Source organism: Oncorhynchus nerka, linkage group LG20, assembly GCF_034236695.1.
Source record: "Oncorhynchus nerka isolate Pitt River linkage group LG20, Oner_Uvic_2.0, whole genome shotgun sequence".
Classification (NCBI taxonomy): domain Eukaryota; kingdom Metazoa; phylum Chordata; class Actinopteri; order Salmoniformes; family Salmonidae; genus Oncorhynchus; species Oncorhynchus nerka.
Window position 1 is genome coordinate 20,466,115 of NC_088415.1, and position 72,089 is coordinate 20,538,203.

The 72,089-nt window shown below is 41.8% G+C and overlaps 1 pseudogene; it reads right to left on the reverse strand.

Annotated features, from left to right (window-relative positions):
- Positions 1-28,000: 28,000 nt before the first annotated feature.
- LOC115102023 (dystroglycan 1-like) lies at positions 28,001-48,549 on the reverse strand (annotated as a pseudogene).
- Between the last annotated feature and the right edge of the window lie 23,540 nt (positions 48,550-72,089).

Below are 72,089 nucleotides of genomic sequence, written 5' to 3' on the forward strand. Positions count from 1 at the left end.
TGTGCCACCATCAGGACAAATTGGACACATTGCCCAGGGGTGAGCTACTTCTGTACTGTTTATCACGCTTGCCAGATATCAGAACTCAACATCAATCAGGTCATTCAATATTATCCTTTTGAGGTATTTTGGACCATTTTCAATGATGTTTACTATTTCAAACGCCTTGTTCTTCAGGACCGCTGGACAAATTTGGCACCAAATGTGGTATATATATAATCTATGTACCCATGTCTTTAAACTTAACATTTTCCAGGACTCTAACTCAAACAATATGGCTGCTATGAGCCAATAAGCTTCCATTAATTGTTTTTCAATTCCAACAGTGCAACCATGTGGCATAACATAACCATACTTCACAGGTTAGCTAGACTCATATCCCTGAGCGTGTGTGCCAAATGTCATCACTCTGAATCAAACAGATTAAGAGATATAAACATGTACCCGTTATAGCGCCAACGTGTGGTTGATCTGACTGTGCTTGAATATGTTGAGTCTTCACAGTATTTGGAACATGTGTACCAAGTTTTGTTACAATAGAAATATCCGTGACTGATTTATATGCATTTATGTGCCCGACCATGCCCACATGAATGCTTATTGGTCAATAGCGGCCATGTTGTTTTAGGAACTAGTCTGGATGTTGCGTTGGGAGAACTTTGTCCATAGATGCCACATATGAGGTTTCGTACAGATCTGTCATTCCGTGCCAGAGGAGTAGCATTTTAAGTGTTTTTCACAAAATTCTAAATGGTGGAAAATCCATAATGGCGGCCCTTGATGGTCCTTGAGGCAAATTTGTTCGTTGTACCAAATTTGTTCGTTGTACTGAATGACATGACGCTAGGTCAAAGTTTGCATGTTAAATTGATTGGTATAGCGCCACCATGTGGCCTGTTGGCATGGTATTGCATGAGAGGGTGTGACCCTTTACCATCATGCCAGGTTGCACCTTCCTAGGCCTTATCATCTCAAGATCATTTGTATTTTAATTTGGCCTAACGGAAGAAGAGGAATAATAATAATTAACAAAATAAATACAAAAGGCTTTCAACAGCTTAGCTGCTGAACCCCTAATAAGCTAAACACAATTCACCTCTTGTATGTGCCTGTAAATGTACATTATTCTTTATTAACTGCAATGCATCACAATAGCTACATTCCCCCGGAGAAACACGAGGTAAACCTGTTTGCTTACCATGTAAAGTCCCCTGGAGTCTACTACATAGACACATGACATGACATATGACTGGGCATGCTGCTGCTGCTACTGCTGCAGTAATCTGCCTGTGTGTGTGTGTGTCAGAGGGAGAGGAGAAGAGAGAGAGAGAGAGAGAGGAGAGCCATTCTCAGCACAGAGTTTCTGTTGTTTCCCATTAGCTGCGTCTGGCAACTCCCAGGTTCCTTTGAGACCAGATGGTCTTTACTTCTCAAATGTATAGTCTGTCATTCCTCTCGCGTGCAGCCAAGAAAAATCCCACTTATGCCCAATTAATACTAGCCTCTCCTCCTCCAGCTTGTCAGTGTCTATGCGGAGGCAATCGGTAGGGGCTGGCCCACATTTGGATTTGTGGCCCTCTGGGGAAAAAACTACAACAAATCAAACAAACTCCAAGAGCATTAATGAAAGAACAAACAAAACAAAAAACTGCCATTTTATTGGATGTTTTGAACAATTGCCTGTACCTCAAACAATACTCTTCAGTATCTCAATAACAAACAACAGACTTGAAGAAGTGGCAGTAATATTCTTAAGAGGAATTGATCTTTGAAATTCAAGACAAGGTGCATTCTGGAAATTCCTACCACTTCAGAAGAATGGAAATCAGGTTCCCTTTTCGTTCTACACTAAAGACTCATAGAATAGTATTTGCTGTGTATGTGCTAAAGAGCCCGTTATGTAGATAGCCCACTTGAGTCTAGTGGGAGATTCAAGTAGGCTGAGATCAGAGAAAGTAAAGTAATCATGTTAGTCTGATAGCTAGAAGCCGACACAAGAGAAAGTAAAGTAATCATGGTAGTCTGATAGCTAGAAGCCGACACAAGAGAAAGTAAAGTAATCATGGTAGTCTGATAGCTAGAAGCCGACACAAGAGAAAGTAAAGTAATCATGGTAGTCTGATAGCTAGAAGCCGACACAAGAGAAAGTAAAGTAATCATGGTAGTCTGATAGCTAGAAGCCGACACAAGAGAAAGTAAAGTAATCATGGTAGTCTGATAGCTAGAAGCCGACACAAGAGAAAGTAAAGTAATCATGGTAGTCTGATAGCTAGAAGCCGACACAAGGGAAAGTAAAGTAATCATGGTAGTCTGATAGCTAGAAGCCGACACAAGGGAAAGTAAAGTAATCATGGTAGTCTGATAGCTAGAAGCCGACACAAGAGAAAGTAAAGTAATCATGGTAGTCTGATAGCTAGAAGCCGACACAAGAGAAAGTAAAGTAATCATGGTAGTCTGATAGCTAGAAGCCGACACAAGGGAAAGTAAAGTAATCATGGTAGTCTGATAGCTAGAAGCCGACACAAGGGAAAGTAAAGTAATCATGGTAGTCTGATAGCTAGAAGCCGACACAAGGGAAAGTAAAGTAATCATGGTAGTCTGATAGCTAGAAGCCGAGACAAGGGAAAGTAAAGTAATCATGGTAGTCTGATAGCTAGAAGCCGAGACAAGGGAAAGTAAAGTAATCATGGTAGTCTGATAGCTAGAAGCCGAGACAAGGGAAAGTAAAGTAATCATGGTAGTCTGATAGCTAGAAGCCGAGACAAGGGAAAGTAAAGTAATCATGGTAGTCTGATAGCTAGAAGCCGACACAAGAGAAAGTAAAGTAATCATGGTAGTCTGATAGCTAGAAGCCGACACAAGAGAAAGTAAAGTAATCATGGTAGTCTGATAGCTAGAAGCCGACACAAGGGAAAGTAAAGTAATCATGGTAGTCTGATAGCTAGAAGCCGTCACAAGGGAAAGTAAAGTAATCATGGTAGTCTGATAGCTAGAAGCCGACACAAGAGAAAGTAAAGTAATCATGGTAGTCTGATAGCTAGAAGCCGACACAAGGGAAAGTAAAGTAATCATGGTAGTCTGATAGCTAGAAGCCGACACAAGAGAAAGTAAAGTAATCATGGTAGTCTGATAGCTAGAAGCCGACACAAGGGAAAGTAAAGTAATCATGGTAGTCTGATAGCTAGAAGCCGAGACAAGGGAAAGTAAAGTAATCATGGTAGTCTGATAGCTAGAAGCCGAGACAAGGGAAAGTAAAGTAATCATGGTAGTCTGATAGCTAGAAGCCGAGACAAGGGAAAGTAAAGTAATCATGGTAGTCTGATAGCTAGAAGCCGAGACAAGGGAAAGTAAAGTAATCATGGTAGTCTGATAGCTAGAAGCCGACACAAAGGAAAACTTTTAGCCAATAGTTTTGATTTTGTAGCCAATTTAACTTACATTTTTGTGGACAGTTTTACTGGTTATACGTTTTACTGGTTATAACTTTAAAATACTTTAAAAAGGCTATTTAAGGCTGTAGGTCGCAAGGTGTTTTCACCTTCTTGTTGGACACCAAAGAAGTGTTTTAAAGAATTATGGACACCCACAATTTCTGGAGTGGGTGTGACCTGGCTTAAAGCTTTCTGCTATCTTGACTTTTACATTAGAATCCAATCTTCACTTGTGTCTGTTGTTTCTTTATACCACATCTAAGTTGCAGAACTCAGAAACACAACTCAAGCTTTCCCCTCAGACCCTCCACATATCTCCGTTTATTCAAGCACGGCCTTTGAGGAAAGCCTTCCTCATGTTGTCAGAACTCTGATGTGCTCTTTCACAGACAATTTACCAATGATGAGTCCAAATTAGCTCTGTTCCGTGGCTCCGACTCTCCCCACTCTCCTATCTCTCCATAAATGTCCAATTATCTAACTCTAGCCAGAGTGAAACCTTATCTGCTTCCCTCACTGGACGACTGGGACAGATAGAGCAACTTCCTGTGGATTAAGCCACTCTTCCGTTCTCTCTTTATTTCTCGCTCTCTTTATCCCTTTGTCTTGGTCTTTCCCTCCATCTATCTTTATCTATCTAGCTATCAGCTAGGTGTAAAATGTTATCTTTTTAATGGAAGTCAGTCTGTAGGTACTTACCATGCAGTAGCTACAGTAGCTGAACTGAATCACCCAGTTTCCCTGTTTCCCATTAATGCAATGCCACATATCAGTTACAGTAAATTGATGATAATGACAATGCTCAGGGAATAGGGATCTCTAATTGAGCAATACCAGAGAAAGTTCCCTCTTTTTCTCTCCAACTCTCTCTATTAATGGCTGTGGGGTCTTCTGGTGTCAGCCCACTTTCATCCCCTGGTCCACCCATCTCTCCCTTTCTGCTGACACTATACAGAGAGTGTGTCATAACGTTATTGCATTTTTAACCAGGGGAACGGAGCAGGCATTATTCTCATTACATTACTGTCTCCTGGTATATATTTAGTTGTCTCTGTTTTACTCCCTTTGCTTCCGAGAGGAGTTTAGTGGGTGGAGAGAATACGTTTGAAATCTGTTGGTTTGACATTCATTAGAGATATGGGTTGTGGCAGTCTGCAATTAACTCAGTCATCTCCTTTATCTTCACCCGGGCTTGGCTGCTTGGCTGTGGAGTCTATTCTGCTCTGTATGGACGAAAGGATGGGTTTCTTCATATCTCTCTCTCTCTTTACTTCTCTCTCTACTTCTCTCCACTTCCCTCTCCTTCCCTCACTCCATGACTGCTAATTTCATTCTCTCTAGCGTCTAGCTGCTAATGATAATTTGGAAATCACATATCTGACGTTATGGCTATAATTGACTGATTGTGTTATTAAGATTGGCTGTGTGAGAAAGAAAACTCATTCTATTTGTAGCAGTAGCGCAGATGCAAACCGCTTTTCCCTCCACATAAAAAATAAATCCATTAATTGAGAAAATGACTGCCGCGTGTTGACATTATGATTTCTGTGAATATGCTGCATATTTGTTTTGCTGTCGGCTGAATAAAATCTGTTGTTCACATGGCCAGAGCCTGCACATGTACTGCAAAAAGTCATGCATTTTTAAAAGCAAATCATAACACAGGTCCATGGCAAAGCAACAGCCAACAGCGTTTATGTGAAGGCAGATACATCTGTGGCCTAAACAAGAGGTGACAGAGATAAGTACTCGCTGGCTGTGAAATATGATTAGAGCTAAGCCCTTGATTTCAAGGAGCATGGCAAAAACAATGCATTTCCACAACCCACACAAGTCACTGCTTTTCAAGGGGAAAGGAATAAAAGGTTAGATAGAACTAGAAAACAACTTGAGAAATAAGAGGAATATACACTCTTGGAAAAAAAGGTTCCAAAATTGTTATTCGGCTGTCCCCAGAGGAGAACCCTTTTTGGTTTCAGTTAGAACCCTTTTGGGTTCCATATAGAACCCTCTGTGGAAGGGGTTCTTTATGCAACCCAAAAGGTCTCTACCCGGAACCCCCCAAAAATATTCAAAGGGTTCTCCTATAGGGAAAGGTGAAGAACAATTTTAGGTTCTAGATGGCACCTTTTATTCTAAAAGTGCAAAGCAGAGGAAGAAAGGAAGTAGTCTATGTTTACAATTAGACAATAAAGCATCTTTTGAATTTAAAAAAAAAGTATGTCCAGTCCAGTGAAAATCACCGGTCTAGTGTTTTGTTTGCAGGAAAAGGTTTTATATACTGTAATACATCTCGCTCTTGGACACTGCGGCCAAATCTTGACTTGAATTATCTGCACATAACACAAACATATTGATAATTTTGCATGGTTCATGTGAAAGTTTGAATTAAGTGCTCCTATAATACCAGTCTGAATTTGGCCATGAAATGTACTGTAATGTCAAATTGAAATTCAGTGTGACACATTTTTCAGTTGTCTCTGAAGTATAGATCACTCTAGATTTGATTAAACTCTTCACAAAGGCTACATTAATTATGTATCATCACAATGGAGATAATGGACCAGAGTACCAATTGAAGATGACTTCACAAAAATTCCTCATGACATGATCTCAAATATTAAATTATTGGAATGGAGCAGTCTTCCACATCGTCTGTGAAGAACGATAGAGAGTAGAATTTTCATTTATCTTCTCTATACTGCATATGATACAATCTACGTACATTATTTCTAATCAAGCAACTTTTTACCTCCTCATGTAGTGTGTGTGCGTGTGTGTGTCTGTGTGTCTGTCCTTCCCTTTGATCCATCCATCCTATGATCCAGCTTCTAGAGTCCTGTTCCCCAGGGTTGCGGTCCCCTGAGTGGCCCCACACAGAGAACAGAAGGGGCCTGGCGATGTCCAATTTCCACACTCACTGACCCAAACATACCCATCTGGCCCTCAGGGCCCCGGGAAACAGAGGACTCACACTAAAGCACTCGGCAAACATGGAACAGGAGGGTGGACCATCACACAGTACTGTGTTGAGTACTGTGTTATATAAATATATATATATATTCATGTTTTGGGGTCACATACACCGGATAGGTGCGGTGATATGTCTTGTTTTACAGGGCCATGGTAGTACAGCACCCCTGGAGCAAGTTAAGGTTCAGTGCCTTGCTCAAGCGCACATCCACACATTTTTCACCTTTTCAGCTCAGGTATTCAAACCAGCGACCATTCAATTTCTGGCCCAAAGCTAAGGCTACCTGCCGCCACTAGATAAACTAATAAACTAATGTTAATCACTTTTCATGTTCATAACTGTGCACTCTCCTCAAACAATAGCATGGTATTCCTTCACTGTAATAGCTACTGTAAATTGGATAGTGCAGTTAGATTAACAAGAATGTAAGCTTTCTGCCAATATCAGATATGTCTATGTCCTGGGAAATTGTCTTGTTACTTACAACCTCATGCTAATCACACCAGCCTACATTAGCTCAACCGTCCTGTGGAATTGACACCGATCCCAAAGATGTTTTAAACTAGTTAACTTGTTCTCTAAAAAAAGAAAAAAATGGGTCAAACACCACTCTATCAATTTACTAAGAATATGCAACAAACTGATTTTGTGGCTGTTAGAGTCAGCAAAGGGTGCTTTATTAATTTTAGGCAGTGGAATTACTTTAGCTTCCTTCCACGCTTGTGACACACTCCTTTATGGTTTAGTTAAAGATATAGCAAATATGGGTGGCAATACAGTCTGTTATGATTCTCAATAGTTTCCCATCATGGTTGTCTATACCTGGCGGATTATCATTATTGATGGATAACAATATTTTTTTCCATCTCTCCCACATGAACTTGACCAAATTCAAATCAGCAATCCTTCTCTTTCATTGTTCTTTTTTTTTTTTTACTTAAAAAGGATGGTTCGTTCCTCAATGTTGTCATTTCACTTCTCAGTTTTCCACTTAATTTGTGAAATAGTCATTGAAATAATGGGCAATATAATGGGCAATATCTATAGGTTTTGTTCTGCCAATGATATCATTTAAGGTACTCCAAAGTCTTTTCCCATTGTTTTTATTTAATTTATCTTGGTTTAGTAATGTCATTTCTTCTTATTTTTATTAAGTCACAACTTTTCTCAATGTACAGTAAGTCAACCAATCAGCTGAGCAGCCTGACTTGTTTGCCACCTCTTTTGCATCATTTCTTTTAACCATAATATTTTTCAATTCATCATCAATCCAGAGGTTCCCAACTTAATTTCTTAACAGGTGCATGATTGTCAACAATTTTCATTAGTCATTTTACAAATACTTCTAGTGCTGCTTCTGGATACCCTTTCTCACATACATCAGACCAACATACAGTAAATGTTTTACATCTTTAACAAATTAGTCCTGTGAAAATATATTGAATGATCTCTTATAAATTACTTTAGGCCCAACCATTGGCACTTTGGCTTTCCTTGTTATTGCCACAATGCCATGGTCACTACAGCCAATGGGAACTGCTATGTTTTTGGAGAAATGCAGCATTAGTGAAGATATGATCAATATAAGTGGATGTCACAGATCCAACACTATTGGTTTACACCCTAGTTGGTTGAGTAATTGGTCATAGTACAGGCATTAGTCACAGTTAGAAGCTTCTTCTTGATAGGACAGCTAGTGGCTTACGAGTCAATGTTCAGGTCACCCAGAAAATAGACCTAACATTTTGGTAAGAAAATTTGTAGGATTTTGTTTTGAGATGCACAGGACAACCCTACTACAATATGTGGATGTTGGGGAGATAAATGTGGTTTAATATCTAAAAAGAACAAAGAGTGTTAACACGTTGCAATAGTGATGATCTGTTGAACATCATTTCTAAAGGTTGAAGATGGTTTAACAGCTGGTGCTGACATGACCTTAGTGCCAACTCATTATTATTGCAGTGTTCTCCTCCCCCTGTTCTAATCCCAGGCAAATTCCCCAATAACCTTTCACATGACAGTTTGTACTGTTGCTTCAAACTCGTGCCGTGGCCTCCAATAAGGTATTGTCTAGTTCGGAATGTGGCTCATGCCTTATAAACCAGGGGGAGGAGTCAGTATAACCAAGAATATGTCATGTTTTCTTCCCATCCAAGCCCCCTTCCAAGACAATTCACAACGTTCATATGGGTCTTCTATGAGTGACAAAACAGTATTCTCTCCAGTCTCTGGAATGGATCCAATTTACGAGATAAGAATGGAAAATGCAATTAGCCTAAACTTTTGAAATATGTAAGGGAATTACAGAGGAAGTCTCACAGTTGTTCCAATTTATCACATTTTTCTCATTATAATTGTCACTCCGGAGATGACTTTACACGTGTTATTGTGTGGTGAATTAAAGGGGAATCCTTTCATTACTTATAGGCTATTAACAAATGGCTCATTTCAGGAACAAGTGTGAGTTTGAGTTGAATGTGATAACAACAGTGATATACTGCTGAGAAGATGTGGTTGTGCAGCATGGCCCTCTGGGTAACACTTTCTGTTGCTTTTGGATGAAATTAAGAGCAGAAATGTTTCATGTGGCAACCATATCATTTTGAGTGACATAGCCATCCTCAGAATAATTATCATCTGCATTATTACCTTATTAACACCTATAATAAATTGTGTAAATCAATCCCAGTTCCTACTGTTGCTATCCATTGTCAATGTGACTTCATGTCATGATATTTCTGAAGTACTGTATTTTATGTCTGACTCATACAAATGATTATTTTGTGTTTTGATTGCAGGTTAGAATTTTTCATCATGAATCTTGTTCTGGAGGCAGCTCTGCAGAGTGGTCACTAGCTGGCAAAGCCACTAAGTCATAAAATCTGATTTAAAACGCAATCCTAACCTTAACCCTAACCCTAACCCTAACCCTCATGCCTAACCCTTACCTTAAATTAAGACTAAAAAGCACATTTTTGTTATCATAAAATTTTACAATGTAGCCAATTTTGAAATGGCCATGTTCTGCCTCTAGGACAAGACTCATAACGTCAACCTGCGTTTTGTTCAGTGTTGCTCTGGTTTGGAACCCATTCTCTTTCAAAGGTGTGTTACTGCCCTCTTCTGGTTTGTGTTTATCTCAGTGATAATACATGGGGTGTGGAAAAGGTTTATGCAATATTTACCTTTTTCACTAGATGGCACTATGTTCACTATCAATAGATAATAATGTAATCCATATTGGTGGCAACGAATTGTCTCTGGTTATTTCAAAAATATATATATATCACCTTTATCTAACCAGGTAGGCTAGTTGAGAACAAGTTCTCATTTACAACTGCGACCTGACCAAGATAAAGCTAAGCAGTGCGACACAAACAACAACACAGAGTTCCACATGGAATAAACAAGCGTACAGTCAATAACACAATATAAAAAAATAAAGTATATATAGAGTGTGTGCAAATGGCGTGAGGAGGTAAGGCAATAAATAGGCCATAGTAGCAGGTAATTACAATTTAGCAAATGAACACTGGAGTGATATATGTGCAGATGATGATGTGCAAGTAGAAATACTGGTGTGCAAAAGAGCAGAAAAGTAAATAAAAACCTTATGTCCTGATTCTCCACCCTTTTCCAGAACTGTGTACATAGATTTAAATCATAGGATTGGTGCAAACTTTGGCTGGAGGTACAAACCCATGTGACAAAGTGTGGAGAGGAGTGGAGAATCGGTATGCAGCTAATGGTCCCGTGAAAAGAGTGTCTGGTGAATTTCAAACAGGGGTCTTCAACCTTTTCTTACCCAGGGCAAAGCAGCAACCCAGGGACCCCCATCACACGTTACCAATGTTTTAAATTATGTCTGATCTTATCATCAGATGAATGATAATGGCAAGAATAATCAACATTCTAAAATGAATAGATTTGGTTAATATTTCTTCATTATTTTGACCTCCCCACATTATACATGGAAGAGGGTGTGTTAACTCTAACATAGCCTATTAGCTACAAAGGTAATGCCAAACACATTTTTGCCAAGGGGCCGATTCCGACCCAAGGTAAGCGTGTGTAAATGGAACATAATTCTCTTTTATGCCTTTTCTCTCTACGGTAGTCTGACCTTGAATTTAAGCATCAGAATAGCATGCTCTTCACCCGCTATTCGTTGGGGATGGAGATCAAAGAAATTAAGGTCTGGTGGAGGTGTGTCTACAGATAAGACATATACTGACTTTGACTTAATTCCCTCATAATTCCACCATCTTTACATGAAACGATGAGCAAGGTTATTGATTTGTGATATATAAAATGTTTTAATTATATGCCCAGATTTTTTACTGTATTATATACATTTTGTATTGTGATAAATATTAGCCCTCTGTGGAAGGGAGTGTGTCATAAAACTGTAACTGGCTTTAGTGTTAGTTTGCCTGCACTTGCATAAAGTAAGTCTGAATACCAACTACTTAGAAGTGGGTAGTCTGAATCGGGCCCAGTGTCATCCGGATTAGGTGAGGATTTGGCCGGCTGGGATTTCCTTGTCCCATCGTGCTCTAGCAACTCCTTGTGACGGGCTGGGCGCCTTCAAGCTGACTCTGTTTGCCAGCTGGATGGTGTTTCCTCTAACACATTGGTGCTGCTGGCTTCCGGGTTAAGCGAGTAGTGTGTCAAGAAGCAGTGTGGCTTGGCAGGGTCGTGTTGGAGGACGCATGGCTCTTAACTTCATAGGGGAGTTGCAGCGATGGGACAAGACTGTAACTACCAATTGGATATCACAAAAAAAAGGGGTAAAAGTACAACAAAAAAGAAAGCTTACCAGCAGCCAGCTGCACTGGTGGCCTATTCGCAGGTGCTTTTTCATAACCATATACTCCAATGAGTGTAATTAGCTACAATGAATGTAATTAGCTCAATATTAGGAGTTGAGAAATTAAATTGAGATCATTAAAGTTCCTGATTCCACAAAAGGTCTGACTGCACAGAGATGCTTGGAAAAATGGTCACAACTGAGGACCAGCGTATGTTTCAGGGTAGGGGGGGTGTATCTGAGCTTCATCAGCTAGGACTTGACATTGGTTAATAATCAAATATCCCCTTTCTTGCTCAATTGTGAATGCCTTCTCAAACAGCTACAACTGTATACTTTATGCATTCACACATCAAGTCTTCTCTTGAGTTGGGCTCGAGGATGGAACAACGGATGAATATCTGAGCTTGTGGTTGTTTGTGAGGGAAGGGTGGGGTTTGGGTGTCCCACGTCTGTTGCAATGGTGTAATGATGTTAGGGACAATACAGGATGAATCACAATAATTATTTGCCCCAAAAAATTGTAATGCCAATCCTGGTTAAAGGTAACAATCCTGGTTACAGGTAACAATCCTGGTTAAAGGTAACAATCCTGGTTACAGGTAACAATCCTGGTTAAAGGTAACAATCCTGGTTAAAGATAACAATCCTGGTTACAGGTAACAATCCTGGTTAAAAGGTAACAATCCTGGTTACAGGTAACAATCCTGGTTAAAGGTAACAATCCTGGTTACAGGTAACAATCCTGGTTACAGGTAACACTCCTGGTTACAGGTAACAATCCTGGTTAAAGGTAACACTCCTGGTTACAGGTAACAATCCTGGTTACAGGTAACAATCCTGGTTAAAGGTAACACTCCTGGTTACAGGTAACAATCCTGGTTAAAGGTAACACTCCTGGTTACAGGTAACAATCCTGGTTAAAGGTAACAATCCTGGTTACAGGTAACAATCCTTTGTATGAACTGCCTACATTATTATGCATATTATTTGTTAATTGTGGAAATAAATAACATATGCAAGATTTTTTTATATATATATACAGTACCAGTCAAAAGTTTCGACACAAATGTGTGCAAAGCTGTCATCAAGGCAAAGGGTGGCTATGTTGAAGAATCTCAAATATATAATATATTTTGATTTGTTTAACACTTTTTTATTTACTACATGATTCCACGTGTTGTTTCATAGTTTTGATGTCTTCACTATTATTCCACATTGTAGAAAATAGTACAAATATAGAAAACCCCTTGAATGAGTAGGTGTATCCACACATTGACTCATACTGTATTTTTAAATGGCGGTATACAAAACAATCAAGGTGAGTGAGTTTGGAAATTCTGGTTAATCTGTCACAGCGTGGCACAGCGTGATTGGAATACATTATTCTATTAAATGAGGACCACTTAAACAAAATGACACTACAACCAACTAGTGCTGACATGCAACTACACATAGACAATAACCCACAAAACCAAAATGGAAAATGGCAACCTAAATAGGATCCCCAATCAGAGACAACGATAAACAGCTGTCTCTGATTGGGAACCAATTCAGGCCACCATAGACCTACATATACCTAGACATACTAAAACCCCATAAATATACAAAAACCCTAGACTGGACAAAACACCTAGACAATACAAAAACTAAACCAACCACCCTTGTCACACTCTGACCTAACCAAAATAATAAAGAAAACAAAGATAACTAAGGTCAGGGTGTGACAATCTACTTATGTTCCGTGGGTGGCACTGGGTGCTCTTTTTAAAGCATGGGTCCAAATCTCTCAAAGGATCTAGGATACAGGTGGACAAGGGTGCTCTGCCGGTCACTTTGAAGACAATCCAACTTGGGATAGGGGGAGGTTTTAGCCGGTGGGAGGGTGGAGAACAATTGGTGGTTTACTCAGTAGCAGTGCAAATACCATGGTACAGCTATATGGACACTCAATTATTATGGTACTTTTTAATGGTAAGCTTTCAAAAATATTGTGAGCGGACCAAGTAATTGGGCGTCACTCTAAAGCGGGAAGGTGGAATAAACGAGTCAGGAGTAGGTTTTCTTGATTGAACACAGTTCTCTATTGAGGGCATTTGGTCAACACAAACAGTCCAACATAATCAATGAAAATCTTCCAAGGAAAAACATACATCTTCTTCTCCGGATGAAACCGGAACACAATAGGCTTATCTTTAAACTACAACAAAAAGTCACGGGATTGTCACCGTCTTAGTGGTTCTTCCTGGATAGCTCCTCTCTCTTGGTGGCCATCTTCCAGAGATAGTTTTCCTCTCTCTCTCTGCTGGTTCCATTCTCTCTCTTATAGGGGAAGGAGAGTATGTCATTAGTCCCGTCAGCTGTGCTTAATTGCCTCTGGTTACCTTGTCTCCCATGCCTTGTTGGGCTACTATCCATGAGCCCAGCCTGCCCTCTGGTGGTCCTTCCACAATATATTATGATAAATACAATTGAAACTTATATCTCATTATGGTAAAAGGTGAAATAAGCATAGCCAGTTATAATTGTAATGGCTTAGCAGATAATAAGAAAAGACGATCGGTATTTAGAAGGCTAAAGGGAACAAATATAATATATATAGTTTATAGGAAACTCATTCAACCATTTCTGACGAAGTTGTGTGGAAAAGGTAATGGGGGGGGGGCGAAATATATTTCTTCCATGGGCAAAGAAACTGAAAAGGAGTGATGATATTATTTAACAATTTTGATCCGAATGTGCCAATTATTCAAACAGATGGATTTGTTTAAAGATGTCATTGGACCATAAACAGATTTGTCTCATTAACATATACATTCCAAATAATGATGATCCACGCTTCTTTGAAAATATATATAATAATGTATCTGTCACGTGCTGACCATTGAGAGCTGTTTATTCTCAATGTTGGTTGGGTCGGGGTGTGATTTAGGGTGGGTTATCTAGGGGAATTGTATATCTATGTTGGCCTGATATGGTTCCTAATCAGAGGCAGCTGTTTATTGTTGTCCCTGATTGGGGATCATATTTAGGTAGCCATTTTCCAGTTGTGCTTTGTGGCATCCTGCCTATGTATTGTTGCCTGTGAGCGGTAGTCTAGCGGCAGGCTTTTGTTTGTTCTTTGAAGTTTTCATTTCCAAAATAAAGGATGGAAACATACCACGCTGCATCTTGGTCTACTCCTTATAATGAACGTGACAGTATCAATTCTACAAGCAACACAAGACTATTATAATGGTGGGAGATTATATCTTTTTTAAAGACCTCAATGGACTGTAAAGGAAATCACACTACAAACTATCATCCTTATGCACTTTTACATGGCTCAATCAAGCTAGTCGTACTGACTACTTTCTTATGTCATTCTCGCTGGCACCAATAGTTAAAAAATGTTGATAGGGGACAGAATGCGGTCAGACTATCAAATAATTGGCATATAGATAACTCTTACAGAATTTCCACGTGGATGAGTATATAGGAAATGTAATCAAAGCTTGTTTTTAACCAGGACAGAAAAACTTAGAACTTACTTTTTTGATAAAATATACAGTACAGCAGATCCCCTTATTGTATGGGACACTTTTAAATTTTGTCTTTAGAGGCCATGCAATACAATAATCATCTTTAAAACAGAAGCAATTTAGGTCAAATTAATTCATATCATCAAAGGAAACAGAGGGACTAACTGTACAGATAGATAGCAATAAAAACGGTACCATAGAGGCACATAATAAGTTAGAGGAAAATCAAAAGGAAATTGAGGAAAGATCAAGTGTAATATATTATACAAATAAAGCGAAGTGGATGGAATATGTGGATTTTTTAAATCCTCAACATAGAAATGCTACAAAAAAAATGATTTACTGAAACTTGTTACAAATGACAGTCACCCATGATTCACCAAACTATATTTTGAAAGAGGAAGCAAAGGACTTAAAGCATACAGTATGTTTTTGTTTCAGTCTCCGTCTCCACTACATTGTATATTGAAGAAATCAAAACTATAAAATAACACATATGGAATCATGTAGTAACCAAATAAGTGTTAAACAAATTAAAATATATTTTATATTTGAGAATGCCAAGAGAGTACAAAGCTGTCAACAAGGCAAAGAGTGGCTACTTTGAAGAATCTAAAATCTAAAATATATTTTGATTTGTTTACCACTTTTTGGGTTACTACATGATTCCATATATGTTTCATAATTTTGATGTCTTCACTACTATTCTACAATGTAGAAAATATCAAAAATAAATAAAAAAGTGTTGAATGAGTAGGTGTGACCAAACTGTTGACTGGTACTGTAAGTATTGTAAGTAATGACAAAATGTGGAAAAGGGCAAGGGTCTGAATACCTTCCGAATGCACTGTAAATGCCTGGGATATTTCCATTTTGGAGAATCTCTTATACAGTGGGTTAAAGTTATGTATAGTAACTCTATAGGTGTAAAATAGTAAATATTGGCTACTTCTCAGAAAGTTTTAAACTATCAAGAGGAGTAAAACAATGTTGTCCACTATCGGCATATCTATTTATTATGGCCATTGAAATGTTAGCTATGAAAATCAGATCCAACAATAAGGGACTAGAAATACAGGGCTTAAAAACGAAAGTGTCATTGTACGCTGATTCATGTTTTCTTTTAAATCAACAATTTGGATCTCTCCACAGCCTCATAGAGGATCTAGATAATTGTTAACCTCTCTGGATTGTACTATATATTACATATTGGATCACAAAAAAATTTAACTTTACATTATCGTGTAGTTTTCCAATAAAATGGTCTGACGGTGAAGTGGACATACTCTGTATTAATATCCCGAAAGACAGACATGATCTCACTTACAATAGAAAGTTAAAAATAGGTCAGATCTTCCTACCATTGAAAGGAAAATACCTGTCTCTTTGTGGAAAAATCACCCTGATTAACTCTTTAGTCATATCCCAGTTTACATATTTACCTATGGCCTTGCCTACACCTAGTGAGTTTTTAAAATTATATGACCAAAAAATATATATATTTTATTTGGAACGGCAAGCCAGACAAAATTAAACAGGCCTATTTACATAATTTATATGAATTCGGAAGGGAGAAATTATTAAATATGAAAGCATTAGACCTCTCACTAAAGGCTTCAGTCATACAAAAGTTATACTTAAATCTGAACTGATTCTCGAGCAGATTAGTAAGAATGTCTCACCCCATGTTCAAACACATTTTTGCACAACATTTGAGATAAATATGTTTTTTGTCGTTATGGAACATTAATGGGATTTTTTATTTCCTGCTATCCAAATTCAGTGAACTGTGTAGGAATTACAGCACTTTTTATATGTGGTCCCCCCTTTTTATGGGACCAAAAGTAATTGGACTGTTCAGCTGTTCCAAGGTCGCAAATGGGTCTTCCAAATGGACAGTGTGTTATTCCGTCATTAGTTAACTTACAAGTAAACAGATAAAAGGTCTAGAGTTGATTTTTAAATCTGTTGCTGTTAACCCTCAATATGAAGTCCAAAGAGCTGCCAGTGAAACAAGCCATCATTAGGCTGAAAAATCTTAACAAACCCATCAGAGCGATAGCAAAAACATTAGGTGTGGCCAAATCAACTACTCGGTACATGCATAAACAGAAAGAACGCACTGGTGAGCCCAGGAACACCAAAAGGCCCGGAAAACCATGGAAAACAACTGGTGGATGACAGAATAATTATTTCCCTGATGAAGAAAAACCCCTTCACAACAGTTGGCCAGATCAAGAACACCCTCCAAGAGGTAGGCGTATACAGTTGAAATTAGAAGTTTACATACACCTTAGCCAAATACATTTAAACTCAGTTTTTCACAATTCCTGACATTTAATCCTAGTAACCATTCCCTGTCTTAGGTCAGTTAGGATCACCACTTCATTTTAAGAATGTGCAATGTCAGAATAATAGTAGAGAGAATGATTTATTTCAGGTTTTATTTCTTTCATCACATTCCCAGTGGGTCAGAAGTTTACATACACTCAATTAGTATTTGGACGCATTGCCTTTAAATGTTCAACTTGGGTCAAACGTTTTGCCTTCCACAAGCTTCCCACAATAAGTTGGGTGAATGTTGGCCCATTCCTCCTGAAAGAGCTGGTGTAACTGAATCAGGTTTGTAGGCCTCCTTGCTCGCACACGCTTTTTCAGTTCTGCCCACAAATTTTCTATGAGATTGAGATCAGGACTTTGTGATTGCCACTCCAATACCTTGACTTTGTTGTCCTTAAGCCATTTTGCCACAACTTTGGAAGTATGATTGGGGTCATTGTCCATTTGGAAGACCCATTTGCGACCAAGCTTTAACTTCCTGACTGATGTCTTGAGATATTGCTTCAACATATGAACATAATTGTCCATCCTCATGAAGCCATCTATTTTGTGAAGTGCACCAGTCCCTCCTGCAGCAAAGCACCCCTACAACATGATGCTGCCACCGCCATGGGATGGTGTTCTTCGGCTTGCAAGCCTCTCCCTTTTTCCTCCAAACATAATGATGGTCATTATGGCCAAACAGTTCTATTTTTGTTTCATCAGACCAAAGGACATTTCTCCAAAAAGTACAATTTTTGTCCCCATGTGCAGTTGCAAACCGTAGTCTGACTTTTTATGGCGGTTTTGGAGTAGTGGCTTCTTCCTTGCTGAGTGGCCTTTCAGGTTATGTGGATATTGGACTCGTTTTACTGTGGATATAGATACTTTTGTACCTGTTTCCTCTAGCATCTTCACAAGGTCCTTTGCTGTTGTTCTGGGATTGATTTGCACTTTTTACACCAAAGTACGTTAATCTCTAGGAGACAGAACGCGTCTCCTTCCTGAGCGGTATGACGGCTGCGTGGTCCCATGGTATTAATACTTGCGTACTATTGTTTGTACAGATGAACGTGATACCTTCAGGCGTTTGGAAATTGCTCCCAAGGATGAACCAGACTCGTGGAGGTCTACAATTATTTTTCTGAGGTCTTGGCTGATTTCTTTTGATTTTCCCATGATGTCAAGCAAAGAGGCACTGAGTTTGAAGGTAGCCCTTGAAATACATCCACAGGTACACCTCCAATTGACTCAAATTATGTCAATTAGCCTATCAGAATGTTCTAAAGCCATGACACCATTTTGGGGAATTGTCCAAGCTGTTTAAAGGCACAGTCAACTTAGTGTATGTAAACTTCTGACCCACTGGAATTGTGTGTGATACACTGAATTATCAGTGAAATAATTTGTCTGTAAACAATTGTTGGAGAAATGACTTGTGTCATGCACAAAGTAGATGTCCTAACTGACTTGCCAAAACTATAGTTTGTTAACAATACATTTGTGGAGTGGTTGAAAAATGAGTTTTAATAATGACTCCAACTTAAGTGTATGTTAACTTCCCACTTCAACTGTATGTGTCAAAATCAAGAGACGACTTCACCAGAGTAAATTCAGAGGGTTTACCACAAGATGTAAACCCTTGGTAAGCCTCAAAAACAGGAAGACCAGATAAAAAAAAAGCCTGTACTGTTCTGGAACAACATCCTATGGACAGATGTGACAAATATCAACTTGTACCAGAATGATGGGAAGAGAAGAGTATGGAGAAGGGAAGGAACTGCTCATGATCCGAAGCATACCACCTCATCTGTGAAGCATGGTGGAGGTAGTGGTATGGCGTGGGCATGTATGGCTGCCAGTGGAACTGGTTCCCTTGTATTTATTGATGATGTGACTGCTGACAAAAGCAGCAGGATGATTTCTGAAGTGTTTAGGGCGATATTATCTGCTCAGATTCAGCCAAATACTTAGAAACTCATTGGACGGTGCTTCACAGTGCAGATGGACATTGACCAGAAGCAGACTGCGAAAGCAACCCAATACTATTTTAAGGCAAAGAAGTGGAATATTCTGCAATTGCCAATTGAATCACCTGACCTGAATCCAATTGACCTTGCATTTCACTTGCTGAAGGCAAAACGGAAAGCAAAACACCCCAAGAACAAGCAGGAACTGAAGACAGCTGCAGAGAAAGGCCTGGCAGAGCATCACCAGGGGAGAAACCCAGCATCTGGTGATGGTTATGGGTTCCAGACTTCAGGCAGTTGCCACGAAATGCTTTGAAAGGCTGGTCATGGCTCACATCAACACCATTATCCCAGAAATCCTAGACCCACCCCAATTTCCATACCTCACCAACAGATCCACAGATGATGTAATCTCTATTGCACTCCACATTGCCCTTTCACACCTGGACAAAATAATGAGAATGCTATTCATTGACTACAGCTCAGTGTTCAACATCATAGTGCCCTCAAAGCTCATCAATAAGCTAAGGACCCTGGGACTAAACACTTCCTCGCTGATCCTCAACACAGGGGCCCCTCAAGGATGCTTGCTCAGTCCCCTCCTGTACTTCCTGTTCACTCATGACTGTGCAGCCAGGCACGACTTCAACACCATCATTAAGTTTGCTGATGACACAACAGTGGTAGGCCTGATCACCTACAACAATGAGATTTGATTTCCTCCCTATGAGCCTATAGGGAGGAGGTCAGAGACCTGACCGTGTGGTGCAAGGACAACAACCTCACCCTCAACGTTATCAAGACAAAGGAGATGTTTGTGGACTACAAGAAAAGGAGGACCGAGCACGCCCCCATTCTCATCGAAGGGGCTGTAGTGGAGCAGGTTGAGAGCTTCAAGTTCCTTGGCGTCCACATCACCAACAAACTAACATGGTCCAAGCACATCCAGACAGTTGTGACGAGGGCACCACAAAATCTTTTCCCCCTCAGGAGACTGAAAATATTTGGCATGGGTCCTCAGATCCTCAAAAGGTTTTACAGCTGCACCATTGAGAGCATCCTGACGGATTGATCACTGCCTGGTATGGCAACTGCTCAGCCTCCGACCGCAAGGGACTATAGAGGGTAGTGCGTGCGGCCCAGTACATCACCGGGGCCAAACTTCATGCCATCCGGGACTGCTATACCAGGCTGTGTCAGAGGAAGGCCCTAAAATTGTCAAAGACTTCAGCCACCCAAGTAATAGACTGTTCTCTCTGCTACCACACGGCAAGCAGTACCGGAAGGCCAAGTCTAGGTCCAAGAGGCTTCTAAACAGCTTCTACCCCCAAGCCATAAGACTCTGAACAGCTAATCAAATGGCTACCCAAACTATTTGCATTGCTTGTAAGTAAGCATTTCACTGTAAGGTCTAGCTAGACCTGTTGTATTCGGTGCATGTGAGAAATAACATTTGATTTGATTTGTCCAAATACTTATGGACCTGACTGTATATACACTGCTCAAAAAAATAAAGGGAACACTAAAATAACACATCCTAGATCTGAATGAATGAAATATTCTTATTAAATAATTTTTTCTTTACATAGTTGAATGTGCTGATAAAATCACACAAAAATTATCAATGGAAATCAAATGTATCAACCCATGGAGGTCTGGATTTGGAGTCACACTCAAAATTAAAGTGGAAAACCACACTACAGGCTGTTCCAACTTTGATGTAATGTCCTTAAAACAAGTCAAAATGAGGCTCAGTAGTGTGTGTGGCCTCCACGTGCCTGTATGACCTCCCTACAACGCCTGGGCATGCTCCTGATGAGATGGCGGATGATCTCCTGAGGGATCTTCTCCCAGACCTTTACTAAAGCATCCGCCAACTCCTGGACAGTCTGTTGTGCAACGTGGCGTTCGTGGATGGAGCGAGACATGATGTCCCAGATGTACTCAATTGGATTCAGGTCTGGGGAACGGGCAGGCCAGTCCATAGCATCAATGCCTTCCTCTTGCAGGAACTGCTGACACACTCCAGCCACATGAGGTCTAGCATTGTCTTGCATTGGGAGGAACCCAGGGCCAACCGCACCAGCATATGGTCTCACAAGGGGTCTGAGGATCTCATCTCGGTACCTAATGGCAGTCAGGCTACCTCTGGCGAGCACATGGAGGGCTGTGCGGCCCCCCAAAGAAATGCCACCCCACACCATGACTGACCCACCGCCAAACCGGTCATGCTGGAGGATGTTGCAGGCAGCAGAACGTTCTCCACGGCGTCTCCAGACTCTGTCACGTCTGTCACATGTGCTCAGTGTGAACCTGCTTTCATCTGTGAAGAGCACAGGGCGCCAGTGGCGAATTTGCCAATCTTGGTGTTCTCTGGCAAATGCCAAATGTCCTGCACGGTGTTGGGCTGTAAGCACAACCCCCACCTGTGGACGTCGGGCCCTCATACCACCCTCATGGAGCCTGTTTCTGACCGTTTGAGCAGACACATGCACATTTGTGGCCTGCTGGAGGTCATTTTGCAGGGCTCTGGCAGTGCTCCTCCTGCTCCTCCTTGCACAAAGGCGGAGGTAGCGGTCCTGCTGCTGGGTTGTTTCCCTCCTACGGCCTCCTCCACGTCTCCATGCTCTGGACACTACGCTGACAGACACAGCAAACCTTCTTGCCACAGCTCGCATTGATGTGCCATCTTTTGATGAGCTGCACTACCTGAGCCACTTGTGTGGGTTGTAGACTCCGTCTCATGCTACCACTAGAGTGAAAGCACCACCAGCATTCAAAAGTGACCAAAACATCAGCCAGGAAGCATAGGAACTGAGAAGTGGTCTGTGGTCACCACCTGCAGAACCACTCCTTCATTGGGGGTGTCTTGCTAATTGCCTATAATTTCCACCTGTTGTCTATTCCATTTGCACAACAGCATGTGAAATTTATTGTCAATCAGTGTTGCTTCCTAAGTGAACAGTTTGATTTCACAGAAGTGTGATTAACTTGGAGTTACATTGTGTTGTTTAAGTGTTCCCTTTTTTGAGCAGTGTATATGGGGTGTTCAACCATCCCAGCTCTGCAGATTTTGCTGAGAAGAGACAGAATCAATAGATCATTTGTTTTGGCGCTGTCCATATGTAGCTTGTATTTGGTCGCAGGATCAGGAATTGCTGAAGATTTGCAACATTTAACTGGAGCTAAGTCTGCAAATAGCACTGCTGGATGACTTAAAATGTCATAGTCAATCAATCAATAGTCTTAGCAAAAATCACTTTTTAAATTTATTTTTGAATCCCCTGCAGTACTCCCGGTTGAATATCCCTGATTAAAACAAATGAATTCATTTCGAAGACAGTGGAGTATGGGGAGTACAGTTGGTCAATTGTCAAATGTAATCTCTTCTTCATCTTCTCTTTCCTCTTTTTCTCCAACTCTGTCTTTTTGTTTTCCCTTGACCTGAATGTTATCAGTTCTCTAGATGAATGGGCTTATAAATCTGTGCCATAAAAATGAATCATAAGCAGAAATCCGCAGGGGGATATTCAGTACTGTGCGATGTTCAGAACTCAACAGCAGACGTCTAATGACCATAACTGACAAGATTCTCCATTATGTGGAAGAGAGAGGTGTATGTGCCTGTATGCATCACTCAATGCATCACACTTTTATATGCAATATCCTAAACATTATGAAGTATTGCATATCAAAGACATTGAAGAACATACTGTATGAAATAATTGGTTAGCAAAAAACAAACAAATCCAATGCACCCAAATGATGCTAAAAATCCTGTATTGCTCATGCTATGTATTGGCCAGTGAGAGGCTTTGAAGCCACAGGTCAACCATATTAGCACTCCCCATAAGGAGCAGTCCTCCATAGTAATGAATGGAAATCTACAGTATTTCATGTTTCATGGACAAAATTAAATGTATTTAACCATTTTTGTTGTTGTAGGATTTCAAAAAAGTATACTTAAATCTTGTATTTTTAAGTTTAGATCACACAATATAATTGAACTGTATGCATTAAGGTGTCTGTAATGGAATAAATGTGTCATAAACAAATGTAGATATGATATGGCTTCCCCCAAAAACTGTACAATGGTGGAGGAGTACCAAGATGGAGACACGGTGGCTTTAACACAGCACCCCCTGTCAGACATCTAATAAAGATATACTGTGTATATATATACTGTACTATACCCCAATCCAGCCATCTTTTTTTACCCAGTAAGTAAGAATCCCTGCATCAGAAAGGCAGACTACCTGACATGATGACTCCTTGCTGTCCCCAGTCCACCTGGCCATGCTGCTGCTCCAGTTTCAACTGTTCTGCCTTATTATTATTCGACCATGCTGGTCATTTATGAACATTTGAACATCTTGGCTATGTTCTGTTATAATCTCCACCCGGCACAGCCAGAAGAGGACTGGCCACCCCACATAGCCTGGTTCCTCTCTAGGTTTCTTCCTAGGTTTTGGCCTTTCTAGGGAGTTTTTCCTAGCCACCGTGCTTCTACACCTGCATTGCTTGCTGTTTGGGGTTTTAGGCTGGGTTTCTGTACAGCACTTTGAGATATCAGCTGATGTACGAAGGGCTATATAAATCAATTTGATTTGATTTGATTTGAGAATGAAAAATGTATATACACTGGGTCACAGAGGAGTCAGTGCACCACATCACCAAGTAAAGTGCTAATTTTAGTGGGAATGCACTGATACAGCCATCTCTGACATCAGAAGGGCAAAGGTCAACAACAATCCATGGAGCTAGCCCAAATTATATAGAATCTGTCCCAAATGACACCCCATTCAAAAGTACTGAACTTAACTGAGACAAAGACACATAGCACCACGCAGATACTGCGTTACCAGCAATGTTATTAGGAGATCAGCTATAATAGCTTCAACAACCACTGGGTTGCTTGCATATGAAGCTGGGTCATTAGTGTCTTTTTAGAATAATTTGACAGTTTGTGTCAATTGGAGAGAGAGAGAGAGAGAGCGTTATTACAGTGGAATAATTGCAGCCTCTCTCAGGGAGAGGTTGCCCTGGAAGCATCATGTGGCTAATGAGCATTTGTTATGATTCCAGAGAAACAGCCGAACACTTGAAAGGAGAGATTTAATTTGACAGCCAATTTCACCCTGAAAAAACAAATATCTTATTTAGTGTGTTGTAATATACCTGATAGTACTAACAAACAACCTATTTAAAGCTATTCTCATATAGTAGATATATCTCTGGGATGTGTGTTTTGTTGTTGAAACTCCTTGCTCAAGGGCATGTACACTCATAAAATGTATGTATGTTCTGTGTGTAATGTAGTGTTATAATGGCTTCTGTCCCAAAGCTATGTAGCTAGCCGAGAAAATACAATTTTGTCTAAAAAGTGTATTTTTGTTCAACTCGTGTAATGTAACCCAACACGCAAACCACATGAGTGGACCTTCAGGGTTAGGGCTGATTGCATATCCCCATTCACTTCAATCTGAATAAACGCATGTCTTCCGTGACAATAATGTGACATAGAGTGGTAGAAAATTGTGTTTTTTGTGCACAGAGCAGTGAAAGGGACCAAAACAGGACAAGCCCAAACTGCCAAGAGGCAGTGCATCAGAGGCATTGACAACTGAAAGGTCAGCTCTGCCTAGGCTCTTATAAAACTCATCAATATTTCATCACATACATTAACCTTCATTCCCAGTACATTATTAATGAGTGCATAGAGTTTTGATGAAGTGGGGGGAGGCGGGATATGAAAAAGCCTAATCTCCAAGTTTTTACATCATTGCCCAACAAAACCCTGCTGTACTTAAGCTACAGCACAATGCAGTGCTGCAGTCAGTCTGACAAACCCTGCGCACTCATGAGTTACAAGAATGGATTATTCTCCATAAGTAATTCCATAAAGCAGTTTCATAAAAGTATCATGTGAATTTACTTTGAATGGCATTCTCTTCAAATCAGTTGACAATTAAGAGAAAGAGACTTTAACTGATTCAACTGTGAGGTGAAACATTCAGAAGGTGGCAGATACTGCAGAAGTGTAATTAATAGACCTCACATGACCCCCTATTCACCATGACAGTCAGTCATACATAATAAATATCTGTTCAGTACAACGAATTTCTATCTGAATTCTGTGTAACGTTGGACCCTCCTGATCTGTATTGCATACTCATGACACACGGCAGTGGATCTATGTTGGTTCTAAGGAGGAGTGGAGGATCAACATGAAAATAAACCCTGGACTTTTGAATAACCGAAGCAAAGTATGATAGTATGATTCACTTTACAGGTGTAGGATCATAATTTCACCTGTATTTTGGCAGCAAAATAATCCTGCAGCAATAGGATTTGAACTTTTAGTCCATAATGTTGCTTGACCGGTGGTTAGGCTATTAGCTGGCCAAAATTAGGCTACATGAAAAGTGGAATACTTTTAATATAACAGTGTGTTAGTGCAGGTTTTCAGTTAATTTATGTCAATCACAAAGCTCATCTGCATTTCCTGCAGCACAGGACAATTCTCAGCAAGAAAAGAGTGATCAAATGAAGATCCTACATTTGTAAGTAATAAACACTACAGTGCCACTATAACACATTTTCACATAAGACTCAATATGCTCTAACAACTGGGGCTTTCTGAGGAAGAGGGAAAGAGGAATTTCTCTCAGGCCCTGTATTGTGTCTGAAGAGGACAAATGACAAAATGTGGACATTTTCCACTGAAAAACATCTGTTTGTCAATGAGGTATGGGTCTGAAATGCAACACCAACAGCTAATAGAATTGCTTCTGACCTTTCCAGAGTAAGCCATGATAACAAAAGCTCTCTAACGTTAGAATCGTAAGGCAATGATTAGTCATTGTTATAAATAGATAACCCGGCAAAGAGGTAGGAGCCAAGAGCACTGGAAGAGAAGGCTCCCACCTGAAAACATAGTAGGAACACTGCTGTTAGAACAAATATATATTTCTGGCTCTTCTCCTTACATTGGATTTAAATTGATTTATATTACATATATTACATACATTTATATTATAGTAATATACAGTAATTTCTTCTACAAATGTGTGGAGCTTGTATGTGGAAACCCATTCGTAGTAGCCAGCTAGGAACTGGGTTAGCCCATATTGTTTTTATAGTAAGCCTACAGTAGTCAGACATACAGTATAATTAGGAATGTGATTGTCAAAATGGAGACAATCATGGGTAAAAGCTATCGGTCCACTGTGATTGTAAAATAGAGGTGTGAGAATCGGCCGTCCAGATTTTCTAGGGTCAAACAATCAGGAATTCCAGATTGGTCAGAAATATCAGTAAATCAAATCCCCTCTCTCAGTAATCCTTAAGGAAAGTTGTGTACTTACTCCTTACTCGGGCCTGCCTGTGCCTGGTAACAGCACGTGTAGCAGCACTGAACAGTGGTTATAAGCAACATAAGTGGTTGCTTAGGGCCCCCAGACCCAATGATTATTATATATAATTTTTGGGGAACTCAAGTCGGTGTCTCAACTTACTGCTGAGAGTTAGAATAGTAGAATACACAAGGTGTAAGTTAAGAATGTGGTTGTGGATCATCAGTTTATCTCTTGTTTTGTCAGTCACTCAATTAGCCATGTCAGCTAACAATTCTTACATTGTGAAATGAGTCTAGCCAGTTATCTGAACTTGTAGTAATCATGGCCGAATATCAACCGGGCACATGCTCAGGAGCACTGACCCCCATTGATTTTGTTAGTCACTCTGACTCAGATATCATTAACATGGCATAAGTTATGGCAAAATGTGTAGAACTGCAGTAATTAGCTTTGAAACTGCAAAAAAAATCTCTGCCCATGGCAAAATTAGTAGAATTGCATGACATTTGCCATAAAATGTCACAATCTCTCCAATTCATGACAAAATGTGTAGAACTGTAGAAAACTGCTTTAAAACTAGTTTCTCTAAGCCCCAATGATTAAATGTGTAGAATTAGCAAAACAAAAACATTAGCAAAAAATCTCCACCCTTAAGAGGGTGGTCAAACATTTTCTAGGCCTGCTTGGCGTGGAGACCCACCAACCAAATCTCGCTTAGAGCCCCCAAAAGGCTAGAGCCGGCCCTAATCTATCACTCATTGGACTTGCACTTAAACAGTGGCGTTTGTCAAATACAAAGACCTTTCCAATCCATCGTCATGAATAATGCAGAGTATAGGTCCGCAGGGTCACTCCATTTGTGGTTTCTCACAAGAGGACAACATTTAGTGCTAAAGGTACAAAAGACCTGCAGGTTTAATTAAACCGCCAAAGTAGGGCAAGCTTAATATGGGCTTTTCAAGTGCTACAGCTCCTCTGGTTTACAGTAGCTCCACATTGACACAATTTGTTCAATGTGTGTGATGATTAAATTATTCAGATTTTTCATTATACATATTTGTAACCTGTTCATGTGAACATAAGAGGTTGTGCAGTATTAGGCCCTTGACAACTATCCTGGGTACCAGTCTTAAGATATCATTCCACTCCTGTCAATTGCCAAAGACAGGAGTGGCAAGGAATGAAACATTAGCTAAAAAGACTGGTACCCAGTTTAATCAAAAACGAGGAGATGGTACATGTATCTACACATGTTTAGGATTATGAAAAGTAATATGAGACATGATTTAAAATACTGATAGCTAGTTTGTGGAGCGAGAAATGTGTTGATGATTGATTCAACCGCAAGAGATTCATCAGATATTGAGCCCAATCATGATTGTGACTGACATTCTGAAACAATGTCAAATGTCTTTACACATACTGTAATATATATGAATCTAGACATTAACCAATCTCATGAAAGTGTTAATATATGAACTGTGAGAAAATGTTTACAAAGCGTGAAATAGAAGAAAATGGTAACGCGATGAAATCTTATCCAATAGTGATACAATACATTTTTCAGAGGAAAAAGTGACCAAAGGGAAAATACAGGGTCTTTGAGGCTTTACAAATAGTAGTACATCTTTATTAATATATTTTCATAAAACAATTTGAGACCGTATCAAAAATTCAGTAAAAACATTAGATTTTTTTTCACAACCATTTTTCCTTATGGTGATATCAGATATGAAACGTACATTATTCACTTGTCTTCCTCCCACATCGTATTCTTTACAGGATGCAATATTTTCAGTGATGGGAAAGTCAACTTTTTTTGCCCCCTTCAAACTATGATTTAAATTTATGACATCGTGATCATAAATCTAGACAAAAAATTGAGAATAAAATGTCCCTCCCACTAGCATAACTCTACTGATAAAACACATTAACGTTATGAGATCTTCAGTTTCACAGGCACACCATTATGTACATACACTTGTCTCACAACTGATGACTGAGAGACTAACGATGCAGTGCAGCAGCATAGAGGCAGAGAGCACGGATATTGCAGAACTGTACGTTCCCCCTCACTTTTCTTATTTCATTTACTTAATAAAAGTTACGGTTATTTTCTCTGATAAAATCTCTTCTGCAACAGACCTGGTCCAAGGGAGTCCTGAACCTCAAAACTTACATCAACACAAACAATTGATCAATCTAGTAGCCTAATTATTTACTTCCATCAGTTCACTCTGCTGCCTAGTTACAGCATCTCATTGACCCAGCATTATGATGAAAACAGGAATACTTTGCTTTATCACTACCTTGGCAACCCTGGAATAGTACAGTGCCTTCAGAAAGTATTCATACCATTATTGCACATTTTGTGTTACAATTTAAAAAGATTCGCTCTTCCCCTTCACCCATCTACACACAATACCCCATAATGACAAAAGTGAAATCATGTTTTTTTTAGAGATGTTTGCTCATTTCTTACATACCCCTGAGTCAATACATATTAGAATCAACTTTGTCAGCAATTACAGCTGTGAGTCTTTCTGGATAAGTCTAAGAGCCTTTTGCAGTTTCACTGTACTGCACATTCTTACTTCTGAACGTATTTAGGGTTACCATAACAAAGAGGTTGAATACTTAAAGACATTTCAGCTTTTCATTAATTAATTTGTAAAACAAATGTGAAAAAGCATCATTCTACTTTGACATTATAGGCTAGTGTGGATAAGCCAGCGAAACTAAATTTATTCGATTTTAAATTCCAGCTGTAAAGAGTCAAGGGGTGTGAATACTTTCTAAAGGCACTGAATAGTGATCTCTCTGTTTCAGGGGCAAGTTAATACACCAATGTATATTGATGTGGTTATTACTCCTGTTTTGTAATCCCCTTACATTAAGTGTGGTCACTCACTATCAGTCTATGATTTACATGTTGACCAAGTACAGTACCAGTATAGCAGAGGATATTTCAGTCGCATTATGCATAAAAAAAAACAAAAATGCCCTTTTTAGGCTACCAGTTAGAATGTTCAGTTCTGCCAGACACAAAGGGCTAGTTTTATTAGGCGTCTGCACCAGGGAAAGTTTTACACCTGTTATTTTTAAAATGTAAAAGAAAGAAAAGGCTAACATTAAGAGGAGAATATAAAATGTAAGGTTATGATGTAAATAAACGATGGTTTCATGTTTTTAGTTTGACTTTGTCTTAGACAACCTTCTAAAAATAACAGGAGCAAAATCTTAGAGCTAACCCAAAGACCGATAAGTGATATACTGTAATTGGTATAAAGATGAACTTTGTGATTGATAGCCTACAAGTCTGTTGTCATGGTGACATTTGCCCCAAGGCCTCTGCAGCCTACAGTCTCTCGCTTTTGCATTATTTTCTATACAATAGAAACAGTACATCTTCAAAGATAAAAATTATTATTCTTGGCAAGAACAGATAAAAATAAAGAGTACGCAAGAGTCGAAAGCATAACTATGAAGGACAACAAAAGAAAAGAGAGCTGGCGTTTACAAACGGTCTCTGTCCAGTTTTCCTGTGCCAGTGTTAGACTTATACAGTACGTTATCCATAGTGGTCACTTATACAGACGTGGTCGTCTACTCCGGCTATGTCAAAGCCATCCCACTGTACAGTGTGTGTAAAATCCCTACGGAAATTGTTTTCAAACAAAGGTCACCACAGCTCCCCCTCCATCCCAAAGCCAATGCTTTGTAAGCGTTAGGGAGGCACGTAGGGAGGTGGTGACCTGTATGATGTCATGTTCTTGGGGCGGGACCCTTTCCCCTCGATGGGGACGGTGAAGGGTGGCGGGGGCTGATAGGGGGTGCGTTGGGGTCATCATCATGGTAGATGGAGTACTCCTCCATCAGGAGATCCTGGTTGAGCAGGGTGCTGTGAGGGCCAGCCATGTTGGGATACTCCGGAGGGGGCAGGGGTGGCTTCTCCTCATGCAGGATGAGGGGGATACTGGAGGACGGGGGACACTTGGAGTCGTCCAGCTCATCTGCAAAAATGATGGGCACGCCTTTCTTGATGAAGGTAGCCTGCTCCTCAATGCTCATCTTGCCCTTGCGCTTCTTGCGGTAGCAGACCATGGCGATGACGCCGGCAATCAGCAGTAGCGCCGCCACCACCACAGCTGGGATAACTGTGTGCAGGTAAACATCGTCACTGGTGCTACGACCAGTGCCAGGGGAAGGAGTGGCTGGAGGGGGAACAGGGATGGTCACCTCTCCTGGGGGCACGAACGTGTAGGTCTGACATTTGTTGGTGCCGCGGACAGAGATGTTGATGGGTTTGAAGTCTGGCTCCATGGCATTGGAGAAGGCCAGAGTGGGCCTGCCCTGGGGGTCGGAGATCTTTCTGCTGAGGATGGTGATCTGGTCCTTGGGACAGGGGCTCTGCTGGAGGCTGTTGTTGGTCCACTCCACCACAATGGAGCCCTTGGTGATACTCCGCAGGGTCACTGTGCTGGTGTTCCGGTCACCCAGTGCATACGCCAGCTTCTTAGTCAGGAGGATCTTTTTGTGGACGTTGTTGGCCAATGTCTTGGGTTCACCATGGAAACGGGCGGCAAAAACAACAGAGGGCTTATCGGTGGCCGGCCAACGGTTGACATGGACCTCAAAGGCATCTATGGTGCTCATGCCTGCCTTGTCGGTGGCCAGCATAAAGTACTCGTGTTTGCCTACGTGTTCTTTCTCTGGGAGACCATACAGGAGCTGGATGGTGCTGTTAAACTGGATCCAAGAGGTCTCGCTCACCACTTCGTTGTGGTTCTTCCTCAAAGTCAGACGCAGCTTGTCCGTGGTGCCGTCCTCTTTGTCGAAGAAGGTATCTGGAGGAATCTTCACCTCAAAGTAGGTCCCGACCCAGGCATTCACCTCGTCGATGGGGTTGCGTAGCTGGGGCTTCTCGTTGTTGTAGTCAGGAACAGGAGACAGAGGGGTGGTGCGTCTGGGTGGCTTAGCCGTGGTGGTCTTAGGTTCTCTGGGCACAGGAGTGGAGGTTTTTGCCTTCTTGGTTTTCTTGGTGGTGGAGGTCTTTGGCCTTCTAGTGGTGCTTGGTGGGGTGGGAAGAGCAGTAGCCTCTGGAATAGCAGGCCGGGTCATAGTAGGCTGGATGGGGATGGTACTGGTGGTGCCCAGGACCCTAGTAGGCTGAGGAGCACCTATGGTAGGAGTGTGGGCTATCTGATCTCTCAGCCTGTTAGTGGGCTTCACCGGCAGGGGCAAGGGTCCACGGACAGGGGGAGCAGAGCTGTCAGTGGCTGGGGAGATAGAAGGGGATGTGGGGGTGGGAACAATGCGAGTAGGGGCTCAGGGTAAGTGGTTGGGGGGAGCAGGGAGGGTACAGGGGTGGGGGTGTTTCCCAGCTGCCTCCTGACCCGTTTCACCAAGTGGGGTTTCTTGTTGACGATGTGCCAGCCCACCACTGGGTAGCCTAGCTTGGACGACATGGACCCATCCTTGGCAGGCGATTGGACGCTGTTGATGTTCGGAATGTTAGATTGGTCCAGGGCGCAGCCTAGCTTCCATGACAACAGGGCCCCATTCTCCACCACCTTCTTGGCATTTCCAGGCCCAGCCATGAAGGCGGACATGTCGAACAGGCGGTTGTTAATGACAGGGACCACCCTCATGTGCTCCAGGGGGACACCGGAAAACTTCTTCATGCTGGCCAGCAGGCCTACCCTCTGATGAGCGTTCATCTTGGTGAGGTCAGCATCCAGGATGATGGTGAGAACAGTGACGGGCTCCTCGCTGCCACAGGTGAATGGCTGAAGGTTGTTGCCCTCAGCCTGGAGAGCCAACAGGGCCGGCTCACCGTCGGCCCACTCCTCTGGGTGCACCTCAATAGAGAAGACTTCCAAGCCATGGCCACTGTTTATCATCTCAGAGCCAGAGAGGGAGATACGGTGGACACCTCTGTCCTGCTCCAGGGCCAGGCCTCGTAGGATGCAGCTCCCTGTGGCCCAGTACAGCCAGGAGGGTAAGCGTTCCTTTCCCAACTCAGTTAACTACAATAGGAGAGAAGAAGAAAGGGGAACGTTATGGCTCATAGATCAAAAAACTCTGAAAGGACAGGGTGTTTCACACAAGAGGCCGATCCTGACAAAAACCTATCCAACTGTACAGTAATCTTAAGGGTATATCAGACAGACCTGATGTGGAAAACTCAAGTCTAACATTTTTCATTGACTCATTTCATCCATCTGTACTGAAGTCTACTGACCCTTGTTGAAGTGAGCAGGAAGCTCTGCTCCCAGTGAGCCCCTATTCACAAAACGACAGCCGCCTGAGTCATCTCCCCTTCATTTTGAGACATTACAATTTGTCAGGATATTATTCCCAATAATACAAGGAGCCAAAAATAATATCTTCTAATTCAAACTCCAAGGAACAAATTGCACAACAGTCAAATAAAAATCAGCATTGATACAGTGAGAGAGAATGTACTGAGGCATGAATATTATGCATATCCATTCCATACATAGCATTGCAAATATGTAAATATTTGGCTAGTTAAGAAGCGTAAGGCTTAAACAAATTGTTGCCACAGAATTATCTAGCCTAGAGTATGTTTAACATCCATTAGAAATCATTGCAGAAGGGTTCAAAATGTCCATACGAGCTAGGGGAGTAAAAACAGAATAGGAAATAGAAGAGAATGAAAGGGTTGGGGTTATGTAAAGTTAAGCCTATTGGGAAGGACTACAATGCTGCCCAAAATGGCTTTGTTTCCTCCATTCTCCATCCACACAGATTGAAGGCAATTTTCTGTTCAGCTGTAATAACTGTTCCCAAAATCCAAAGAGAATGAGAGATGTCTGTTATGTGCAAGGTAACCTCACATTGCTATTTCAACATGGACAGGAAGACTGAAAAAGGCACTATTGTGATCAAGCGCTGGGCACAAAGGATTACAGAAATGAGGTAGAGGAGCATACAGAGTGACATGTTGAATGTTATAAACAGAGTGTACAAAACTTTAAGAACGCCTTCCTAATTTGGAGTAGCACCCCCTTTTGAACAGCCTTAATTCATTGGGGCATGGACTCTACAAGGTGTCGAAAGCGTTCCACAGGGATGCTGGCCCATGTTGACTCCAATGCTTCCCACAGTTGTATCAAGTTGGCTGGATGTCTTTTGGGTGGTGGACCATTCTTGATACACACGGGAAACTGAGCATGAAAAACCTAGCAGGGTTAGTCTTGAACCACTCAAACTGATGCACCTGGCAAAGGCACTTCAATATTTTGTCTTGCCCATTCACCCTCTGAATGGCTCACATTCATGTCTTAAAGCTTAAAAATCCTTCTTTAATCTGTCTCCTCCTAGTCATCTACAATGATTGAAGCGGATTGAACAAGTGATATCAATAAGGGTTCATAGCCTTCACCTGGATTAATCTGGTCTGTCTAGTTCATGGAAAGAGCAGGTGTTCCTAATGTTTTGTTCACTCAGTATAACTTGGATTGCAAAATTACAGGAACTTTCAATAAATTCACTCTTTTTTTTCTCCAGAAATCCTGGTTGGAGGATTCTAGATTTCCTCATTCTGTGAATCCTCCAACAAGGATTTCTGGAAAACCAGGGAATTTATTGAAAGTTTCAGGAATTTTGCAACCCTACATATAAACTGGCATATTACATCATATGAAGGAAGTCTGAGCAGCTTAACATCAAAGTTAAATTGCATACATGTATTCAATGGCACGATCGCATTCAGGACATCATACATTACCTTTTCATTGAAATACAACGGTACACAAAAAGGTCCGTTCTAGAGAGCTCTGTTCAATCAAAACCGATAACCAGGTTTCCTAATGTCGGTAAAATACAAACTTCACTCCTTCAGCACAGACAATTATGAACCTAAAAAGTAACTTTATTGCCAACTATGTAAAAACAGCCTACATAAAGCCAATAAATAAAAACATTGCAGCCTGCAGGTAGAAAATATTCAGTTACAAATAAATATCCAATAAATCACATAGGGCCAGTCTGCAACGAACTTGAAGCACGAACGGTGGCCCGTTCTTGTAGGTTCATGCTCTACAACATCCGCAGAGTACGACCCTGCCTCACACAGGAAGCAGCGCAGGTCCTAATCCAGGCACTTGTCATCTCCCGTCTGGATTACTGCAACTCGCTGTTGGCTGGGCTCCCTGCCTGTGCCATTAAACCCCTACAACTCATCCAGAACGCCGCAGCCCGTCTGGTGTTCAACCTTCCCAAGTTCTCTCACGTCACCCCGCTCCTCCGCTCTCTCCACTGGCTTCCAGTTGAAGCTCGCATCCGCTACAAGACCATGGTGCTTGCCTACGGAGCTGTGAGGGGAACGGCACCTCAGTACCTCCAGGCTCTGATCAGGCCCTACACACAAACAAGGGCACTGCGTTCATCCACCTCTGGCCTGCTCGCCTCCCTACCACTGAGGAAGTACAGTTCCCGCGCAGCCCAGTCAAAACTGTTCGCTGCTCTGGCCCCCCAATGGTGGAACAAACTCCCTCACGACGCCAGGACAGCGGAGTCAATCACCACCTTCCGGAGACACCTGAAACCCCACCTCTTTCAGGAATACCTAGGATAGGATAAAGTAATCCTTCTCACCCCCCTTAAAAGATTTAGATGCACTATTGTAAAGTGGCTGTTCCACTGGATGTCTTAAGGTGAACGCACCAATTTGTAAGTCGCTCTGGATAAGAGCGTCTGCTAAATGACTTAAATGTAAATGTAAATGTAAGCACTGTATCAACTATTAACTTGGGTCCAGCCCGACGCTTGCCCTAGCAAACTTGCAACATTGCATAATATATTCTTGGCCCTCAGTTTCTCCGCCAGTGAGGTCAGGAAAGAAAACTGTAGGTTATTTGCGCAAGGGATAAGAACAAGTGCTTGACTTGGGCAAGAACTCACTGGAGCAGAGTATCGGCACATCAAATGTTCTACTGCTTGAGCTCCTGTTCCTCTTATAGAATACTAGCTCAAAAGTATTGTGGAGCTTCTGCACCTAAATATAAACAGTACCGGCACCCAAAATGAGTACCGACCAAACAATCGACCAGTCGACTAATTGGGGTCAGCCCTAATTATTACTATCAGTGTTCATATGGTTTGATTATCACCATTAGATCCACCACCAGTATGTGGGGAGGGTCACTATATTCAATCAGCAGTAACGTCCTAGTCATGACAATGCTTACCTTAACATTGCAACTGCCATTCTTCGCCCTGGGCGGGATCCTCAACTGGAACCCCTGGCCCACCACCGCTGAAGAGTCAGGGATTCCTGCAGGGGCCACCTCTGTGACTGCAGCCAGGGATTCTGGGATACCTGTGAGAGGTCCCTCTGTGGCTACAGAGGCTGCAGTCTGCAGGTCAGAGAGGACAGAGGAGTGCATGGAGGCTTCCAGGTCCACCGACAACATCTCCCCCAGGCCCTCCACCAGTGGTCTCCCAGGCACACTGCCCTGGACCAAGGCCACCAGTAGCCCCAGCACCAGGGGGATAGTCCTGCCTGGGGGAGGTCTGGTTCTTCCCACACTTCCACAGTCCCAACCTCTCTGTTTACAGTGCATAGTGGTAGGCCTATGTGTTCCCCGCCTCCTCCTTAGGACGACTTCAGGACCACATGCACTGGAAGTCAGAGTGATGGGACGATAGTGGTGGGTTGGTTCCTCTGGATGTTTGCCTTTGTTGATAATTAATAAGGTTTTATTTTGTGTTTCCTTTGTCGTCTTCCTCTGTTATCCATGAAGAGTCTGTGGCAGGTAGTTAGTCAGCCATGTTAGTCAGCCACTGCAAAGAAAGAACCACTGTAAGAACCTGATATCATTTTTTAAATTAATAAACTCATCAAGTGTTACTTGCCTCCACAAAAGACCTCTCAAGCTTGTGCGGGCAAGTCCATTTTTCAATACTGTATAATAACAAAGAAATTCTCGGCACACATTGTGTTGGGTTTTACAAAATATTGAGCGCAAAAGAGTTTTAACTAACAATATTTCAATGCAATAGTCCATGAAGTGGGTGAACATAACAATGACAAAACAAAACTACTGGGGCAAAACTGAGTGCTAAAAACATTTTGCATTCCCAGGATAAAGACGTTTTTTTTGGTTGCCTTTATCAGAGCAGTTATGAACTAGCAATCTAGTGGGAGGCCTGACTAAATGAACAAGCAGTATCTAAAAACAGGCTTTGATACAGAAGACCAAGCATGAAGTAGTATTCCGATACAGACAGTGCCATAATTATTTGCTAAGAGGGTATGTTGATCTCCCACTGATCTCTTCGCATGTCATGGAGTTTTCAGAATAGCAGTTCTCATGAGATGGCAGACAGAGTCAAAGGTCGTTTGTCTTGGTTGTAAGTTTTAATTAGGTGCCCTGGGGGTGGGAATTAGAGCCTCCACTGTGCTGACCCAGCCAACCCCAATTCTGTAACGCTGAGAGACGGGCAGTCCAGGGTCGGCCAATCGCCTGGAATCCTAATGCCAAGCAAACAGTCCTGATGAGCTGACGTCACAGCCTATAACAGACCATTTTTCGCAAGAGAATTTGAATGGAAATGAGCATTTATATTGCCTAAAGAGGAAAATTCCTATTTACAACTGGCAGCTGTTATTGCATGGTTGTACTGTTCCTATAAGTCTCATTTTCTCCATTCAGTTGTGTTCAGCGTGAACTTATTCAGAGGTAGGATTGTAATGGGTTGGAAACTTTCCGGTAAATTTCCAGAATTTTTCCATGGGAAGTTAGGAAACATTCCCAGGTTTAAATTAATTTTAAGAAGTTTGCTTATAAACTAGAGGTTGACCGATTATGATTTTTCAACACCGATACCGATTATTGGAGGACCAAAAATAGCCGATATTTTATTTTTAAATAAATCGGCCGATGTATGCATGCATGTATGCATGTATAATAATGACAATTACAACAATACTGAATTAACACTTATTTTAACTTAATATAATACATCAATAAAATCAATTTAGTCTCAAATAAATAATGAAACATGTTCAACTTCGTTTAAATAATGCAAAAACTAAGTGTTGGAGAAGTAAAAGTGCAATATTTGCCATTAAAAAAAGCTAACGTTTAAGTTCCTTGCTCGGAACATGAGAACATTTGAAAGCTGGTGGTTCCTTTTAACATGAGTCTTCAATATTCCCAGGTAAGAAGTTTTAGGTTGTAGTTATTATAGGACTATTTCTCTCTATACCATTTGTATTTCATATACCTTTTGGATGTTCTTATAGGCACTATAGTATTGCCAGCCTAATCTCGGGAGTTGATAGGCTTGAAGTCATAAACAGCGCAATGTTTGAAGCACAGCGAAGAGCTGCTGGCAAATGCAGGAAAGTGCTGTTAGAATGAATGCTTACGAGCCTGCTGCTGCCTATCACCGCTCAGTCAGACTGCTCTATCAAGTCAGACTTAATTATAATATAATTAACACACAGAAATACGAGCCTTAGTTCATTAACGTGGTCAATTCCAGAAACTATAATTTCAAAAACAAAACGTTTATTCTTTCAGTGAAATACAGAACCGTTACGTATTTTATCTAACGGGTGGCATCCCTAAGTCTAAATATTGCTGTTACATTGCACAACCTTCAATTTTATGTAATATTTATGTACATTTCTGGCAAATTAATTACGGTCTTTGTAAGGAAGAAATGGTCTTCACACAGTTTGCAACGAGCCATGCAGCCCAAACTGCTGCATATACCCTGACTCTGCTTGCACAGAACGCAAGAGAAGTGACAATTTCCCTAGTTAAAAGAAATTCATGTTAGCAGGCAATATTAAGTAAATATGCAGGTTTAACAATATATACTTGTGTATTGATTTTAAAGAAAGGCATTGATGTTTATGGTTAGGTACACATTGGTGCAACGACAGTGCTTTTTTCACAAATGCACTTGTTAAATCACCCAGTCGCTCTGGATAAGAGCGTCTGCTAAATGACTTAAATGTAAATGTAAATAGTGAAGTAGGCTGTGATTCGATAATAAATTAACAGGCACCGCATCGATTATATGCAACGCAGACTACTGAGTAGATAAACTAGTAATATCAACCATGTGTAGTTAACTAGTGATTATGTTAAAGATTGTTTTTTTATAATGATAAGTTTAATGCTAACTAGCAACTTACCGTGGCTCCTTGCTGCACTCGCGTAACAGGTAGTCAGCCTGCCATGCAGTCTCCTCGTGGAGTGCAAAGTAATCAGCCATAATCAGTGTACAAAAATGCTGATTACCGATTGTTATGAAAATTTGAAATCGGCCCTAATTAATAAGCCATTCCGATTAAAATCGGCCGAACTCTATTATAAACAGTGAACCTTTGTGGGATACACAAGGCAATTCTAGGTATTGTAGCATATTTTGGCTAAACTATCCCCAATTCAATGGAATTGATGCATGCACAGTGCATGCATCACAGTGCATTCTTCCATCACATGTACAGCTTATTCTCAAGATCTTGCACACTAATGAGATGCTATTGAGCACACACTACTACACTGTCTGAGCAAAGAACTACATGCTTGCATGCACAGTGCATTCTTCCATCACATGTACAGCCAATTCTCAAGATCTTGCACACTAATGAGATGCTATTGAGCACACACTATTACACTGTCTGAGCAAAGGACTACATGCTTTCTGATAAGTTTTGATTACAATACTGGGTGGGGTGAATATATTTTATATGACATACATGATTTGTTGTTAAGTAGTAAATAGAAGCCTCCAGAAAAGTGTGTTTAAATCACTTCTAACTCAATTTCTGCTAGTTTTTGCTATTCATGTGGGTTTTTAGCTTGCTTAAAGAGTGTTAATTCACCTGTTTCCATACATGTTAAAACATTTACCTTACAAAGGAGTTGTTTAATCTAACTGCTTAACCTCTTCCTCCTACCCTCTACTTTTTCGAACATTCTGTTAAAAATCGCGCAACATTTCAGCGCCCTGCTACTCATGCCAGGAATATAGTACGTTCATATGATTAGTATGTGTGGATAGAAAACACTCAGACGTTTCTAAAACTGGTTAAATCGCGACTGTGGCTATAACATAACGTGCGTTACATCGGAAAGCGCAGGAAAACCTGATCACAGAAAATGGAAATAAATATCCTTGCGCCACTTCCAGCAATTGTTAACAGTGAACCGAATTACATAAGACTCCCACCGCTTCCACATGTTGTCTAGAGTCTTGTCATTTGATTCAGCTTTGATTCTTGGTTGAACCGAATCAAGGGAACCACTTACCTCCAGTCTCCGCCCAGATAATTTGGAAGAGCTCTCTCCTGAAATTTTTTCCAAGACGACAGCTAATGATTTTTACATCGCCTCCTGATGAATTTTATCGCTTATTAACGTGTACTAATACCTAAAGTTGCATTACAAAAGTATTTCGAAGTGTTTTGTGAAAGTTTATCGTCGACTTTTTGAATTTAAAAAAATTACGTTACGTTATGAAACGCTGTTTTCTTCCGTTGATCACACAGTCTACATATAACGATATCTAGGCTATATATGGACCGATTTAATCGAAAAAAAGACCCAATAGTGATTATGGGACATCTAGGAGTGCCAACAAAGAAGATGGTCAAAGGTAATGAATGTTTCCTATTTTATTGTGCGGTTTGTGTAGCGCCGAATATGCTAATTATTTTGTTTACGTCCCTGCGGGTCTTTTGTGGTGTTACATGCTATCAGATAATAGCTTCTCATGCTTTCGCCGAAAAGCATTTTAAAAATCTGACTTGTTGCCTGGATTCACAACGAGTGTAGCTTTAATTCAATACCCTGCATGTGTATTTTAATGAACGTTTGAGTTTTAACTAATACTATTAGCATTTAGCGTAGTGCATTTGCATTTCCAGAGCTCTGGATGAGACGCAAGCGTCTCAAGTAGAAGCAAGAGGTTAACTATGTCTTTATCATTGTATGTTCTTTAAAAAAATCTTCACAGGAAAATGCTACAGGCACTATCTGATGTGTGGCGACATTTCACTGCTGCTAATAAAGGTGTACATTTGCAAATACTGTGCCAAATCATTTGTGAAGAATGCAACAAAGCTGCAGAACCTGGCCAAGTGCATAAAGTTCCCACAGCACTCACAACCTCTGACAAAAGTCCCTCTACTTCTATTTGAGGTGAAAATGATGAACCAGACACCTTATCGATAGCAACAGCTATAGAGGAACATAGTCAGAAAAATGCTGATGAAGGTCTTGCTCGAGCTGTGTATGCAACTGGTTCACCTCTGATGCTCACAGGCAATGTGTATTGGAAGAGATTTCTGAATGTTCTTCGCCCAGCATACACCCCTCCAAACAGACATGCTTTCTTTACTAAGTTGCTGGATGCAGAGTTTAACAGAGTTCAAGTGAAGGTCAAGCAAAGCAGAGAAAGCAGACTATTGCAATCATCTCTGATGGGTGGTCGAATGCTCGTGGGCAAGGAATAATTAACTACATCATCTCCACCCCTCAGCCAGTTAACCCACTGTTCCTAGGCAGTCATTGAAAATAAGAATTTGTTCATAACTGACTTGCCTAGTAAAATAAAAGGTAAAAAAATAAATTTTAAATCCTACAGGAGCACAGACAAGGGACAACAGAAACACCAGTCTACATTGGAGATGAGCTGAAATCATTCAATGACCTTGGACCACAGAAGGTATTTGCACTGGTGACAGACAATGCTGCAAACATGAAGACTGCTTGGTCTAAAGTGGAGGAGTCCTACCCTCACATCACACCCATTGGCTGTGCTGTTCATGCATTGAATCTGCTCCTCAAGGACATGGCACTGAAAACAATGGATAGACTCTACAAGAGAGCCAAGGAAATGGTAAGGTATGTGAAGGGTCACCAAGTTATAGTAGCAGTCTACCTCACCAAGCAAAGTGATAAGAATAAGAGCAACACATTGAAGCTGCCCAGCAACACCCGATGGGTTGTTTGACAGTCTCCTGGAGGGGAAGGAGTCTCTCCAAGAAATGGCCATATCACAGTATGCCGATATGGACAGCCCAATCAAGAGGATCCTTCTGGATGATGTATTTTGGGGTAAACAGCCCAAAACTCCTGAAACCTATAGCAGTAGCCATTGCACGGATCGAGGGAGACAATGCCATCCTGTCTGATGCTCAGACTATGCTTGCAGATGTAAGAGAAGAAATCCGTACTGCCCTGACCACTTCACTGTTGACACGGGAAACTGCAGTTCTGAAATACAAGAAAAAGCGTGAAGACTTCTGCCTGAAGCCCATACACACCGCAGCGTACATGTTGGAACCCAAGTATGCTGGCAAGAGCGTCCTGTCTGGTGCAGAGATCAATAAGGCCTATGGTGTCATCACTACCGTGTCGCGCCAACTTGGCCTGGATGAGGGCAAGATTCTTGGCAGTCTGGCGATGTACACTTCCAAGCAAGGGCTTTGGGATGGAGATGCAATACGGCACTCGTGCCAACATCTCAGCCACCTGGTGGAAGGGACTTTGTGGATCTGAGGCTCTTTCCTCCATCATCCTCCTCCAAATCCCACCAACATCAGCTGCCTCAAAGTGCAACTGGTCCTTGTTTGGGAACACACACACACACACACCAAAGCACGCAACAGGCTGACCAATACAAGAGTTGAAAAATTGGTGGCCATCCGGACAAATTTGAGCCTGATGAGCCATCCTCAACCAGGTTGGAAAGTGACAGTTAATTTGAGGCCTCAGCGTCTGATGTTGAAGAGGTGGACATTGAGGAGGTCCAGGGAGAAGACATGGAATCCTGAGAGGAAGACAACCAAATCTTTAGTTTCTAGACTATCATTTTACAGATGTTGAAAACGTTTTTGGGAGACGCGATGGCTCATTGAGGATCATTCAATATTCCTTTTCTTTTGTTGTTCAGTGAAATCATCCCATGTGAAGAGTCAGTCATTGAATTAAAGTTCAATTGGTAACTAAATTGTGTTTTTTATTTCTATTGGAAGGATTTAATCATTTGCAATGTCTACTTATGGTTATTGTTTCTGTCACCAAAACATCTACATTTAAAATGGTATTAATATTAATTCCCATATATTCCCACGGAAAGTTTCCACCTCTGAATATTCTCCAAAATGTGCAACCCTATACAGAGGGATCTTTAAAAGCCTGCCCTTACAGTACCTTTCGGAAAAGCCAATTAAAAGGAGATGAGAAAGTTCAGCACCACAGACAAGCACAGCTTTGATTCCCCTTTGGTCGGTCTGACACTACAATAGTCATTCTGCCTTCATCAAACCCCAAAGGCAACTGATAAGGCTTAACATACAAATGGATCTAAGCATTTTCTCTCCCCTTTTAAAAACACATGCCAACATCATTCAGCCTCTGTAAAGAAACTAAAAGAGAGAAGGGAGGGTCAGGATCCCTGGTCTGTTCACTCTGCTCCGCCGGCCTGGCTAAAGCTGCTCAGAAACCAAACCCTGTCATCACATTGCTTTCGAGATCAGAAGTGATCGACTGCAGAACCTCAACTTAGATGCAATGTCAGCAAATCGTCTAAAGTTAGGGCTAAGTGTTTTCCAAAGGAGCCTTCACTCATAGCGACTCAGTCGATCATTTGAGTGGGGAATTTAAAGTTTAAAGTTTAGGCCTATTCATTCAATATTTCAGATATTTTTTTACCCTCTTTTTCCTCCCAATTTCAATCTGGTCTCATCCCTGCAAAACTATGTATTTTGCTTGAATTTTTGCATCACAACAATGAAGTGTAAGGGGACATTTTTAAAATGGACTGGATCTTTAATTTTACCCCCCTTTTCATGATATCCAATTGCGATCTTGTCTCTGCAACTCCAACGGGCTCGGGAGAGGTGAAGGTCAAGTCATGCATCCTCCGAAACATGACACGCCAAACCGCGCTTCTTAACCTCTTCAGTCGACCCTCTACTTTTTTGAACATTCTGTTAAAAATCGCGCAACATTTCAGCGCCCTGCTACTCATGCCAGGAATATAGTATATGCATTTGCTTAGTCTGTGTGGATAGAAAACACTCAGACGTTTAAAAAAACTGGTTAAATCACTGCTGTGGCTTTACCAGAACGGCATTTACATCGAAAAGCACTGATCACTGAAAATGGGGAAAATATATCCATGCGCTACTTGAACCCATTGATAAACGTGAACCACAATTAATTGACTGAGGTTGCAGTACCTACAGCTTCCACAGGGTGTCTAGAGTCTTGTCATTTCCCTTCGAGTTTTTTCTTGGTCAAACACATACAGGACACCGTATCTAATCCGGTCTAGGACCGGATATTTTCGTTGAGTTTCTAGCCGGACATTTTTCCAGACGGACAGCTAATGATCTTTACATCGCCTCCTGATGAATTTTATCGCTTATTAACGTTTACTAATACCTAAAGTTGCATTACAAACATATTTCGAAGTGTTTTGTGAAAGTTTATCGCCGACTTTTTGAATTTTAAAAAATGACGTTACGTTTTGAAACGATGTTTTTTTCGTTTATCACACAGTCTACATATAACGATATCTAGGCTTTATATGGACCGATTTAATCGAAATAAAGACCCAAATAGTGTTTATGGGACATCTAGGAGTGCCAACAAAGAAGATGGTGAAAGGTAATGAATGTTTTCTATTTTATTGTGCGGTTTGTGTAACGCCGAAATGCTAATTATTTTGTTTACGTCCCCTGTGGGTCTTTTGGGGTGTTGCATGCTATCAGATAATAGCTTCTCATGCTTTCGCCGAAAAGCATTTTAAAAATCTGACTTGTTGCCTGGATTCACAACGAGTGTAGCTTTAATTCGATACCCTGCATGTGTATTTTAATGAACTTTTGAGTTTTAACTAATACTATTAGCATTTAGCGTAGCGCATTTGCATTTCCAGAGCTCTAGTTGGGACGCAAGCGTCCCGGGTAGAAGCAACAGGTTAACCTCTTGGTGTTAGGGGGGCAGTATTTTCATTTTTGGAAAAAAAACGTTCCCGTTTTAAAACAGGATATTTTGTCAGGAAAAGATGCTAGAACATGCATATAATTGACAGCTTTGGATAGAAAAGCTGTGAGTATAACAGAACTGATGTTGTAGGCGAAAGCCTGAGACAAATCCAATCCGGAAGTGCCCCAGGTTTTGAAAATCGCTGCGTTCCAATGACTCCCTATTCAGCTGTGAATGTTCCATCAACGAGCTTACGCTTTCTACGTATTCCCAAGGTGTCTACAGCATTGTGACGTAGTTTTACGCATTTCTGTTGAATAGCCGTAAGCGGACACATTGCGTAAGTGGTCACATGGTGGCTTCGAGAGAGATTCTCGCGTAAAATACAGAGGTAGCCATTACTCCAATCGGTCCTAGTGAAAAACGAATTGTCCGAACGGATATATTATCGAACGTTTGCCATGTTTCTGTCGATATTATGGAGCTAATTTTGAATATTTTTCGGCGTTGTGGTGACCGCAATTTCCGGGTGATTTCTCAGCCAAGTGTGAAGAACAAACAGATATTTCCCCTACAAAAATAATATTTTGGGAAAAAATTAACTTTGGCTGTCTACCTGGGAGTCTCGTGAGTGAAAACATCCGAAGTTCAACAAAGGTAAACAATTTAATTTGATTGCTTTTCTGATTTCCGTGACAAGGTTGCCTGCTGCTAGCAAGGCATAATGCTATGCTAGGCTATGATAAACTTACACAGATGCTTGTCTAGCGTTGGCTGTAAAGCATATTTTGAAAATCTGAGATAAGGTGATTAACAAAAGGCTAAGCTGTGTTCCAATATATTTCACTTGTGATTTTCATGAATAGGAATATTTTCTAGGAAGATTTATGTCCGTTGCATTATGCTAATTAGTGTCAGATGATGACAACGGTCCCGTTCACGGGATGGGGTGTCACAACAGGTTAACACCCGCCTGCTTAACCCGGAAGCCAGCCGCACCAATATGTCGGAGGAAACACTGTTCAACTGACAATCGAAGTCAGCCTACAGGCACCTGGGCCGCCACAAGGGGTGGCCAAGTAAAGCACACCCAGCCAAACCCTCCCCTAACAACGCTGGGCCAATTGTGCGCCTCCTTATGGGACTCCCGTTCACGGCCAGTTGCGACACAGCCTGGGAACGAACGCTGGTCTGTAGTGATGCCTCAAGCACTTGCAATGCAGGGCCTTAGACCGCTGCACCACTCAGGACGCTCTATATTTCAGACTTTTAAATGTCAGTTATGCGCCATTTACATACTTTCTAAATTTTAAAGAGATGGTCTACCTGTTTCTGTAGAGTGATCCATTGACAACAGAAAGCACTGCCGTTTTTGCTGTAGAAGGAGATTGTTATGACTAGATCACCAGCTGGGTAAGAGGGAATGTTCCATTAAGCCCCATCCACAGGGTTCCTTTGCTGGGCACTATCCTGCATATAATCTGCAATGTTGGATGCAGGCAGGCACACACCATCTCGAATGCATGGCTTTAAAATATATATAAATATATATTTACTGCTGCAAGGGCAGCTACACAATTGCTGATGTTGCCTAATTTGAAGCAATTGTACAATTGGCAAGTTCTTAAATCCCTCTTTGGCTGAGTAGTCAGTCATCTGCTTTTCAACGTGAGATAATTTAACCATTTGTTTGACCAGTAGATGTTTCTATGGTGTTTAGGTTCACTACCCAACCTTTCTGAAGCTGTAAACCATGACAGCTGTAGCTTAATACTCTGAACTAGTTAGTCATCCTCGTTTCACCTAAAACCAGAGTCTGCTCTGATGACTTATTCCATAACTCTGAGACATGCAGATTAGATCAGAGATCCCAATCAAACCACTACCAGAGACAATTCTATGGTCTGCACTCTCCCTCCTTGCATGAGGCTCGCTCCTCCCTTCCGCTAGGAGCCCCTGACTCAGAGCAGTCTGAATAGAAAACACTGTACAGTCAGTCACACTTTCTATAGCTGCCTCCTTAAGAGAGACACAGCCAAGCTGGCAAACTGGCAGGGGATGGCCTATATTAGAAGAGGCTGGTGAAGTCCACATAAAAAAAACAGGCCTACAATAATGGACTGCTAGGCTCGATCATCCAATTCACTTTCCCTCTGCTTATTATGTAACAGCACAAACAAGTAACACCTGCCATGTTTACATAAAAGTGTTTATAGCAATATTCTACACAGGCAAAAAAAGCTATTTGTGCGACAGTGTGCATCAAAGTGAGCAGGCTACTCACTGTGGCCTAGATTCTATTATGTTCCAATTTCCTGAACATGATTCAATCATGTGTTCAAACCAAGGATTCATTTCAAGGCCCATTTCCCAAACAAACAAGAAAAGTATTTGATGTGTTTCTGTTCGCGCCATACCTAGCTACAGTGCAATAGCAAGGAGGAATATGATGCAACGAAAACAAACAAAAACAGTGGATTTCTTAAGGAGTCTGAGACGTTAGTTTAAATGGTGAAGACTTGTCAGTAGATTGTGACATTTCCTTTGTAGCCTATATCCAACACTTGTGCCATCCCCGAGAACAAAGATCTTTGACATAAACTCTAGTTGGAAGCCTCAGTTAGCACAGTCTTGGAAATCTGTTAAACAGCAGGTGCTCTAAATTCAACAAAAAGCCCCAAACAAACTCTCTTTGTAAAATTGATACTTCTAAGAATGCAAAGCTAAGGTTGCAATTAGGGAACATTTTCATTTTGGGAAGGTCTGTCAGTAGCCTAAATCACAACCGAACAGCTACTCCTCACACAATATAACAGAATAATTGGTTCAACTAACTTCAAACTAATGTAAAATGAAGTATTTTTTATAAATTGAAAAACGCAGTGTGACAGAGCACATTATGTTAGGACTTCAAAGCCTTGTGAAAATTAAAGCAAATGTTGTTACCATGCTGACAATTTCCTACCATATTTACAGTCAGAATAATATAGCCGTGTTCATCCCCATGTAGAAAGGATGTCTGCGCCATCCAGTTCCAACCAAAGAGGAAAAGTTTACATGATATTATATCCGTAATTCCTCTTCACAATCATTTGCAGTGGAAATAACTTGAAACCATCCAAAATAATTAGGCCTCAAATGCACAGTGGCATTCAGAGCAAATTGAATTGACGTATCCAACGTCCACCAAAGCAGCCACTGGATAGTACATGATCTGAATATTAAACATTTCAACAAGACAAGCTTGCCTTGCAATCTCAGACGATTGGATGTTCCCTCTTTTACCCAGTCAGACCCCAACCACTGAACATAGCTGAAAGTAACTTAGCTAGCAAGTAGGCTATTCAAATGTTGACCTTCGTATAAGGATATGTAGGCTAGCTTACCTAAGTGTAAGAGGGAAATGTTTTTTTTAGCTAATGTTGCTGTGAAATCCAATCAAGCTGCAATTTAATGTGATTCAAATTATAAGACGGTAGTCAGTAGCCAATATGGCAAGGGAAGTTGAGAGAACTAATTTAGTTAGTCAGGTCTTAAAGCCAAATGATCAACAGTAACAAGATGAGTCTAGTACTACTAACTAGTTACTTAACGTTACACGCTAGCGTAGCTAACTCAAAGTAATAAAGGTTCCCTGTATTTAAAATATGAGCGCTAAAAATATATTAATATTCGCCATAGCTGCCGTGAAGACAGACAATATTCACAGCACTGGCAAACAATCATAACTAGCTACTAAATTATGTGAGCTAGAATGTTAGCAGAATAAATAATTGAACCTGGAATTATCGAAAAAGTCCGGATACAAAAAGATAAAAGGCATTCTGTCATTCCATTACAAGGAGGGCCCTGCCTGCCCCGTTTCGGGTGGTATGCTAACTAGCTAGCTACAGCAAGCTAAGTAGCTAGTGAGATAACGTTAAGAGAAGCAGGCCATTGCTAGCTAGCTTTATTAGACTTCAACATACTACAGACACTTACAAACATCAATCGCAATGCAATCCTTCCAACAGTGATGATAAAAAAAATTTAACACGAACGGATTGTTTTGGTAACAAATATGCCAAGAACCGCAAGTCGACACGACCATCACAGCGCTCGAGCGAGATGCACCTGTTCTAACCGTACGCGGAAAGGACTCGCGGTTTTAGCTAGTCGTGTGTTCGATCTAGGCTAGAGTTGCACTAAAACCCTACCTTGCTCAATGTAACTAGCGAAGTTGGTTATTAAAAACAGACAATTGATTCAATAAAAAATACGAACGTTTGCCTCCTTTCTCCCGTTCCATCCATTATTTTAAGATGTCGACGACGAGAACCGAAGAATGACCACTGTTGTTAACCTTCCGCCGAGAAGATGCAGTAGAAACTAGTCTCGATTAATCGAATGTGCTAGCTAGTCTTTAGAATGGATGGTGACGAAATACACTAACAATTTAGGAAATAAATGACACTGATGAATAATAAAAACGGATTGCTTTTGTTTATTTAGAGAACTTGCTATTATATTGAGATTAATAATCATGAAAACTGACCTTGTTAATTTAGGTAAGAATGTTTCCTCTTTTCTCCCTTTCAGTCCCTCATCGGTGTGAAAAGAAACCCGCGATAAACTCAAAAACCTAAATAGCCATCGTTTAGTGTCACTAGACATAAAGACAAATTGGTAAGCCAACCCCGAAAAGTCGCCGCTATCCAGCTCAGTTGTCAAGGTATTTTTAAACATATGTTCAACATTGTTAATCAGCTGGAAAAGCTTGCCACTTCACACGTCTCCTAGTCCTCCCACACTGCTGCTCTCCCCCACCCTATTCTTGGATCTTCAGGTTTGTTATAATCTCGCTATCTCACATAACTCCTCCCGTTTACAGATTCGCACCCTAATTTGCAGTGGTGGAAAAAGTACTAAATTCTCATATTTGAGTAAAAGTAAATATACCTTAATATAAAATGACTCAATTGAAAGTCACCCAGTAAAATACTACTTAAGTAAAATTATAAAGGTATTTGGTTTTAAATATACTTAACTTTCAAAAGTAAAAGTAAAGGTAGAAATCATTTCAAAATCCTGATATTAAGCAAACCCGACAATTTTCATATTTTTTTATTGACGGATAGCCAGAGGCACAGTCCGACACTCAGACATAATTTACAAACGGAGCATTTTTGTTTAGTGATCAGAGGCAGTAGGGATGACCAGGGATGTTCTCTTGATAAGTGTGTGAATTGGACCATTTTCCTGTCAAAATGTAACGAGTACTTTTGGGTGTCAGGGAAAATGTATGGAGTAAAAGGTACATTATTTTATTTAGGAATGTAGTGAAGTAAAAGTAAAAGTTGGCAAAAATATAAATTTTATTTATTTATTTTACCTTTATTTAACCAGGCAAGTCAGTTAAGAACAAATTCTTATTTTCAATGACGGCCTAGGAACAGTGGGTTAACTGCCTGTTCAGGGGCAGAACGACAGATTTGTACCTTGTCAGCTCGGGGGTTTGAACTCGCAACCTTCCGGTTACTAGTCCAACGCTCTAACCACTAGGCTACGCTGCCGTACAGGTACCCCCAAGAACATCTTAAGTAGTATTTTTAGTTAAGTACTTTACACCACTGCTAATTTGTTTTTGACAGGGTCTAGGTAAAATGGTCCATAATTCCATAACTGCATCTACATGAAATAAAATAATTATCCTCAACCTTTTAAGCACCAAGTTTGTAACATTATTGCAACACTATAGTCTGAGAAAAAGATATATGTTGGTACAACATTATTTGAATACATATCCTTTTTTTGATAAATCTATTGATCTATGAAATGTAAGTTAATTGTTTTATTTTGCTTAGAGATTCGATCACAAGTTATCACATAGCCTGGCTGCATACAGTCTGCGGATGCTTTGTAAGAGGACTTAACAAGGGGCTTTTAACCGTACAGCCTTTAGTAGCATCTAACATAACACACCTCATTTTGGATTTGTATGTTTTATTCAAATGTGACTAGGAATGATTGCACAATGACTTTGAACATGCACTTAATAAGAGGTGCACTTGTACTTAAATTAGCCTGGGAGTCCTTGAGTGGAACACTTATGTACTTCATAATTGAGGAGCATGATGTGAAAATGAAAGCTACTGTTGGACCCCTTTAAAATCCTTAAGAGTCTATTGACGCAACCGTGCATCAATCTAAGAGACATAATGAAAAATCCACATCAAAATCCGCTAGTTTAAGCTTCAAGATATCTGTTTATTTACATGGGATGTGTCTCAATCAAAACCTTATTCCTTATGATAAAAAAATATCCTGTTTTTTTGTTGTTGCCATTTATTAATGTGTATTTCAATGCATTACTATGGGCTGTAGTAGTAAAGGCCAAATATATATTTTTTATAATACTTATTTTAAAGGGGCCTAAAATTCAAAATCAAATAGCTAAATGACCCCACCCCCTTTTTAAGAATATCAATTAAGTCGTTTTTTTTTTACCTCACATAAAATACTTGACACCTCTCTGTTGTCATGTCAGAGGGAAATGAAATCTCTTCTGTTATTTTCAAAGTTAAAGGGTAAAGGTTGCTTAAGGATATTAATATATACTATGGATATTAATATAGACTCTTAGGTTTCTTAGGTTGAAATCAACTGCTTGTCATCAAACAACTTGTCAGCCCTGATCATCCCTTCCTCTGGAAAATCCCTATAGACAGAGAAACAAGTTGACCATTATGTCCAAAGGTTGAGCTTTATGTCCGGCTGTTGTTGTCAAAGAACATGAGGAAATACTTACATATTTTTTAAGTTAAGTTTTGGGCGGTGCTTATGGTCAGTGCCTTGCCATTTCACTAATTATGCAAACATTCCATTGTGGTTACTCAATAGGTGTTTTCCTATAAACCTCACCACTAAACACACTTGTTAATCGATCTATAGGACTCTCCTGGGGTTGTGGGGGAAAAGTCCCAAATGTCCAGATGAAGTCATATTCACTATCAAGACATTGGTTTACCTGTATCTGCTCTGAGAGATGATAACAAGCATAGAATGCTGTGCAAATCAATACATGCATGATCAATATGTACTATCACAGAAAGGCAGTTATTGGCTGAGTGAACACATCTTTGGGAGGTCAGAAGGTGCAAAGACGATGTGGATGTTGAAACTTGTCACTATCTTCTTTATAGGTCTAAAGGCAAACCCTCCCTGTGGTGCACATTGACTTTCCAAGTCATCAGAAAAGTAAGCTCATAGCAGTGCACTAAAAACCATGGTACACAATATCTCAACATGCTTCCTGAATACTTGAGCAACTGCACAATTGTCTGTAGTGAGACTTCTCTATTTTAACAAGCCATTCTGGGGAAGGAAAAGGTGTCTTAAATTGTGGCTGTGTAGCTGGTCAGGGCTTGTCAAACAGACATGGGAGACGTTGTTGCCTTATTAGCCAGGAATAATGCTATTGATTGTTCTGTCAAGTGGGACATCACTTACTAGTAAGACACTCATTAATTGATCAGTGCAGCAATTCATTGGGAGCGAGGTTCAGTTAGTCAGTTTTATCAGATTGAAGCTGTTTTCATGCTGGTCGGTCATTGCCCTTAGTGTGCCCATTTGGTCTTACTGTCAAATCAACATCCAGTAACACTTGTTATGTATTAATAGTACATACATTACTTATAAACGGTTATGAATGACTTATTAATGAAAGTATTACACATTGTACTCTATCTAGGTTTGTTCTCACTTTACCCCTGCCCTACTACGTCAATAAATGTTCAGTTTCCTCTTTAGAAACACTATATATATTTTAAAAATTAGCATCCTTTTTTATATTGAGTTATTCCAGATTAATCGACAGTTATTGGCTCAGAAGGGCCTTTTTGAGTTGATGTGAGTGGCTGGTTATATTAGCCAGCACATTATTATGTTTTTAAATAGGACATAAGCTCAGCTGGGAACGACGCAAGAAAGAGGGAGGGACAGTTTGGAGGCAGAATGATATCTCACAGACAGACAGGCAGCACATCCTCAAACTATGACAGCAATACCCAATATGCATCAAACGCACACTGACCTTGAAAATACGCATTTATTCTTGTCATTTATTGAGTGCCAACAAATGCCATCTAAATGACAATATTCTAGACCGTAAACAGTAATCATCTGCCTACTGACAGGAATCACAGTTGCCCTTCACCGTTAAAAAGCAATATGATAGAGTACATGAATAGCAGACCACTGACCATAGAATGACTAGGCCTTCAAAGGCTAATGCAAGTCCTGATGGGCATAAATGTGATTTTAAGACAGGGAAACAACCTGTCTATAACAGTTCAGTGGCCTGTCACTAAACTGGATCTGTGACTCTTTGTTCGAGAGAGATCGAGAGAGAGAATATTATCTAACATTATATAGCATTAAATAATGACATAACTATACTGTACTGTTCACGAATGATACGATTGCCAAGAGCCCTGACTTATCATCCTTCTTCTAATGTGCATAACGATTAGTAGTCTGTTGGTCCTTGTTCTTAATATAACAATACCACATTCAGCTGTGCATATGGCTTCTGTTACAATTCTAAGGGTACGATTTTTGTGTTTGATCTCTTTGTGGGTTACGGTTCAAAGTATGGCGTGTTACTGAAATCAATCTGCAAACTTTTGTCTTCCAGCCAATTACACCTCCCTCGATACACAGGGGACAAGTGAGTCACATGTAAATGGCTTCACTTGATTGTAATAAACAGATCTCTCCCCCCACCACACACACACACACACACTCTCCTCTCACAGGTCTTACAGAGCATGATTGCTCTGCAGTCAAAGGGCCTCCATGTGATAGCACAGATCAATCTGACTCTTGATGTGTGAGCGCAAAGCGAGAAGGGGAGCGGATTAGGAATCAGCTAACTCACCACATTTCCTTCCAAGAGACTTATTGGGAGGGTAAGAGAGAGTAGACTATTGAGCTAGGGGGAGTAGGGGGGTTGTTATTTGTTAGGGTATGATGGTTGGGGGGGTTAGTAAGTGAAACTCTAGGGGACTAGGGGGGTTGTTGTTGGGGTGGGATGGGGGGTTAGTATGTGAGACTAGGGGAGTAGGGGTGTTGTTGTTGGGGTGGGATGGGGGGGTTAATATGTGAGACTCTCACTGGAACCAATACGTCTTTTCTCCCCATGCTCTGTGTGTGATATTACTGTTGACAATCTATCCAACTTCCATTAGCAACATCAGGGGAAAATATCCTATTGCTTCCTACAGGCAGACTCCTGCTCCTACACTCTTAGAAAAAATCTAGAACCTAAAAGGGTTCTTAGGCTGTCCCCATAGGTAGACCCTTTGAAGAACCGTTTTTGGTTCAAGGTAGAGCCTTTTTGAGTTCCATGTAGAACCCTTTCCCCAAATACATGGAATCCAAAATAATTTTCCCCGGAACCAAAATGGGTTCTACCTGAAACCAAAAAGGATTCTCCTACAGGGACGGCCGAATAACCCTTTTGGTACCCTTTTTTCTAAGGGTGTAGGCTCCTGTGACTGGTTCTCCTTCTGCTATATTTTACCTGACCCTCTCTATTTATCCATCCATTGGGTCTGTTTGTGTTTGTGAACAGAGCCCCAGGGTCAGCTTGCTTAAAACTTCTTATGGCTGGGGGCAGTATTGAGTAGCTTGGATGAATGAGGTGCCCAGAGGTTCCCAGAGTAAACTGCCTGCTACTCAGTCCCAGTTGCTAATATATGCATATTATTAGTATATTTGGATAGAAAACACTCTGAAGTTTCTAAAACTGTTTGAATGATGTCTGTGAGTACAACATAACTCATATGGCAGGCAAAAACCTGAGAAAAAATCCAACCAGGAAGTGGGAAATCTGAGGTTGGTAGATTTTCAACTCATTCCCTGTTGAAGATACAGTGGGATATTGGTCATGTTGCACTTCCTAAGGATTCCACTAGATGTCAACAGTCTTTAGAAACTTGTTTGAGGCTTCTACTGTAAAGGAGGGGCTCATAAGGGCTCTCTGAGTCAGTGGTCTGGCAGAGTGCCACAAGCTTGTGATGCTCGTTCATGTGAGAGGTAGCTCTCGTTCCATTGCTTTTCTACAGACAAAGGAATTCTCTGGTTGGAACATTATTGAAGATTTACGTTAAAAACATGCTAAAGATTGATTCTATACATCGTTTGACATGTTTCTATGGACTGTAACGGAACTTTTTGACATTTCTTCTGCTCCTAGTGAACGCGCTTCTTGACTTTGGATTTGTTTCCAAAACGCACTAACAAAAGTAGCTATTTGGATAGAAATGATGGACATTATCGAACAAAACAAACATTTATTGTGGAACTGGGATTCCTGGGAGTGAATTCTGATGAAGATCATCAAAGGTAAGCGAATATTTATAATGTTATTTCTGACTTCTGTTGACTGCACAATATGGCGGATATCTTTTTGGCTTGTTGGGTCTCTGGGCGCCGTACTCAGATTATTGCATGGTTTGCTTTTTCCGTAAAGCTTTTTTGAAATCTGACACAGCGGTTGCATTAAGGATAAGTTTATCTAAAGTTCCATGTATAACACTTGTATTTTCATCAACATTTATAATGAGTATTTCTGTAAATTGATGTGGCTCTCTGCAAAATCACAGGATGTTTTTGGAACTACTGAACATAACGCACCAATGTATGCTGAGATATTTTGATATAAATATGCACTTTATCGAACAAAACATACATGTATTGTGTAACATGAAGACCTATGAGTGTCATCTGATGAAGATCATCAAAGGTTAGTGATTAATTCTATCTCTATTTCTGATTTTTGTGACTCCACTCTTTGGCTGGAAAAATGGCTGTGTTTTTCTATGACTTGGCTCTGACCTAACATAATCGTTTGTGGTGCTTTCGCTGTAAAGTCTATTTGAAATCGGACACTGTGGGTGGGATTAACAACAAGATTATCTTTAAAATGGTATAAGATACTTGTACAGTGCCTTGCGAAAGTATTCAGCCCCCTTGAACTTTGCAACCTTTTGCCACATTTCAGGCTTCAAACATAAATATATAAAACTGTATTTTTTTGTGAAGAATCAACAACAAGTGGGACACAATCATGAAGTGGAACGACATTTATTGGATATTTTAAACTTTTTTAACAAATCAAAAACTGAAAAATTGGGCGTGCAAAATTATTATTGAGGATGTTTTGCAGAATTCTGCATGCAGCGTCTCAATGTGGTGGTTCCAAACTTATTCCATTTAAGAATGATGGAGGCCACTGTTCTTGGGGACCTTCAAAGCTGCAGAAATGTTTTGTTACCCTTCCCCAGATCTGTGCCTCAACACAATCTTGTCTCGGAGCTCTACGGACAATTTCTTCAACCTCATGGCTTGGTTTTTGCTCTGACATGCACTGTCAACTGTGGAACCTTATATAGACAGGTGTGTGCCTTTCCAAATCATGTCCATTCAATAGAAGTTACCACAGGTGGACTCCAATCAAGTTGTAGAAACATCTCAAGGATGATCAATGGAAACAGGATGCATGTGAGCTCAATTTCAAGTCTCATAGCAAAGGGTCTGAATACATATGTAAATTATTATTATTATTTAACCTTTATTTGACTAGGTAAGTCAGTTAAGAACAAATTCTTATTTACAATGATGGCCTTCCGGGGAATAGTGGTTTAACTGCCTTGTTCAGGGGCAGAACAAAATATTTTTACCTTGTCAGCTCAGAGATTCAATCCAGCAACTTTTTGATTACTGGTCCAACGCTCTAACGCTCTAACCGCTAGGCTACCTATCTGTTTTTTTTATATACATTTGCAAACAATTCTAAAAACCTGTTTTCGCTGCGTCATTATGGGGTATTGTGTGTAGATTGCTGAGGAAAATGTTTTATTTAATCCATTTTAGAATAAGGCTGTAACGTAACAAAATGTGGAAAAAGTCAAGGGGCCTGAATACTTTCCGAAAGCATTGTAAATATTGTGGCGTACAGCAGGTCAGCCACCAGGGGGAGACTCATCGAGGCCTGGTAACAGATGGAGTATACATCACGAGGCGATGGCTCCATCTGCTGGACGTGCCAGGTCTCGACGAGCTCTCCAGCCAGGACTAATTGGGGCTGATTGGGAGCTGGTGAGTAATCAAGGGCGGCTTGCTCACCAGCTGTGCGAGGCCCATAAAGCTGCCAGAAGGGCAACACACAGAGAGGGTGGGGGAAGAAAGGACCATGCTATTGTTGACGGTTGCAGATGTAACAAGAGGGAGTTCAGTTTTGTGCCCGACAGGATACAGCCAGACCCGGAACCCCGAAGACGGGTCTCATGGAGGAGACCTATCCTTTTCTTTTTGATATATTATTTAAATAAAGACCCTTGAAACTGAGCTAATCCTTCTCTGTCCATATCTGATCTGGGTAAACGTCTCGACCAAAGCCCCTGGTCTGCCACAAGTAGTGGAGAATGCGGGCAATCTGATAACGTGGTCAGATCAGTGTTGACGTTTACGCAGTGTCAGCATGGACGACTTGTACCCGCTACGGGTACAGCCTGGCCCATCGGGCTCAACGGTTCCACGACTGGAGGTTCGTAGCCGATGCATCCTCCCGAGCACAGATGAGCGACCTACTGCGCATCACCAGGGCATGGCTCCTAACCAACATATCCACCCTCTCCATCCTCAACAAAGTGATCCTGGATCGCTTCTCACGGGCGCTACCCTACGACATGAAGAGGGCAGCGAGTCTATGTGCGCCCCAGGCCTTGGAGGGCCTCCTGGAATCCGTGGAGATGCATCATAACACGCAGGCCCTGTTGAGTGGGAGCCGGGACAAATCGGCGACCCATCCGAGGGGACGGAAGGACAGCCCCACCGCGGGGTACCCCAAACCGACAGTCGGCAGTGCCAAAGGACCGCAAAGCCGTGGAGAAACGGCTGGGGTAGGGCCGACCCGTCCCCGATGACCCCAGGTAGATGGAGACCAAAGGAGGTGTTTTCAGTGTGGCTCCCGGGGACACATTGCCTGGAATTTCCTGTCTGGAGAGGAGTCGATGCCATCAGCTAGCCCCGGCGGCGAGGCGGGTCATGCCGTGAACTATGTTACCTCCTGTTGGGTGCACCCCGAATCACCTGCACCCATGGTCCCGGTGAAGGTGGATGGACACGACACAGAATCGCTATTGGACTCCGGAAGTATGGTTACGCTCTTAACCACGAGCCTGCTGAACCAGGAGACCGAAAGGGGTAGGGAGATGTCCATTTCTTGTGTTCACGGTGACACAAAGCAGTATCCCACAGTATGGACCATCATCATGAAGCCACAAGGGAGCTGCCAGATGACGGTGGGTGCAGTGCCAGAGTTGCCAGTACCTCTTCTAGTAGGACGGGATTGTCCACTGTTCGCGGCCTTATGGGGGCAAGAGTTGAGGAAGATGGTACAAGCCGGCCGAATAAGAGAGCGGGGACGACCAATAGCCTGTGCGGCCCGGAAGCAACGGTTAACCTCTCTTGGATGTGTGGGACGTTAGCGTCCCACCTCGCCAACAGCCAGTGAAAGTGCAGGGTGCCAAATTCAAAACAACAAAAATCTCATAATTAAAATTCCTCAAGCATACAAGTATTTTACACCATTTTAAAGATACAATTCTCGTTAATCCAGCCACAGTCTGATTTAAAAAATGCTTTACAGCGAAAGCACCACAAACGATTATGTTAGGTCATCACCAACTCACAGAAAAACACAGCCATTTTTCCGGCCAAAGAGAGGAGTCACAAAAAGCCCAAATAGAGATCAAATTAATCACTAACCTTTGATGATCTTCATCAGATGACACTCATAGGATCTCATGTTACACAATACATGTATGTTTTGTTTGATAAAGTGCATATTTCTGTAAAAAAAAATCTCATTTAACATTGGCGCGCTACGTTCAGTAGTTCTAAAACATCCGGTGATTGTGCAGAGAGCCACATCTATTTCCAGAAATACTCATTATAAATGTTGATGAAAATACAAGTGTTATACATGGAATTAGAGATAAAATTCTCCTTAATGCAACCACTCTGTCAGATTTTTTATAAAAAACTTTACGGAAAAAGCAAACCATGCAATAATCTGAGTACAGTGTTCAGACAACAAATCAGCCAAAAAGATATCCGCCATATTGGGTGGTCAACATTAGTCAGAAATAACATTATAAATATTCACTTACCTTTGATGATCTTCATCAGAATGCACTCCCAGGAATCGTAGTTCCACAAATAAATGTTTGTTTTGTTCGATAATGTCCATCATTTATGTCCAAATAGCTTATTTTATTAGGGCGTTTGGTAAACAAATCCAAAAGCGCATTCAGGACCAGCCGAACGTCAGATGAAAAGTTTTAAAAGTTTCGTTACAGCCCGTAGAAACTTGTCAAACTAAGTATAGAATCAATCTTTAGGATGCTTTTTTAATCATAAATCTTCAATAATGTTCCAACCGGAGAATTCCATTGCAATGGAACGAGAGCTAACTCTCTCGTGACCGTGCCTCAGAGCCTGTGGCACTCTGCCAGACACCTGGCTCATTCCTCTCTCATTCGGTCCCATTTCACAGTAGAAGCCTCAAACAAAGTTCTAAAGACTGTTGACAGCTAGTGGAAGCCTTAGGAAGTGCAACATAACCAATATCCCACTGTATCTACAATAGGGGCTGAGTTAAAAAAACTACAAGCCTCAGATTTCCCACCTTCTGGTTGGATTTTTCTCAGGTTTTCAATACTACTAATAATATGCATATATTAGCAGGCAGTTTTACTCTGGGCACCTTATTCATCCAAGCTACTCAATACTGCCCCCTGCCACCATGAAGTTAACCAGCAGGTGTCTACGGCTCCAGAGTCAGAGTCAGAGGGGGCGCCGGAACCCGAACCCCCTAGGGAACCCCTGGAGGAGGACTCCAGCCTCCCCCTCCTCGATTTCGAGGCTCCAGTCGAGAACCCTGCTGGGGACCAACTGAGGAGACAATTCGGGACGGCCCAGTGTGAGGATCCGAATTTGAAAGCTGCCGCCACCCAAGTGATAGCGGTGGATGGACAGCTACTTCCGGGGGTGAGTGACTGGCGATACCCCCATTTCCAAATTAAGAATAGTTGGACCCCTGGTAAAGACTGCACGAGGACACAGGCACATCTTGATAATACTAGACTATACCACCCGGTATCCCGAGGACATTCCCCTATGGGCGGCGGTATTCAAGGGAATCGCCCCGGAGCTGTTCCACCTCTTTAGCCGTGTGGGCATCCCGAACGAGATCCTGACAGACCAAGGTACAGAGTTTATGTCCCGCCTCATGAAAGAGTTGTATGCCCTCCTGCAGATCAAGCAGATCTGGAGCTCCGTTTTCACCCGCAGACGGATGGGCTTGTCGAGCGCTTTAACAAAATGCTCAAACAGATGCTGCAGAAGGTCATGGAGCAGGACGGGAAGAACTGGGACCACCTACTACCCCATCTAATGTTCTCAATCTGAGAAGTACCCCAATCCTCCACTGGGTTTTCCCCGTTCAAACTCCTCTACGGGAGGAGGCCACGTGGCCTACTGGACCTCGCCAAGGAGGTGTGGGAAGCTCAACCGACCCCCATACGCAGCGCGGTAGAGCACGTGGAGACGATGCGGGAGTGGATGACAGCCATATGGCCAGTCGTGAGGAAACATATGGAGAAGGCCCAACGCGCCCAAGCCCAGGTCTACAATCAGGGAGCCCAGTCCCGAGAATTCCAGATGGGAGACAGGGTGTTGGTATTGATCCCCACGGCCGAAAGTAACTTCCTGGCAACATGGCACGGACCATACTAGGTGGACGAGAAGCTGGGACCTGTCAATTACCGCGTACGACAACCGGGGAGAAGGAAACCCCAACAGATTTACCACGTGAACCTGTTGAAGAAGTGGCACGAGAGGACAGCCTTGGCCGTTATGGTCGGGACCCAGGACACCAACGGTACCAGTGGAGGTCCCGAGCAATGAGGACCTCGACCTGGCCCAGAAGCAAGAGCTCAGGGAGCTCATCGATCGGAACAGGGCAGTCTTCTCCGAGAAGCCGGGCCGCATGACCCTTATTGAACACCATATCCGTACCCGGCCCAGGGAAACGGTATGAAAGAGACCATATAGGATTCTGGAGGCCTGAAGGGAGGCCGTGAAACAGGAAGTGGAGGCTATGCTGAGGATGGGGGTTGTGGAAGAGTCCCACAGCGCATGGTGAAGCCCCATCGTGTTGGTGCCCAAACCGGATGGTAGCCTCCGCTTCTGTAACGATTTCCAGGGGGTGAATGACATCAGCTTGTTCGACGCATATCCCATGCCGAGGGTGGACAAGCTCATCGACCGATTGGGAAAGGCCCGGTACATCAGCACCCTTGACCTGACCAAAGGTTATTGGCAGGTACCGTTGGCAGCCTCCTCCCGGGAGAACACGGCGTTTTCGACAACAGTACTGGGTGCTCCCGTTCGGTCTCCAAGGAGCGCTGCCCACATTCTAACGGCTGATGAACAGAGTGCTTCGACTCCACCAGCAGTACGTAGCGGCATATCTGAATGATATCATCCACAGCCAAGGTTGGGAAGAGCACCTGATGCGCCTCCGGGCGGTGCTGGACGCGCTCAGAAAAGCCAGGTTGACCGCAAACCCCAAGAAATGCAAGCTAGGCTTCGAGGAGGTGGAGTACCTGGGGTATTTGATCGGACGGGGGAATGTCAAGCCCCAGGAGAGGAAGGTTCACGCGGTGCGCGTGACTGGCCTGTTCCATGCACCAAGACACAGGTCAAGTCCTTCCTGGGACTGGCAGGATACTATAGCCGGTTTCTCCCCAACTTTGCGGCTATAGTTTTCCCCCTCACCGATCTAACCAGGGCCCGCCTCCCGAAAACAGTGAAATGGACGGACGAGACAGAAGCGGCGTTCAACAGTCTGAAGGAAGCGCTGTGCTCCCATCCGATTCTCTTAACACTCGATTTACAGGTGCCGATGGGGGTCCAGACGGACGCATGTGATGTTGGGCCAAGGGCCGTTCTGTCCCAGGTACACGAGGGGAGGAGCACCCCATCATGTACATCAGCCGAAAGCTGATGCCTAGGGAAAATAAATACTCTATCGTTGAGAAAGAGTGTCTAGCGGTGAAGTGGGCGCTAGACACTCTCAAGTATTACCTACTAGGTACCCACTTCACCCTGGTCACTGACCATGCTCCCCTGGTCTGGATGGTCAGGGGAAAGGACACAAACGATCGGGTCACCAGGTGGTTTTTGTCCCTTCAACGCTTCTCCTTTTCTGTTGTGCACAGGTCAGGGGCGAAGCATGGAAACCCAGATGCCCTATCGAGAAGGGAGACCTACGTTGCACTGATGACAGTCCCCTCCCCGACAGCGCTAAGGGGGGGGGGGGGGGGGGCGTACAACAGGTCAGCCACCAGGGGGAGACTCGTCGAGGCCTGGTAACAGATGGAGTATACATCATCACGAGATGGCTGTCCATCTGCTGGACGTGTCAGGTCTCGACGGGCTCTCCAGACAGGACTAATTGGGGCTGATTGGGAGCTGGTGAGTAATCAAAGGCGGATTGCTCAACAGCTGTGCGAGGCCCGTAAAGCTGCCAGAGAGGCAGCACACAGAGAGGGTGGGGGAAGAAAGGACTTCCGTGTTATTGTTGACGGTTGCAGAGGTATCAAGAGGGAGTTCAGTTTTGTGCCCGACAGGATACAGCCAGACCCGGAACCCCGAAGACGGTACCCCGGAGATGGTCTCATCTTTTTGATCTATTATTTATATAAACACCCTTGAAACTGAGCTAATCCTTCTCTGTCCGTGTCTGATCTGGGTAAACGTCTTGACCAAACCCCCTGGTCTGCCACAATATATATATATCCTTTCTCGTTACACTACAACAAGAAGATGCAAAACTTCAAATATGTTTTAAAATAATATAATTGCATATTGTATAAGCCATTTCAGGTTAGCATTTATTATTTATTATTAACAGGTCATGCCAATATCTGCAAAGGTGGTTTACTAGCAGTGACTGTACGTACACCATTATATACAGTAGATACGGTGTAGGAATCTGCCTCCAGTAATTCACCTTAATGTGCTTCGATGTTTACTTTTCGTTTACAGTTTTTCTCAATCGCTTTGGCTCAATGGGGCGGTAGATAGCCTAGTGGTTAGGGCTTTGAGCCAGTGACCGAAAGGCTGCCAGATTGAATCTCTGAGCTGACAAGGTAAAAATCTGCTGTTCTTGCCCTGAACAAGGCAGTTATCCCACTGTTCCTAGGTTGTCATTGTAAATAAGAATTTGTTCTTAACTGACTTGCCTAGTTAAATAAAATAAAGGTTTAAAAAATATATATATTGAATGAGAATTTTTTTTTTCAAAACAATAAATTCAAATCTCTGAACAATAAGTTTCTTGTTCACACCAGATTAGAATTTCTTATTAATTTAAGCAAATTCCATGTGTTTTGGCACATGTGCAAAAGAGGAAGTACAATTGTCTACAATTTGCACAATAACTACATGCACATGGCTTGCTGATCAAACTGATGAGTTGATTCTCAGTGAAATGATCATACTCTTCACAACTTCTAAACGTTGTTTCATCGTGTGAGCCATCACATGCAAAATGATCCTTTTAATGATCAAAATCAGTCAGACATGCATGTATATACCATAAATATCTATGACGGAGAGCACATGTCGGAGAGTACAGCCTAATGTAAACATGTCCACAGTGTTATAAACCATGGTCTTACAATGGAAGAAGCTGGTCGGAGAGTACAGCCTAATGTAAACAGGTCCACAGTGTTATAAACCATGGTCTTACAATGGAAGAGGCTGGTCGGAGAGTACAGCCTAATGTAAACAGGTCCACAGTGTTATAAACCATGGTCTTACAATGGAAGAAGCTGGTCGGAGAGTACAGCCTAATGTAAACAGGTCCACAGTGTTATAAACCATGGTCTTACAATGGAAGAAGCTGGTCGGAGAGTACAGCTTAATGTAAACAGGTCCACAGTGTTATAAACCATGGTCTTACAATGGAAGAGGCTGGTCGGAGAGTACAGCCTAATGTAAACAGGTCCACAGTGTTATAAACCATGGTCTTACAATGGAAGAGGCTGGTCGGAGAGTACAGCCTAATGTAAACAGGTCCACAGTGTTATAAACCATGGTCTTACAATGGAAGAAGCTGGTCGGAGAGTACAGCCTAATGTAAACAGGTCCACAGTGTTATAAACCATGGTCTTACAATGGAAGAAGCTGGTCGGAGAGTACAGCCTAATGTAAACAGGTCCACAGTGTTATAAACCATGGTCTTACAATGGAAGAGGCTGGTCGGAGAGTACAGCCTAATGTAAACAGGTCCACAGTGTTATAAACCATGGTCTTACAATGGAAGAAGCTGGTCGGAGAGTACAGCCTAATGTAAACAGGTCCACAGTGTTATAAACCATGGTCTTACAATGGAAGAAGCTGGTCGGAGAGTACAGCCTAATGTAAACAGGTCCACAGTGTTATAAACCATGGTCTTACAATGGAAGAGGCTGGTCGGAGAGTACAGCCTAATGTAAACAGGTCCACAGTGTTATAAACCATGGTCTTACAATGGAAGAAGCTGGTCGGAGAGTACAGCCTAATGTAAACAGGTCCACAGTGTTATAAACCATGGTCTTACAATGGAAGAAGCTGGTCGGAGAGTACAGCCTAATGTAAACAGGTCCACAGTGTTATAAACCATGGTCTTACAATGGAAGAAGCTGGTCGGAGAGTACAGCCTAATGTAAACAGGTCCACAGTGTTATAAACCATGGTCTTACAATGGAAGAGGCTGGTCGGAGAGTACAGCCTAATGTAAACAGGTCCACAGTGTTATAAACCATGGTCTTACAATGGAAGAAGCTGGTCGGAGAGTACAGCCTAATGTAAACAGGTCCACAGTGTTATAAACCATGGTCTTACAATGGAAGAGGCTGGTCGGAGAGTACAGCCTAATGTAAACAGGTCCACAGTGTTATAAACCATGGTCTTACAATGGAAGAGGCTGGTCGGAGAGTACAGCCTAATGTAAACAGGTCCACAGTGTTATAAACCATGGTCTTACAATGGAAGAAGCTGGTCGGAGAGTACAGCCTAATGTAAACAGGTCCACAGTGTTATAAACCATGGTCTTACAATGGAAAAGGCTGGTCGGAGAGTACAGCCTAATGTAAACAGGTCCACAGTGTTATAAACCATGGTCTTACAATGGAAGAAGCTGGTCGGAGAGTACAGCCTAATGTAAACAGGTCCACAGTGTTATAAACCATGGTCTTACAATGGAAGAGGCTGGTCGGAGAGTACAGCCTAATGTAAACAGGTCCACAGTGTTATAAACCATGGTCTTACAATGGAAGAGGCTGGTCGGAGAGTACAGCCTAATGTAAACAGGTCCACAGTGTTATAAACCATGGTCTTACAATGGAAGAGGCTGGTCGGAGAGTACAGCCTAATGTAAACAGGTCCACAGTGTTATAAACCATGGTCTTACAATGGAAGAGGCTGGTCGGAGAGTACAGCCTAATGTAAACAGGTCCACAGTGCTATAAACCATGGTCTTACAATGGAAGAAGCTGGTCGGAGAGTACAGCCTAATGTAAACAGGTCCACAGTGTTATAAACCATGGTCTTACAATGGAAGAGGCTGGTCGGAGAGTACAGCCTAATGTAAACAGGTCCACAGTGTTATAAACCATGGTCTTACAATGGAAGAGGCTGGTCGGAGAGTACAGCCTAATGTAAACATGTCCAGTGTCATCAATTGTGCAAACATTCCGTAGTGAAAACACATGAATATGTATTCGTTCTTTACTTTTGTTACAGCATTTAATTCACAACAATACAGCAACTATTGTAAAGGTAAAAAGTCTGAAAATCACAATGTACTGTAAGATATGTATGAGCAGCTCTACATGTCATATATAGGACTACATAACGACCTCATGCTGATGGCAGAGCAGCTCTACATGTCATATATAGGACTGCACAACGACCTCTACATGTCATATATAGGACTGCACAACGACCTCATACTGGTGGCAGAGCAGCTCTACATGTCATATATAGGACTGCACAACAACCTCTACATGTCATATATAGGACTGCACAACGACCTCTACATGTCATATATAGGACTGCACAACGACCTCTACATGTCATATATAGGACTGCACAACGACCTCATGTTGATGACAGAGCAGCTCTACATGTCATATATAGGACTGCACAACGACCTCATGTTGATGACAGAGCAGCTCTACATGTCATATATAGGACTGCACAACAACCTCTACATGTCATATATAGGACTGCACAACGACCTCTACATGTCATATATAGGACTGCACAACGACCTCTACATGTCATATATAGGACTGCACAACGACCTCATGTTGATGACAGAGCAGCTCTACATGTCATATATAGGACTGCACAACGACCTCTACATGTCATATATAGGACTGCACAACAACCTCATGCTGATGGCAGAGCAGCTCTACATGTCATATATAGGACTGCACAACGACCTCTACATGTCATATATAGGACTGCACAACGACCTCATGTTGATGACAGAGCAGCTCTACATGTCATATATAGGACTGCACAACGACCTCTACATGTCATATATAGGACTGCACAACGACCTCATGTTGATGACAGAGCAGCTCTACATGTCATATATAGGACTGCACAACGACCTCTACATGTCATATATAGGACTGCACAACAACCTCATGCTGATGGCAGAGCAGCTCTACATGTCATATATAGGACTACATAACGACCTCATGCTGATGGCAGAGCAGCTCTACATGTCATATATAGGACTACATAACGACCTCATGCTGATGGCAGAGCAGCTCTACATGTCATATATAGGACTACATAACGACCTCATGCTGATGGCAGAGCAGCTCTACATGTCATATATAGGACTGCACAACGACCTCTACATGTCATATATAGGACTGCACAACGACCTCTACATGTCATATATAGGACTGCACAACGACCTCATGTTGGTGGCAGAGCAGCTCTACATGTCATATATAGGACTACATAACGACCTCATGCTGATGGCAGAGCAGCTCTACATGTCATATATAGGACTACATAACGACCTCATGCTGATGGCAGAGCAGCTCTACATGTCATATATAGGACTGCACAACGACCTCTACATGTCATATATAGGACTGCACAACGACCTCATACTGGTGGCAGAGCAGCTCTACATGTCATATATAGGACTGCACAACAACCTCTACATGTCATATATAGGACTGCACAACGACCTCTACATGTCATATATAGGACTGCACAACGACCTCTACATGTCATATATAGGACTGCACAACGACCTCATGCTGGTGGCAGAGCAGCTCTACATGTCATATATAGGACTGCACAACGACCTCTACATGTCATATATAGGACTGCACAACGACCTCATGTTGGTGGCAGAGCAGCTCTACATGTCATATATAGGACTACATAACGACCTCATGCTGATGGCAGAGCAGCTCTACATGTCATATATAGGACTGCACAACGACCTCATGTTGGTGGCAGAGCAGCTCTACATGTCATATATAGGACTACATAACGACCTCATGCTGGCGGCCGAGCAGCTCTACATGTCATATATAGGACTGCACAACGACCTCATGCTGATGGCAGAGCAGCTCTACATGTCATATATAGGACTGCACAACAACCTCATGCTGATGGCAGAGCAGCTCTACATGTCATATATAGGACTACACAACGACCTCTACATGTCATATATAGGACTGCACAACGACCTCATGTTGGTGGCAGAGCAGCTCTACATGTCATATATAGGACTACATAACGACCTCATGCTGATGGCAGAGCAGCTCTACATGTCATATATAGGACTGCACAACGACCTCATGCTGGCGGCCGAGCAGCTCTACATGTCATATATAGGACTACATAACGACCTCATGCTGATGGCAGAGCAGCTCTACATGTCATATATAGGACTGCACAACGACCTCATGCTGGTGGCAGAGCAGCTCTACATGTCATATATAGGACTGCACAACGACCTCTACATGTCATATATAGGACTGCACAACGACCTCATGCTGGTGGCAGAGCAGCTCTACATGTCATATATAGGACTGCACAACGACCTCTACATGTCATATATAGGACTGCACAACGACCTCATGCTGGTGGCAGAGCAGCAGTATTCAGCCATCAGCAAGAACAAGACATTTGCAACATGGTCACAGCCAATAATTCCATCAGGCTAAAAGAGATCCAAAGTGCAATCATAAATGACAACAATATCTTCAAAAATATCAATTCTGTCAGCATTAACAAATGACTACGAAACCACTCTACAAGGTGCCATTTGAGAGGAATAGTGACAGGGTGAAGGAGCTGTTGTACCAATATCTCCAGGTAAACCATTGGTGTGCGCATGGTATATTGTACAGGGAGTATTACTGTACTTACATTTTTTAAAACCTTTATTTAACCAGGTAGGCTAGTTTAGAACAAGTTAAACACAGAGTTACACATGGAATGTTACTTCAGTGATGCCTGTATATACTTCTTGAAGTTGTAGATACCCATAAGAACATAACATTTCTACTTTACTAAGCTTTGTGATTCTAGATTAGGCTAACTTTATATTTTGTTTCTGTGTTACTATATAGAGAATAATGGAGCTGGAAGGACATGAAATGACCTATATTCTTGTTTTTGTGGACGAGGCTGGGTTCAATCTGGCCAAATGCAGGAGACGTGGACGTAATCTCATTGGACACCGAGCCACAATTGGCACACCAGGCCAACGTGGGGGCAATATTACAATGTGTGCTGCCATTTCTGAGAATGGTGTGAGCACACATATTCCACACAACACCAAACTTCTCCTGGCCTTCCTAAATACACTTTACAGAGACCTAATACCAGAACACCAAAGAGCTTTAGTTAGACCAAATTTGCTAAATTATGTAATTGTGTGGGATAATGTCAACTTCCACCGAACCAACATTGTTAGGGAATGGTTTGCCGCGCATGAAAGAATAACAATGGAGTTCATTCCACCATCCTCCCCATTCCTGAATCCGATACAATAGTTTTTCAGCATGGAGGTGGAAAGTATATGACTATCAGGCACGAGATCAGATGTCTCTGTTAGATGCCATGAATGCTGCTTGTGAGGACATCACAGGCGATCAGTGCAGGGGATGGTTGCACCACGCAAGGACATTTTCCCCCGTGCATCACAAGGGAAAACATCAGATGTGATTGTTGACAAATCTCTGGCCAGACCAACAAGAGCGACAGGATGTCCACCAAGAAGGGAACTTGTAGTGTTAAGTACTGTGAGGAGGTACAATTTATTGTTTTTTTTACAGAACTACCGCAGGTTTTCATTGTTGCAGCTTTTTTTGGTTGTTGTATGGATGTAATTTTGAAGCAAATGTTCTGTTCGCTATATGACTTTACATGTAAGAAATATTTAAAAATGGACATGCAAATGTGAATTTTCTGTTTACATGTAACACATTGCTACAAAAATAAATGGACTATATACATACAAATGTGCATATCATTTTTCTGTGTACTACAGTATTGACCTTTCTCAGTAAACTTTTACCTACTGTTGAAATCGGTTTCTAAAAGCTCAGTGTGATACACAATAGCATTCAGCTAGACAAAACTGACATTCTGGTATAGTACAGTAAGCAGTCAACAAAAAAGTAGAACAAAACTGACATTTGTATAACAAACATATCCAGGTTTGACTGCCATGGTGAAAAAACATCTAAACATTTTGACCAGCACGTACGGCTCACATGATGACAAAACATTTCATTTTGTTATTGGCCAACTTACTGACACAACTAGGTTTTGAAGCATGAATTAAATGTTTTGGGTGAGTTACTACATTTTGCAGACATGCAATAGAGTTGTGATGTCCCATAAAACAGTTGTGACAATTGCACTTACAGCTTAGAGAATGTTAAAACTGTTTAAAAAAATGAGCCAAAGTGATTGAGGAAAAACTGTAAAGACTGGACATCGGTTGAGCTATTATTTGTTATGTGACACGATAAAAGGAACAGGAGAATTAAGAGGATTTCATAGTCTCGGAGGGCCCAGAGACTGCTGTACCTGTTTGTACCTGCCCCGAGTTATTCTCGGCACGAGTCTTAGCACAAAAATTGGGATTTCCCAAGAGGGTCTGTCAGCAGTTCCATGTGTTTACATTCAAATAGGGAGATGTGGGTATTTGAAACAGTGTGCTATTCAAACAAACCATGAATCCGGTAAACAGCAACACCCCCCCGAACCTGGGTTTGTTTGAATAGCATTCTAGCAGTGATACAATTTCCTTTCCTCTCCATTAACATACATCTCAGTGTAATTTAAACTCCAAGTCCAAGTCCTGCTGAGACAAGTTAGCTGATCATTTGCAAATTACACTGCACAATTAATCCACCATCAGAGACCCGGAAGGCAATTACAGGGGATTGGTCATTAACAGTACATTAGACCAGAGCCGGAGGAGAAGGTCTCTCCATTACAGAGTAAACAACTTTCTCTTCAGGAGCCCTGTGCAATGTGCAATTCCAATCATGTTAAATGGAGGCTGGTAGAAACCCCATAATGGGTTTCTGTGACTGGCATAATAGATTGTGTTATCAGAGACAAAAGGGCCTAATGCTTCTAGAATACATCAAGAGGACATCAGCGAAGGCACAGATCAAGGGGATGGCCACTGAGTGACCCTCACGAAAAACAAATAAATCGAATCCTTGATTACAGTCACAAGTAAATGGGAGCTCTATAAGCCCCGAATGAGCGCTTTTACTCTCTCACTGTTATAGGAAAGACACATAAATGCACATAACAGAACTTACGACAGAGAATGATAGTGGACGTAAAATGTGGGTATTCAACAGCGCTTGCAAACCATTCCTACAAAAAGACTACTGTAGTGTACCTGTCAGCCGAACTTACACGTAGACTTGGTGAATGCTCTATACAGGCGTTATACGTTGTGGCTCATTGAAGTGGGACCAAAATACCTCTTATTCTGGAATTATTTAGGTTGACATTCTGTAGGAAATACAGTGCATTCGGAAAGTATTCAGACCCCTTCACCTTTTCCACTTTTTAAAAACTTTACAGCCTTATTCTAAAATGGATGAAATAGTTTTTTTACGTCATCAATCTACACACAATTCCCCACAATGACTAAGCAAAAGAGGTTTTTAGAAAATGTTGTAAATGTATTAAAAATACAAATCTGAAACACCTCATTTACATAAGTATTCAGACCCTATACTCAGTACTTTGTTGAAATGCATTTGTCAGTGATTACAACCTTGTGTCTTCTTGGGTATGACGCTACAAGCTTGGCACACTTATACTTGGGTAGTTTCTCCCATAGTTCTTTGCAAATCCTCTCAAGCTCTGTCAGGTTGGATGGGAAGCGTCGCAGCACAGCTATTTTCACGTCTCTCCAGAGATGTTCGATCAGGGTCAAGTCCAGGCTCTGGCTGGGCCCCACAAGGACATTCAGAGACTTGTCCTGAAGCCACTCCTGCGTTGTCTTGGCTGTGTGCTTAGGGTCGTTGTCCTGTTGGAAGGTGAATCTTCGCCCCCAGTCTGTCCTGAGCGCTCTGGAGCAGGTTTTCATCAAGGATCTCTCTGTACTTTGCTCCATTCATTTTCCCCTCGATCCTGACTAGTCTCCCAGAATAACATCCCCACAGCATGATGCTGCCACCACCATGCTTCACTGTAGGGATGGTGCAAGGTTTCCTCCAGACTTGACACTTGGCGTTCAGGTCAAAGAATTCAATCTTGGTTTCATCAGTCCAGAGAATCTTGTTTCTCATAGTCTGAGAGTCCTTAGGTGCCTTTTGGCAAACTCCACTCGGGCTGTCTTGTGTCTTTTACTGAGAAATGGCTTCTGTCTGATTGGTGGAGTGCTACAGAGACAGTTGTCCTTCTGGAAGTTTCTCCCATCTCCACAGATGAACTCTGGATCTCTGTCAGAGTGACCATCTTGTTCTTGGTCACCTCCCTGATCAAGGCCCTTCTCCACCGATTGCTCAGTTTGGCCAGGCACCCAGCTCTAGGAAGAGTCTTGGTGCTTCCAAACTTCTTCCATTAAAGAATGATGGAGACCACTTTGTTCTTGGGGACCTTCAATGCTAAAGATTTTTTTTTGGTACCCTTCCCCAGATCTGTGCCTCGACACAATCCTCTCTCTGAGCTCTATGGACAATTCCTTCGACCTCGTGGCTTGGTTTTTGCTCTGAGATACATTGTCAGCTGTGGGACCTTATATAGACGTGTGTTTTCAAAATCATGTCCAATCAATTGAATTTACTACTACTGAATCTGGAGGAGTCGTCATTTCCGTTCACAACTTGCAGACTTGTTAACGTGTTGCTGTGCCTTTTGTTACCAATCTTACTTTGCTACCTGACAACATTACGTTTTTTACTTTTATATTTTTAGTTTTTCCCTCACTCACTCACACTTTTTTTCATTCAACTTTTTCACTCCGGACGCCGAAGCTAAGTAGTAACATTAACATGATGCCTTCTCATTGCAGTCGCTGTATTCAT